The sequence below is a fragment of the Gastrolobium bilobum genome, unplaced genomic scaffold (genome assembly GCF_033153095.1).
Source record: "Gastrolobium bilobum isolate Gb01-03AN ecotype WA unplaced genomic scaffold, APGP_CSIRO_Gbil_v1 utg1570, whole genome shotgun sequence".
Taxonomy (NCBI): Eukaryota; Viridiplantae; Streptophyta; class Magnoliopsida; order Fabales; family Fabaceae; genus Gastrolobium; species Gastrolobium bilobum.
In genome coordinates this window covers 282,273-354,361 of record NW_026897563.1, presented here as the reverse complement: position 1 = coordinate 354,361, position 72,089 = coordinate 282,273, and the positions used below count along the sequence as shown (strand labels likewise).

The window sequence follows — 72,089 nt, the reverse complement described above, 5'->3', positions numbered from 1 at the left end:
AGGTCAGATTTGAGAGAACAAATTTGAGAGAATTATTTGATTGTTTGAGCAAAAGCTTTATGCTTTGCATTTGAGAGATCTCTAGAGAGAGTTTGAGTGAAACATCTCTAGGGTAGTTTGATTATCACCATTGTTGGAGAGGTTGAGTTAACCACCACATTGGTGTATTTGATTCGTTGTAACCATTATTTTCATAGTGGATTTCTGATCTGAACTAGGTTCCGTGGATTTTTTACTTCTTCATAGGAGAAGGTTTTCCCACGTTAAATCTGGTTGTGTTCTTCTTCTCTCTCTCCTGTTTTCGTTTTGATTTTCCGCTGCACTACCCGACCTGGTGAAGTTCAGGCCGAGGTATTGCCGAGATCCGAGATCAGGATCTTGTTGATTGACTTCCGCACTAAAACTGCCTAGTCGAGCTTGAGGGAACCGAATTTTCCCAACACAGATGGATGGCTTTTGTTAATTAGTGGCAATAACATAAAGGTCGGAGACATATCTGCATTTAATTTCTTCGTTCATCGTGGGACCCGCGGGGGAGTTTGATTGTAGCTTTGCTTTGTCAAATTTGTGTAACTCTAACCATGAGTTCTTATGTGTAACTCTAATTAGATTAGTTGGATTTCTGGTAGACAAGTTAAAAAAAGAAAGAAAGAAACAAAGAATAGAAAGATTTTTTGTAGGTCTAATTAATTATATTTATTTCTAAACTACTTTAAAATAAACATTAAAATTAACAAACTGCGTTGTCCTGATCCATCTTATACGCAGCGTTCACACATTAAGAGAAAATTAAAAAACTAAAATCTCATCATTGCATGGAGATATTGGAGAACTTTAGTTACTTTAGTTACTTTTCTAGCTTTTCTTTTCTTTTGTTCCCATCTCCCCTACAGAAGTTAGAAAAATATATACAAGCTACCATATTCAAAATAAATACGATAATACAATAATATACTATATATAGACGACGTTGCTTGACAATTAAGAATGTATCTTAGAACACAGATAATGGTATTGTGGAAAATATGAATCAACTTGTCCCTGAGAGGCACTGAATATATGTTTAAATTAAGACAAAAAAGATGTTTTCAAAAAAAAAAAAAAAAAGACAAATTAAAGAAGATCACCATTACTACTTTATCATCATCATATAGGTTTGAAGTCCAAGATGGGAAATTGCTTATTCGGGGACATGGCAGATTCTGATGCATGTGAATGGCGTCTAATGTATCCCTAAGCTGACAGTGGCAGGCTGATGAATAAGCCATGAAATTTCCATGACCGTTCCCAAAAGTGAGTCATGTTGCCAGAAGTTATCTTTTACTTGGTCATGTAGTTTGGAAAAAGAGATCTTCTTTCTCCCCTGCCATCTTTTTGTGCATGGTCTGTTGTTCTATATTGCTTTTCTCTCGGCTACCAAATACATATATATATATATATTTATAAATAGGCAGTACTGGAAGCGGAGATCAATATTATATAGCTCCTCCTCAGGCTCAGCCCGCCAAGAAGCTCCTCCTCATCAAGCTCCACAAAGGTACCCCATTCATTGCATGGTCTCTTAATCTCTTCATAGCTTCTGCGGATTTGAACTTTGTTAACGGTCTTTATATGTTTGGAATAGAATCAAACTTGGAAACTTTATTTGTACTGATGGTTGCTTATCCTGTTTACTCCATTCTTCCTCTGCTTTTCCTTTTCCTGTTTACTAATTCATGTTAGTACTAAGTAAGACCGGGAATTCAAATTAGTACATCGTCGTCATCGAGACGAGAACGCTTAATTAGCCTTGGGAGAAAAGCGACAAGTACCACCTTCTAATTTTCATCTCCTAGATACTGACAGCTTTCTCTTGGAAAAGTACTGGGGCTTGGCCAGACTATCAGAAGGGAAATTTTCATCTCCTGATCTAAGGCACTCTCGCAGGTACGTAGAAGTCTTTCGGAAGCAGGATATATAAAGTCAGTCTTTGGGTACTTTTTGGTTATTTTGGCTGTAGCTCAGAGACATCTTGGCAGCACATCTATCGGCAGAGACATTTCTTCAGACATATATGTTTGAAACATGAAGGGCTTATAATAATTTCTTTTTAAAACACGAAGGTCATTGCATTATAATTCTTATTTTAGCATTCATAGTAAAGAGATTTTTTACTTGGTCGTGAAGTTTGGAAAAAGAGATCTTCTTTCTCCCCTCCAAATATGGAATGTATAATTATAGAAAACTAAGAGGATTTGAATATGTTGTTATATTTAATGAAATGGCTGATAGCTAATATATACACAAGTCTATACACAAGTCGGTTATACAGAATCAAGGAGGATCAACTAGAATAAAGTATACTGTTCAACAAACTATACATAGAATAATAACAAACTATTCTTGCTAAAAACTAGGACTTAGTTGCTAAAGGATAAGATCAAAGGTGATCTTCTCCTAACACGCCCCTCAAGTTGGAGCATGAAGTGACGAAATGCCCAACTTGCTGCGAAGAAAACTGAATTGCTTCATGCCAAGCGGTTTGGTAAATATGTCTGCGAGTTGCTGATCTGTACGAACGTAGGTAGTAGTGATTGTATTGCTGAGAACATGATCGCGTACAAAATGACAATCAATCTCTATATGTTTGGTACGTTCGTGGAAAACTGGATTAGCAGCTATTTGCATGGCAGATTGGTTATCACAGTGCAACTGCATAGGGTGTGAATGTGGAACATCAAGCGAGTCCAGAAACGATTTGATCCATAACAACTCAGCTGTAGCTGCTGCCATTGAACGATACTCAGCTTCAGCGGAGGAGCGAGACACTGTGGGTTGCTTCTTTGTTTTCCAAGAGATAGGAGAAGTACCCAACATGATAAAATAACCAGTAACTGATCGACGGGTGAGTGACAGTTAGCCCAATCCGAATCAGAATATCCACGAAGAAGGAGATCATTGTCGGATCGAAGGAGTAAACCTTGGCCAGGATCAGTTTTGATGTACCTTAAAACGCGGATGACAGCATCATATTGAGCAATAGTAGGATTTTGCATGAACTGGGAAAGAACATGGACGGAGTAACTTAACTCAGGTCTAGTAATTGTCAAGTAAACCAAACGTCCTATGAGTCTTCTGTAACGTGCGGGATCCGAGAATGGAGGACTTTCTGTAACTGCAAGCTTATGATTTGTTTCGAGAGGGAAGGCACATGGTTTGCACGCAAGGAGACCAGCGTCTTCCAATATGTCGAGAGCGTACTTTCGTTGGCTCAGAAAAAGACCTGATGGACCGTGAGCTATTTCGATGCCAAGAAAATATTTAAGAATCCCCAAATCCTTGATGTGAAAGCATGACTGGAGAAAGACCTTGACATCGGTGCATAAGGCATCATTGTCGCCCGTTAGAATAATGTCATCAACGTAGATGAGAAGAGCAACAAAGTGGCCATCTTTGTGTAAGGTGAATAGGGTGTAATCTGCCTTGGATTGGATGAAGCCATATGATTCAATGGAAGACCGCAACTTAGCAAACCAATTGCGAGGGGACTGCCGCAAACCGTAGAGAGATTTACGTAAGCGACATACTTGATGTGGTTTGTGATGATTGAAACCTTGTGGAACGCACATGTAAACTTCTTCGGTAAGGTCTCCGTGTAGAAAGGCATTCGTAACATCCAACTGGTATAGGTGCCATGATTTGGCAGTAGCTACCGCAAGAAGTGTTCGGACACTCACCATTTTGGCTACAGGAGCATATGTATCGAAGTATTCTTCTCCAGCTATTTGATTGTTACCGGCAATGACCAACCGTGCTTTGAATCTCTCCACTGTACCATTTGAGTTGTACTTAATGCGGTATACCCACTTGCATGGAATGGCACGTTTTCCTGGTGGCAAAGAAGTGAGTTCCCACGTGTGATTTTGTTCAAGGGCATCTATTTCTTTTCGCATTGCTACACGCCACCTTTCATCAGTTACAGCATCCTTGAATGTTTTTGGTTCAACACCAGAAGAAATGGCAGCAAGGAATTGTTGATGTTTGGGAGAGAATCTAGAACAAGAAACAAAGTTAGCAATAGGATAAGCCATACCTGAGGAAGGACTGGAAGAAGTAGAAGAAGCTAGTGGATTATGTGCGATGACTTTGGAGCATTCGAAATCTTGGAGATATGATGGAGGACGGCGAGAACGGTGACCACGTCCCAAAGGTGCAGATGGATGTGTGACTTCTGGGGGCTGTTCTTGTCGGATAGAAAGCTCATTGGAGACAGTAGGGGAAGATTCGGGCTGAGCCTGTTCAGCAGGGAGAGTGTCTTCAATTAAAGGGACAAGGTTGGTAACAACTTGGGAATCAAAGGATGGGCTTTGTGGAGCAAGGGTTGGTTCGGGTGATATGGGGTTATGGGGGTTTGGGTCGTGAGGAATATCAGTGGTAGGAATGACTGTGGTTGGTGCAAAAGGAAAGGTGTTCTCTTCAAATACCACGTCTTTGGATACAAAAACAGTATGTGTTTCAAGGTTATAAAGCCTCCAACCCTTTTTGCCAAAAGGATATCCCGGGAACAGACACCGAGTTGATCGAGCTGCAAACTTGTCCAACGGTTTGGGACGTGGATGAGCATGGCAAAGACATCCGAATATGCGAATATGATCATAGCTGGGTGTGCGGTTGAAAAGACATTCATATGGTGTTTTTCCTTGGAGAAGAGGAGTGGGGGTTCTATTGATTAAATGTACCGCAGTTAGAACACATTCACCCCAAAACTCGATAGGAAGACTAGCTTGAAAGCGTAATGCTCTTGCAACATTCAAAATATGTCTATGTTTCCGTTCAACACGACCATTCTGCTGTGGTGTGTCTACACATGATGTTTGATGTATAATTCCCATATCGGAATAAACCTTGCGGAGATTATGAGCACAAAATTCTGATCCATTTTCGGAGCGTATTATTTTGACCATGGTATTAAACTGATTACGTACCATGAGAAGAAATCGAGTTAAGTATTGGAACGTTTCAGACTTGGTGGTCATTAAATAAACCCAGACGTTTCTGCTATAATCATCCACAATTGTTAAAAAATATCTTGCACCGGTTAGAGAGGTAGTTTGATATGGACCCCAGATATCGCAGTGAATAAGATCAAAGCATGCAGTAGTTTTATTAATGCTAATAGGGAATACAGTACGAGTTTGTTGTGCGCGTAGGCAAATGTCACAAACTGAAGGAGAATGACCCCTATTTTTATTCACTGTAACAAAAGGAAGAAGGCTTAAAAACTGAAATGAAGGGTGACCCAATCGACGGTGCCAAACATCTGCATTCTGTTGAGTGTGAGCCGTACATGCAGTAGAGATGGATTTTTTGTTGGATGAGTCATGCACATAAACACCAGCTTGCAATCTACCCAGTCCAGTCTTGATCCTCGTTATGGGGTCCTGCAATTCACAGCCATTGTGAGTAAAAGAAATGATGCAATTTGTATCAGCAAGTAATTGAGCAACTGATATGAGGTTGCATTGTAATTTGGGAACATATAACACATTCTGAAGAGAAATATGAGATGTCAACTTGAGACTGCCACTGTGATTGGAAACAAGTTGATTACCATCAGGTAAACCTATTGTAGTGGGTGGAATAGATGTAACATTGGAGATTAAATGGAGGTTCCCTGTCATGTGTTGAGAAGCGCCACTATCCACCAACCAGGTAGAAGGCAGAGTGTGATTACCAGAAAGGGATGTAGTGTTAGCAGACGGTGTAGTGGAGGAAACAACCATGTTGGCAATTTGCTGTAGAAGCTCAGGACTCAGGTTGGGAATCGAGTTTTGGTTTGACACTATAGGTGTTGCAGCTGCTGTTTGTGATGCAGAAAAATTGAATGGGTTGGGACGCTTGTCATTAGCATTGATATTGACAGCGGAAGAATCTGAATCAGAATCAGCCATTGGGAAAGTGGATCGATACCTTCAAACTGATACCATATAGAAAACTAAGAGGATTTGAATATGTTGTTATATTTAATGAAATGGCTGATAGCCAATATATACACAAGTCTATACACAAGTCGGTTATACAGAATCAAGGAGGATCAACTAGAATAAAGTATACTGTTCAACAAACTATACATGGAATAATAACAAACTATTCTTGCTAAAAACTAGGACTTAGTTGCTAAAGGATAAGATCAAAGGTGATCTTCTCCTAACAATAAGTGCAAGTTATGATCATTACAGCTTTAATTCCTTTAACCAAAGAACATTCTCCATGGAAGAATGTGTCCAGCTTTATATAGGGTACAACTGAGCTATATATATAGGGAGTGGATTCTCTCACGTGAAAAAGTAGTTATGTGATAATGTTATTTGATCACAATCACTCATTGATGATGAGATAAAAAAATAAAAATGTATAATTTTTAAATGAATGATTGTGATCAAATAACATGACCATCACTTTTTTTCACGTTAGAGGATCCGCTCTCTATATTATGCTTAAGAGAGAGAAGCAAACAGGACTTACAGATTTGAGAGAGTGCGTGTTCCTTTCTCTTTGCCATCAGTTAAGCGTGGTAGCATTGTTGAGCTTCTGCAACTTCGAGGAACCGTGCTTCTGGGTGAGTAGGGTGGGCCTCCGCCCCCCCTAAAATTTGAAGATTTTTTTTTTGTTCCTGATGATGATGCTTCTGTGCTTGTTTAGTTGATTTGTTCGTGTTTTTGCATCTGTGGTCATCTTTTTGTGTATTCTATTGAATTTGCTTTCTGGGTACCTGGAAACTGTTTTGAAACTTAGTTTCTTTTATGTTTAGTTTGTAATTTTTAGTCTATTCTCAACCAAACTATGTCAAATGTATTTATTGCTGATGTCATCTAGTTAGTTAGTTTTCTTTATATTACATTTTACTTTTTTATTTTGTTTAGTCTTCTGTAACTAAAACAGAACCTTTTTCTTTCAATAATACAAGTTTCTGGAGTTTTCTCTCTAGCTTTCCCTCACTGTTCCCTCTTGCATGTTCGGTTGTAATATGGTATGTTTGTAATTAACTGAGGCATTGAGCTGAAAAGTTCTGCACATTGTTACCTCAAATTTGATCATTCCTTCAAATTGCCAGCTTTCAACGTTGCAGAGCCTTCCACTGCCATTCCTTAAAAAAAATATATATTCTTTTCTTTTTCATCGGAATAAAATTGAACCTTTTAGGCATTTTTTGAGATAGATGGCTTCCCAACGGCATCCATCACAAGCTTTAATTTTTCATTTAATCCAGCTTCTTATAGTCAACAAGATATTTATATGGTTTTCTAATTTCTAAAAAGGGCTTAAGTTGAATCTCAACTGGGTAACTCTTTTTTTGATTGTTTGTAGAGGGTGATGATTACCCTGTTCCCCGCAAACTTCAGTTTCAATTTGCATCAAGAAATGTTCTATTTCCAGACAAAGTTTGCTATTCTCTTCACAATCTGCATGTTCTACTAGTGCTTGTTCCGTGTCGCAATGCTTCTTATCCACTCATGCATGTAGATTTTATGCTTCATTTTTGGTTCCAGAATTTGGGGATTCCCCCTCTCTTTGAAGTGCTTTGCTCAACTAGTATGTGTGTGTTCTGTCATGCTCTTTCTTTCTTTTTCTTTTTCTTTTTCTTTTTCTCGTAAAAAAGAAAAAATTAAATTAAATTTAGGTGTCTTACACAAATGTTCCTAAATGTTTTGCTTTTGAAGTTTCAAGGCAACTTTTAGTTTCCCAAATCGTTGTATTTTGAATGTGTTGTAAATAGTAATTATGTAGTCATTTATTAGTAATTATGTAGTCATTTATTTGTATTAAATAGTAATTATGTAGTCATTTATTAGTAATTATGTAGTCATTTATTTGTATTTATTTAGTCCGTTACTTGTATATTGGGCCAAGCCCATTAGGTCAAAATTAGGTCAAGAAGTCTCTATAAATAGAGACCCTTACGTACAGATTCAAATACGATTCAATAATATTTCAAATACCTTTTTATTTCAAGTTGATATCAAAGCTCTCGATCCTGAGGGCTCTGCTTCCGCGCCTATTGTCTTTAGAACAAGAACCTTTTATTCTTTTTGTCTCTCGCTGCCATCAGCCGCCACCAGATTTTTTTTTTCCGGGGACCTCTTGGACTGAGAAGATCTCTGTTATACTGGATCTCTGTTACTGTTCATCGTCTCCATTATTCTTCATCACAAGACAGCATCTGTTCATCACAATTGGACCCTTTCCCAGTGGTTTTTCAACTCCGAACAGACCCAGAAAGAACCGCGCTCACCGGACGACGTTGCTCCAGAAATTTCAGACCGGACGTCCACCGCACGCGCCCACACGCGCTGCCCCTTCAACCGCGAGTGAAGCCCACGCGCAGCCAACCTCACCGGCGCGTGGAGGCGCGTGAGATCATTTTTCCGGATCGGACCACCGCGATCTTGATCGTCCCTTCATCCTCTTTCTGGATCTGTGCTCCTCTCTTTGATCGGACATCGTTTGGTATTTATTTGTGATTTTTTGGCTTCTTGGAGCTTTTCTTTCACCATTTTCTGTGCAGTATGGCCTCTTCTCAAAGGAGTTCTTTTTCAAAATTTTATGATGGTACCTCTTCTAGACCTAAGAGAGATGATCGATGGTGTTCTTATTGTAAAAGAACAGGTCATATCAAGGATTTATGCTTTCGCCTTTATGGAAAGCAATCTGTCTTAGAAAAGATGGCAAAGTTGCGTGGTCAAGCGCATTTTACTTCCTCTGAAATAACTCCTACACCTAATAAGACCCAACCTGCATTTCGTCCAGATGAGTTGGAACGGCTCCGAACCATTCTTGATTCTATGAGTAAGCCATCTGATACTAGTGCTTTGACTATGACTGGTATGAGCTCCAAAACTTACTCTTTCCTTTCTTCATGTAATGATTTTAAACATTCTTGGGTTGTTGATTCTGGTGCTACTGATCATATGGCTTGTTGTGCTGACTCATTTACCTCTTATCATCCTACCATTGGAACTCATACAATAGCCGTAGCTGATGGCTCTCATACATCAGTTGCGGGATCTGGTGACATAAACTTACAGCAGTCCTTACATCTTAAGGATGTTCTTCATGTTCCTAAACTCTCCACGAATCTTCTTTCTATTCATAAAATTACAAAAGATTTGAATTGTACTGTAACCTTCTATCCTACCCATTGTGTTTTTCAGGATCTCGTCACGGGGAAGACGATTGGTAGTGCTAAAGAGCAAGGTGGGCTGTACTATCTGGTGTCACAATCTCCTGCAAATAAAGTAACAAATCACATCTTGATGTCTCATGGTCAATCAACTGCTGATTCTTTGATTTGGCTTCATCATAAGCGCTTAGGTCATCCTCCATTTAGTTTACTCAAATCTTTATTTCCATCATTGTTTTTGTCTAAATCTGTTGAGTCTTTTCATTGTGATGTTTGTGAATTTGCTAAGCATCATCGTGTGTCTTTTCCTTCTAGTATTACTAAGAGTGTTGAACCTTTTGATCTTATTCACTCTGATGTTTGGGGTCCCTCTAAAGTCCCTCATGGTTCTGGAAATAGATGGTTTGTTTCTTTTATTGATGATTGCACTCGTGTAACTTGGGTGTACTTAATGCGTGAAAAGTCTGAGGTACCACAACTGTTCTTTCAATTTTATAAAATGATTGAGACCCAGTTTGGTAAAAAACTCAAGAGACTAAGAACATATAATGGTACTGAATATGTTAATCATAGCTTTTCCCAATTTATAAGAAATAACGGTATGATTCATGAACTTACTTGTGTTGACACCCCCCAACAGAATGGGGTTGCTGAAAGAAAAAATCGTCACCTTCTTGAAGTGGCTCGTGCATTAATGTTTCAGACACATGTACCCAAATACTATTGGGGAGATGCTATTCTTACTGCAGCATTCTTGATTAACCGTTTACCCACTCGGGTACTTGACCATGTAAGTCTTATTCACTCTATGACTTCTTTTTTCCCTTCTATTCCAACTATGATGAGTCTTCCTCCACGAGTGTTTGAGTGTGTTGCTTTTGTTCATGTTCATAAACATCATCGCAGTAAGTTGGACCCTAAGGCTATTAAATGTGTTTTTCTTGGTTATGTTCCTGATAAGAAGGGCTACAAGTGCTATCACCCTAGTAGTAGGAAATTTTTTGTTTCTATGGATGTTACATTTCAGGAATCTGAGTCCTTTTTCCAAGATCCTCACCTTCAGGGGAAGAATCCTTCACCAGAAATCTCATCACCTCCCTTCTTTGAGTTTGAATCATCAGTGTCTACTCCTTTACCTATGTCAGTGTATCCTCCACCTGGTCCTGGTCCTCCTGTGTCTGTTTCTCCTTTGTCTGTTCCTCCTGTGTCTGATCCTCTTGTGAGTAATCCTCCTGTGACTGATTCTCCTATGATTGATACATCAAGTACACCAGAGATACGAAAGATTATGACACCTGAAAGAAGGAAACAGCCCACATTGTCTCAGCAGCAACCTCAATCGTCTGAACCACTGGTAAGTCCTGAATCTCATATTTCTGATCATGATGTTAATACTTCTGATGACTTACCCATTACTACTGATTCTGATGATTTACCCATTGCTCTTAGAAAAGGAAAAAGAGCTTGTCCCAAGAAATCTTGTCCCTCTTGTACTCAATACCCTATCTCCCAGTTTGTTTCCTCTGCTAATCTTTCTGTGCAGCACAAAAGCTTTGTTTTAGCATTAGACTCTATTGCAATCCCAAAATCAGTACATGAAGTCTTGAAAGATAGAAATTGGGCTCAAGCCATGCAAGAGGAGATGAATGCATTGGAGAAAAATAAAACATGGGAGGTTATTGATAGACCTACTGGAAAGAAAGCAGTAGGGTGCAGATGGGTTTATGCCCTGAAATATAATTCTGATGGAACTCTTGAGAGATACAAAGCTCGATTAGTTGCCAAAGGTTACTCTCAAACCTATGGCATTGATTATGAAGAAACATTTGCTCCAGTTGCAAAGATGAATACAGTGAGAGTTTTGTTATCCCTTGCTGCCCATTACAATTGGGATATAAACCAATTTGATGTGAAGAATGCTTTCCTCAATGGTGAGTTAGAAGAAGAAGTCTACATGGAAATTCCGCCTGGTTTTGATTCTGTGAAGGGAGAAAATAAAGTTTGTAAATTAAAAAAGGCCTTGTATGGATTGAAGCAGTCACCTCGTGCCTGGTTTGGAAAGTTTACTAAGGTTGTGATGACCTTAGGATATAAACAAAGTCAAGGAGATCACACTCTTTTTTACAAGCACTCCCAAAATGGGAAGCTTACTGTGCTCCTTGTATATGTTGATAATATTATTATCACAGGTGATGATTTTGTGGAGAGACAGATTCTGCAAACACGGCTTGCCTCTGAGTTTGAAGTCAAAGACCTTGGGAAACTGAGATATTTCCTAGGGATAGAAGTAGCTCATTCGAGCAAAGGAATCTTTATCAGCCAGAGGAAATATGTTCTTGATCTTCTCAAAGAAGCAGGAAAGCTCGGGTGTAAACCCTCTAATACTCCTATTGAGCAGAATCACAAGATGGGTTATGAAGAGGAGAGTCCTCCAGTTGATAAAGGACAATATCAACGGCTAGTTGGGAAATTGATATATTTGGCTCATACTTGACCAGACTTAGCTTATGCTGTTAGTGTTGTCAGTCAGTTTATGCACGATCCAAAGGAGAAACATATGCAGGCAGTAGAGAGAATTCTTCAGTATCTGAAAGGTACTCCTGGTAAAGGGTTGTTATTCCGACGTGATGGCAATCTATCTTTAGAAGTCTACACAGATGCTGATTATGCTGGATCCGTGACTGACCGTCGTTCTACCACTGGTTATTGCATGTTTCTTTGTGGTAACTTGGTGACATGGAGAAGTAAGAAACAAGATGTGGTCGCCAGATCAAGTGCAGAAGCTGAATTTCGAGCTATGGCCCAAGGCATTTGTGAGTTAATGTGGCTGAAAATTGTACTTGATGATCTAAAAATAAAATGTGAGGGACCTATGAAGCTGTTATGTGATAATAAGTCCGCTATTTGTATAGCTCATAATCCAGTTCAACATGATCGGACTAAACATATTGAGGTCGACCGCCATTTCATCAAAGAGAAACTTGATAGCGGGTTGATTACCACTCCATACATTCCCACTTGGCGTCAATTAGCTGATCTATTGACAAAGGGGCTTCCTTCAGATAGATTTCAAGAACTTGCTAGCAAGCTGGAAATGATAAATATCTATTCCTCAGCTTGAGGGGGAGTGTTGTAAATAGTAATTATGTAGTCATTTATTAGTAATTATGTAGTCATGTATTTGTATTAAATAGTAATTATGTAGTCATTTATTTGTATTTATTTAGTCTGTTACTTGTATATTGGGCCAAGCCCATTAGGTCAAAATTAGGTCAAAATTAGGTCAAGAAGTCTCTATAAATAGAGACCCCTATGTACAGATTCAAATACGATTCAATAATATTTCAAATACCCTTTTATTTCAAGTGAATGTGTTCGTTCAAACAATAAAAAACTTTCTAGTATTTTGAATCTGCATTTTGGTTCAAGTCAGCTTTTGCATCGGCAGTAACATTTCTTCAGATAGCAGCAACATTTCTTCAGATTGTCGTTTGAAGAGAAAAATTGTCTAGGTTAATGAGGTGTCGTTTTTACTTTGTTAAATAAAAGAGAGTACTATAGATAGTAGCCAGGTGGCTTTCCTTGATTGGTGAGTGGCAATGATCATTGCTATGACATTGCATTATAAATCTTATTTTAGCATTCATAGTTTGTCTTTTAGAAACTCCATGAATTTTTCCTTCTAATTAAATGTAGAGCCTTAATTAATAAAAAGTATTCAGATTTTGTGACTGCAATTTTTAGGGACTGCATTACATTTCAGACGGGCAGAAGTTGAGAGATTGTGCATTTGTATGTCCATTTGGTATCCTTAAGGAATGATTCATTTATAAAAAAATTTTACAAATTTTTATAAATTATACTATATACTTCCGGAAGTACATAGTGTTACTTAGTATATTTCCGGAAGTACATGATGTAATTTGTAAGAGTTTATAAACAAAAAATTTATAAATATAACCCTCCATATTTATATTATATTAAATATAAAACACCTGAACAAGCAGTACCAAGAAGAACTATAATTTTATTAAATATTTTTTTTTATATAAGTGGAAATTGAACTCATAACCTAATACAACTTACCCAAATCTCTTACAAAAAATATTTTAAGCTTTAGATAGGGTCAAAATACAAATTGTAGCTCGGGCCAAATTATAATTTTAATCCGGAACAAATTATAATTAATTATATAATTACATATAATAATTATAATTTATTAAAATTTAGCTCGGGCCGAGATCACATCTAGGATATACCTTGCTCCGCCACTGGTTATTTGTAATACTTCTTATAGTGATTATCATTTGGTCAGATAGGACTAACATGACAATGGCTTCAATCTTTATTAATACTGAAATTGATTTTATTTAATACTTCAAAAAAGAACTAACAGTGAAATGCCGTGAAATTTTTTTAGGCAGTGTTTGGTAAGTGTTTTTTTTTTTTGAAGAAACCCATGTATCAGATATTAGTATTCTATGTTGTCCACGTTTGATTCAAGATATTAAAATTTTTTGACAAGAAACTTATTTACTCAAACTTTGATAATTGTTTGTAAAAAAGGACGATAATCACTGTGCAACAATACCACTTCGAATATGATATTGTAAAATAACCGGCTGAATGAATAAAAGATCATGAAAAATTTGACCAAAATACCCCCTTACATACTCAGGAATGTACCCCATGAAAAAGGAAAGGGGAACATAAAAAAATTTAAATAAAAAGATAGAGGGTTTAAAAAGGTGGGTTTTTAAGCTACAAAAGATTGAGTTTCATACCTGAGGTTCATTTGTCTGAGATTCTTGATTACAAGCGGAAACGAGTTTCTGATACTTCTTCTTCTTTTTCATAGGATGTAATAAAAAATAATCAAACAATTATTCTGCTCGAAACCTTCCTTAAAATGTGCAGAAAGACGCTAAGTCATCATGAATGATGAAACTGCAACTTTATTGAATTTATGGAATTTTATACACAATGTTAAATCCACGTGTATTGTGCAACATGGCTTGCACTGTACAGCGCCCTGATGTGGAGATTCACATTTGTGTTGATGATCGCTTTGCAAAATCATGCATGTAAGCAATTATGCAATTGAAAAATAAAAAGCAGAATGGGCATATATTTTTTTTTGGTAAATTGAATGGCATATTAAAATATATTTAATGTTCATTAATTCGCTTTTATGTGTAAGAATGCATTGGGATTAATTGTATTTATCAAAGGTATTTATTGAAATTTGAATGGGAAAATTGACAGCGCGTTGCATCTATTAAGGATATATTTATTTTTTAGTAAATTTATTAAGGATATTTACTGGGATCTAATGTGAAAATTAAGTATATATTGCATTGAATACGTGATAGGTTTTATTTGCTGGTTGATTAACCAAAATAATCCAATTTTATTTTATTTTTTAAAAATTATTAGTCTAACATATATAACTTTTAAGCTATTTATCAATTTAGTATAATTGGATCAAAGTTGATTGTGTGGGCTCCACGAGCTTTACATATGAAGTAATCTCCTATTTGTTCAAGCCAACATTTGAGTAAAAGAAAAAGTGTTTATCTTTTTAAATGACATAATTTGTGTAATTTTGAAATCATAAAGAAGTGGGATCACACCTTTATATTTTTTTGTCCACTCTCTCCTCTTTTATGAACAGTGACAATTTTGCCACTATTTACCAAATTATTTACCAGACTGCCACGCCAACAATAACAATTTTGGGAATGCCACGTGGCATAATTCGCTACACTGTGTAACAAATTATGTGTGCTGATGTGGTACGTCTCAATTGGCCACATAATTCGCTACACAGTGTAGCGAATTACGTGGACAAGATGCCAGCTCTGCACAGTCAGTCCTATGACACGCGTCAAGCCAGCAATAATTCGCTACACTGAGTAGCGAATTATGCATGTTGATGTGGCACAGTTCTGTTGGACACATAATTCGCTGCACAGTGCAGCGAATTACGTGTCAAATGGGTCAGTCCCTGTCCAGTCAATGTCAGGACACGTGTCAAAATCCCACATAATTCGTTGTACCAGGTAGCGAATTATGTAACTATATTTGTTGTGACTCATAGTGAATTAGGTGCATATCTGACAAACCAGAGACAAGTGTCATCTCCCCTGTAATTCGCTAAGGGGCATAGCGAAATATGTGCAGTAATTTAATATTTTGTATAGCGAATTAAGTACTATAAATTAAAAAACTTCCATTTCAGGTGCCTCACCACCAAGTGCGAACATGCATTTTATATACAACTTTACTACTTTTTGTGTTATCTTTGAATGTTAGTTTTTTTTCTACTTTTGTACAACGAGTGAAGGTAGGAATGATTTAATCGCCGCTGTTTGTTATAATGGGAGAAAATATTTTGGACCGAACGGGAAAGTTTTTGAAGGTGATGCAAAAATGTTTCGCATGAGCCCAACATGCAATCTTCATGAGCTGAAGAAGATAATATATAAGAAGTTGAGATTACAACGTGATCAAGCTCTAGCTCGATTGACTGCTAGATGTGTCTCAGGTAACCCCATGCAGTGGTTCGTGTGGAAATTATCGAAGATGAAGATGTAGTGTTAGTAGTAGATGCAAGCACTTCCGAACATGGGGAGTCAAGGTTTATTGAATTGTATGCAGAAGTCAACTACGGTGGACAATCAAGCAGTCAACTTTCTGCACCATCCACTGACTTCATCGAAATAAACATTGAGCCAGTGCTCAATCCGGAAAATGAGGACGCGTCACCCGCGCTTGCACCTCCAATTCAACAAATTTGTGATGAAATCTTGCTGACCCACGACATGTACAATCCATCTTGGCAAACGGATAGTTCCGAGGAAGAGCTTGATGAAGGTCTTGTTCCGGACAACGAGTCATCGAATACGGATGCCGATGGTGATTTTGATTGTTGTCCATCTACTGCAGTTGGTCAACCAATTCCATCTCAGGGCATTGTCGGAATGCAAGACCCGCCAGTTGCAGGTACATAACCATTAATGCTTTATAGTGCTTATCTAATATCATATTAAACTACACAATGCGAGTTTTCGATATGTTATTATGCAGGAAATGATAATGTACCATTTTGGTCTGGAATAAGCCATTACACGAATATTAATTGGGAATACCCAGATCAAGAGTTGGATGATATGCATGGAGCACAAATACCTAACTGGCAGATGGGCCATGAGCTATATAAGGACCAAGTGTTTGACACCAAGCAAGATGTACAGATGGCAATCAAACAATACTGTATGGCAAATCCTCGCACAACAGTCATAGACAAAAGTGATACGAAAAGGTTGATAATGGTTTGTCAAAATCATAACGTCGGTTGTCCATGGAGGATGAGGGCATACCAAAAAAAGGGTGGCAGTGAATGGGTTATAGGCATATGGAACAACGAACACACATGTGTTAGTCAGAGTCTTACCAAAGATAATAAGCAGTTGGACTCAAATCTTATATGTTCATTGACCTTAGGTGCGTACAATTGTATTTATTAAATTTATAAAATTTTGTTATCTTTACTAATACATTCTTGTTTGACCACATACAGAAATGATAAGAGAGGAGCCCAGTGTCAAAATTGGGCTAATCCAAGAAAGGATAACAACCAACCTTGGATTTCATATATCTTATAGGAAGGCATGGAAGGCAAAGTAAAAGGCTATTGTAAAAGTCTTCGGTGACTGGGATGAGTCTTATGCGTTCCTACCTAGATGGTTGGATTACATGTTGCGTTTTTCTCCAGGATCCTCCTATAAGCTGGATTTGCGTGACCATTTCATTGATGGATGCCTAGACCAAGTTCACAAGGTGTTCAAAAGGGTGTTTTGGACATTTAAACAGTGTTGTGAAGCTTTCGATTATTGCAAACCGATTATCCTGATTGATGGCACCCACCTATATGGCAAATATCGGGGAACCCTCATGATTGCTACAACAGTTGATGGCAACAATTACATTCTTCCAATTGCATTCGCTATCGTTTCTAGGGAGAATACTGACAACTGGTCGTGGTTCTTAGCACTTATTCGAATACATGTCACTCAAAAACCCAAAATCTGTCTCATTTTTTATCAGCATCTGGGCATCTTGTCTGCAGTCAACAATGTTGATCTAGGATGGGCTCCACCACAGGAATACCACGTGTATTGCCTTCGCCACGTAGGTAGTAATTTCAATCAAAAGTTCAAGAATGTTATGTTGAAGAAGCAGTTGAAGAAGTTAGGTATGTATTCGATATGTGTGTCTCGTATAACATACAGTCTATAATTACAATGTGTGCTATGTGTAGGATATACAACATCGTGCTAGGACTTTGATGCTAGTTTAGAGAAATTTCAAGAAACAAGCTTGCAAATAGCTGCTTGGATTGATCGCATTCCGAAAGAGAAGTGGAGTATCGCTTACGATGAACAAGGAAGAAGGTTTGGCCACATGACAACAAATCTGTCAGAGTGTGTTAATAAAGTTCTAAAAGGGGCGTGAAACCTTCCTATTACCTCACTTGTGCGTATCACTAACAATAGACTAGTGGCATAATTTTTGGAGCATGGACAGGAAGCCCGTGAGGATATTGGGAGAGGTAATCGCTTCGTTAAAGTCATGTGGCGAGCATATGTGGAAAATCAACGAAAATTCACGACACATTATGTAACTTCTTACGACGCGCAAATGACCATATTTGAATTGCAAGAGTCGTATAATGTACGGACTCATTGCGGCGATAAGAAATGGTCGGTTTTGTTATCTGATCGTACATGTCAATGTGGTGAGTTAACAACTTTCAGGTTCCCGTGTAGCCATGTCATAGCAGCATGCACATCCACGCATCACGATCCGACGCAGTATATAGACCCTGCATACAATTCCCAATCAATGTGAAATTTATTCTCCTCAATGGTATCCAATTGGAAACAAGGATTTCATACCACCATTTGGATAGGCAACAATTATATCAGATGTGTCTATGAGATGTCAAAGGGGAAGGCCGAGAACTATTCACAATGAAATGGATTTGGGGGAGGGCGCCATTACTCGAACAAGATGTGGTTATTGTAGGGAGGTTGGTCATAATAAACGACATTGTCCTTCGCGACAACAACCACAACAGTGACTAGTGAACTGTCTTAATGGCTAACATATGTGATGTATTTCAATCTTCCACGTAGTGCTATATTTACAAAATGTGTGCTATATTTTCGTATTTAGTATTATAATTTCCATCATGATGTAAAGGCATATTACGAATCATCACTGCGTTGAGAAAAAGAACACATGCATAAACATACAGTCGCATTCACAAACAGACATAATTATAATCTAAATATCAAATCTGCCCACAATATAAGCAAAGTAAACAATCGTGCAATAACAAAAATAAAGTCATAAGTCGCGTAATACATATACTCATGGTTGTTAAAACGTCGTTTCAACACGTAAAAACGTCTGGTTTTATGTTTTCTTGTCTAAAAACGAGTCAAAATGATGATTGAAACAGAATTTGGACTGAAATGGTTGAAACGTCGAGTTAACTCAGTAAACTCGGTTGACTCAGCGAGTTTACCGAGTTAACTCAGTATTGAAAAAAAAAACTCTGTCGTTGATGCATTGTGTAGGCAATTATTCGCGTGCAAGCATCTGTTAGTTGTTCGTCCCTCTTATCTTGATCTCTCATTTGAAGCCCATCATCCATGAAAGCAGCAAAGAGAGTTATAGAGACGAGCAGTGATGAAATCGCACCTGAAGGGAATGATGAAGGATCTCTTTCCCTTCTGAAACTCAAGTATACATCATAGATCATTGGGATCAATGGCTCTGCGGTGGATGATGTGGAGGAAGACATGAATGAGATTAAAGGAAACAGTTGACTAAGAAAACTGCAGTGGAGGTGCACAAAATTCTTTTTTGGATAAGAAGCTTAAAGGATGAAGACGACAACACCTTTTATATAAAATGGCACGGCTAAATGTCCAGCCACCTGGCACGCACTATCTATCCATAAAGTCATCGTATAAGCTCAAATAGATTGCCATTATCTTATGCACTGCTTCTTGTGGAAAAATTATAATACACCGGAGGATATATTTAAAATTTAGATGAAACTTATTATATATAAAATAAAAACTGTTTCAAAAACAAAAATTTAATCGACTTATATATAAAGTCAAGGTGTACTGAACAACCTACAAGTTAATATGATGATGTAAAAAATATTAAATATATAAAGGGACTAATCAACGCAAAAAAATAAATAATCTATATCCTAAAAATAAAAATAAAAATAGTTATAAAAAATTAAATGTTGGATATAAATTTATTATGACTTATGTATTTGTGTGTTTTGGTTTTATATATGTTGGATATATTTTTTGGTACATAGTAAACTCTTACGTTTCGTTTACGTTTTCTGATTTTACGTTTCTGTTCACCCCTACCGTTTCTACGTAGACTACGTTTTAACAACACTGCATATACTATCATATGCAGGCGTGAATAAACATAAATAAAGTCCACAATCCTTTACAATACATTAAATCTAAATACGCCCTACACTACAAAAAAAAAAAAATTAGTGCGGTCGACCATGATAACCCGCGCATTTAGACTGATCATGCTCAAATGGTGACAGCACGCATGTAAACCTGGCCTGTCAATGGGGGTTTCTCCTAATCCCCTCAGCATCAGCAGCATTAGCAACAGGAACAACATCAGCAACAGCAACAACATGATCGTCATCAGTCGCCTCCCCCATAGCCTCGGCTAAATTCTGAGCTGAAAACTCCCCGAATGGATGAGAATGTGGTGACTGCAAGAAGCTCGTCGAGTATGCTATCAGAGTGGCCATAACCGGGCCCGAATCCTCCGCCTCAGTCTGCGCATGAACCTGAGCCTGTGGCTGAGCATGTGCATGAGATGGATCCTGGGATGGAGCCATAGGCCTGTAATACTCTATGAAAGAGTCTAAGCCCTGAGTAGGCTGTGAACTACTACCCGATGGATACATGGGATACGGCTGAGGGGGAAACCCATACTGACCCATAGGAGGACATATCGACCAGAGTGGATACTGTGCAGGATGAAACCCAGGTTGTGCACCAGTATACTGTGGGAGCCACCAATACTGCTGAGATGGACCTGATGGGAACCCAGGAGAATAATACATGCTGGCAGGCCAGGGGGAATGGGAGGGACTACAACAGGCGTATCAGCCACAAGAGGAGTGGAGTGGTGAAGCGACAATCCCTCGATGCACGCACGTCGACTACGACGCTAAATAAGCGAAGGGTCCTGCGCAGTATGCACAACCGGCGGGAGTGCGAGCTCTCCAGGATCCGTCAATCTGGTAATATCATCACACGCAGCGAGGCACTCTGGTGCCTCGTGATAGACCTGATCCATAGTGAACGAAACTCGTCCCTCTGGCGAAGACATATAGACAACCGTCTCCACGCGATCAGCCTGCACATCACACATTACAGAACTTGTTAGTAACCGTAATATAAGATGTAAACAACAGAACATTATCTAATCAAACATACCACGTTTGCCGCAACCGCAGTCCTGCGGGTCATCCATCGACGGGTAACTCTATGATACCACCTAATATACTTACTGTTACCAGATAGGTGGCCCTCATCTCCTTCCGCCAGCGGCAAAAGGTCCTGCAATACCAGAGAATACCTGTCCTCCCATTGTGCAATGTAAAATCCATGTCGATCCCTCCAATCAACGTCTGTCTTACCCGTAAGACTAATAGACAACAACTCAAGACAACTAATCGGAGCTTATGGAATAGGCTGCTGATAACCAAACTGCCGAAGAACTTTATCGGGCTGCTGGTAAACAATGATCTGATAACAAATCAGTGGATAGACAGAAAGCCATCCGCGGGCGGTGTCAGCAGTAGGTGCATTAAGAGCGAAGCCGTGGTACGGTCTCCAACAAATTTGCTGTCTACGCATAACGTCCATATGATGGCAGTACCTGCGAATGTGTGTAAACACAGTCTGGCGCACATCATAAATGTTAAACCTGCAACAATAACATTGGAGTATTAGCAAACTATAACCTAATTCAATGACGAAAAGTGCAATAAGTAACATATTATATGTATGTATACCTAGCTTCATAAATGGCATGTGTTGGGATCGAATGTTGTTGGTTGAAAAGTGTATTATGATTAAGACGTTCCTCAGTCACTAAGAAAGAACACAGTTGTTCTCTTAGTTCAACCCAAGTGCGCAAGTGCACGCATCAAGTAATAAATGAGAGTATTATGCCCAGATTATCGTTCCCACGAAGATAGAACTCTAATTAATGTCTTATTCTGTTTTATAAAGAATGAAAACGAAAAGAAAAGTTAGTAATTGACCTGTTTGGTCAAACGTTCCCTACTGTCTTGACAACGTTCCTCAAGGACAGTAGGTTCAATCAGATAGCAAACAGTTCATCGCTTCGTTATGTATGTTATCCTTCTTGTTTAGGGAAGGAACAACAATATTCATGAGAGATTTATAGATACAAGATTAAACAAAGAAGAAAAAATACAAAAATGTAATAACAATAGTCAAGAGACAACAGGGTGGATGGTTTAAAAACAATAATAACAGAAGGAACGGATCCATTGCTCCATTCATAAATAATTATTTTCTCTACTCAAGACTCAACACTTTTGTTTTTGTTCCAGTCTCTTCTTTGCCAACTCTGATTCCTCAGCTCATGGACTAGATGGCTCACAAGTTTCCATATTCTTATGGCTCCCTCAAGTCCAACAGGTACTGGGTACAGGACCTTTGAGTGAACGAGGTGGTCCCTTATTCCTAAGGCAACCAGCAGTATTGTTTCCACAAGACTGTCTTCCCCCTCTGGTTAAGCTGTCTGAAATCCCTTCCTTATGGAAGATCCTTTCTCAGTATGTGTTCGATTTCCAAAGATACACAATGAATATAGCACACTTAACCAGAGAAACACAAAAGCTGTAATACAAAAGTTTCGAAAATAACTCTTTAAGAACTTTGCAGTTTTCCATTCCACAAATAGTTTAGCCCATGGCTACTAATTTAAACATAATTATTCTAAACTGAAGTCTCATAGACTCGAGATTTAGTTCAGAAATAACGAGTGGAAAGGAGAGAAATAACACTTGTATTTAATTGAAAACAAATTGACTACAATGAAATGAAAAGTGGAGAAGATGGTTGATGCTCGTGCGGAGTCTCAAGTGGGTGATACAGAAAGAAGAAGAAGTGTTGTCACTTAACTAAGTTAAAACTATACAAATAAAAACTACACAAATAAACTAAGTGATCTCTTCTTAAGGAATTCGATGGTGGTCTTCGTGCTGGGACGTCATATTTATATGTAGAAGAGTGAATGGCAAACTTGTAAATCTTTTGGAGTTGATTTCTTGACTGCATGAAAGGGGCAGTGTGAGTGCTTTAAGGGGCGCACGTGACTAGATGGGACATTTTTTGTTGAGATTTGTCTTTCCTTCTGACCTCCCCATGCCTTGCTTTCCTTTTCGGCCAATAGGAACTGTTCATTCCCTGCTGCGCACATTTCTCCTTGGTTGAGTGCTACCCACTTGTGTTAAGTCAGAAACTTCTTTTCATTTTTTCCTGAAAAGTGGTCAGAGAGACTGAGTGAGTGAAGCAGGTGTATTTAATGTTCCAAATCCGTTCCCCTTTTTATATATTTTCCCAAAAGATTACGTCACATTCTGTTCTCCACTGTGTTTTTGTAGTAAAGATATAAAATGTGTGTTTTTAATGCTAAAGTTGCTCATCAGGTGAGGGAACGGATGATATTTTGCCATCAAAATGAGCTTAGATGGGAACGAATTTTCGTCCCATCAGTATGCTCATCAGACATGTCGGGGAGTGGAGGAGAGATAGACGGGAATATGGTCCACGTCTATAATTGCAATAACAGTGCACAACCGCCCATCTCAGAACATCATCTGTCAGTCACCTTGCATAACTCCTTATACAAGAAAGCAAGAACTGCACAGCCCCAACTAAAGGTTCCTGTGCGCTGGAAATCGTCCAGATATAATAAATATCTCGCGGGAACGAAGCTGGAGGCAGTGCCCACAAAAAGGGTCCCGCCTAGTATGCGAAATATCAATGCGCAAGTATATCTTATACGGTCAATCTCAGTGGCAGCCTGGCCACCGTAATGCTGAAACATCTCCCGTAGAAAGTGCAGACCCAACAAACCTCCAGATAAATCCCCACCATCCACTACATCAAATCCAAAGAAGTCATTTTTTTTTTGAAATATTCCAATCGGTTCATTGCTTCGCAACTAATCCGATTCGGGGCGGGTCCAGGATTAAGGCTTTAAACCCTCTAAAGGTGGTACTGGGGAGATTCTAACACATGCTCTCACCTCCACCTGCTTAGCTCCCATGCGCCAACTGAGCTACCACCATTTGGTAAACTCCCAAGAAGTCATTGACTGTCTGTCTAAATGGATACCGTCCGTGGTGCCCGGACACAACCTAACCCTCCGTGGGCAAACCTAATATATGATGTACATCCTCTAAGGTGATGGTGACCTCACCTATAGTCATAAGAAATGTCTGTGTCTCCAGGCGCCATCGCACCACAAGCGCTGACACAAGCGAATGGTCTATCTGAAATCATAAAAATAATATTCATGTCAGCAATGAAAATATTATTATCACAATACCATATTACAAGGTGATACAATAAAAATATATTAACCTCATGGTTGCGCAATATGGTAGAACCCAGCCTGCACCAGCCATGGCCGAATCTCCTCGGGAATATCATCGTGATTATCTTTCGCAGCATGTCGCACATTAATCACACGATCCTGCACCTGCGAATCCTCACATGTATTCCACACATGTGTGCATATATGTTTCTCCTGTAAAGTCAGGAGAGTACGGTCTTCGAGCCCAGGCTCAATCACGCTACGCGGATACCCAGGACGAGGTGCATTATCATGCTCCATAGATCTATTTAAAAGAAGAATTAAATCATATTAGCGATAATTTGAAATAATGACATATACTAACAATAATAATAGTATTAAAATAAAAACTAAATTACATAACTGCCATTTTAAATTGAAATATATTACATAGTAACATTTGTTTCCTTATACAAAAACTAAGAATGCATAAATAATATATTAAAAAAAATTACATAACAATTAACAAATTACAAATTTTCTACCCTAAATAATAATAAAAAACTAATAAAGCATAAATAATTAATTAAAAAATTATAATACATAACAATTAAAAGATTACAACTCATTATTTACACCTTAAATAAATTAACTAATTTTCTAGCCTAATATTTCAATTCTTAACCCTAAATAATATTCATAATCTAAGAATGCATAAATAATTAACTAAAAAAATTAATACAAAACAATTAAATAGTTTAGACCTAACCATTTATGCGTTAAAAATTTAACAAATTTGCTAACCTAACGTTTCAAAAATCAAAACTAAATAATATTAAAAAATTATTACATCAAAAATAAAACAATTAAATAAATTAGACCTAACCATTTATGCGTTACATAAATTAACACATTTACTAACCTAAATTTTAAAATATCAACACTAAATAATATTAAAAAATTATTAAATCATAAATAATAAATTAAATAAATTAGAGCTAACCATTTATGCGTTAAATAAATTAACATATTTACTAACCTAAAGTTTCAAATATCAACACTAAATAATATTTAAAAATTATTAAAGCATAAATAATAAATTAAATAAATTAGACCTAACCATTTTTGTGTGAAATAAATTAACATATTTACTAACCTAAGGTTTCAAATATCAACATTAAATAATATTCAAAAAATATTAAAGCATAAATAATAAATTAAATAAATTAGACCTAACCATTTATGCGTTAAATAAATTTATATATTTACTAACCTAAAGTTTCAAATATCAACACTAAATAATATTTAAAAAATATTAAAGCATAAATAATAAATTAAATAAATTATACCTAACCATTTATGTTTGAAATAAAATTAACACATTTACTAACCTAAGGTTTCAAATATCAACATTAAATAATATAACACATTTATTAAAGAATAAATAATAAATTAAATAAATTATTAAAGCAGAAAAGTTAAATAAAATATGAACACTAACCTTTTAGAGAGAGAATATCACTTAGAGTGAGTGAGTGAGTGAGGGAGAGAGCGAGAGGAGATGGTGGGGGGAAGGAGGGGTTTAAATAGGCTGAAAATTGCACCAAGTTCGCTACCCTGTGTAGCGAACTTGTGCATGCTTGACACGTGACACACATGCACATTGTTGCAGGTGACCGTTGGGCATAATTCGCTACACAGTGTAGCGAATTATTATTGGCTTGACACGTGTCATAGGGCTGACTGTGCAAGGTTGACATCTTGTCCACGTAATTCGCTACACTGTGTAGCGAATTATATGGCCAATTAAGACATGCCACATTCGCACACATAATTCTCTACACAGTGTAGCAAATTATGTCACGTGGCATTTCGGGAATTTTTACTGTTGGCGTGGCAGTCTGGTAATTAATTTGGTGAACAGTGACAAAATGGGATTTGGATACCGGATATGTCTCCGAAGAATATCCGGATATGTGATATCTGGATATGTCCCCGAGGAATATCCGGATATTCTGGGATTTCGAAGAACAGTAGCTGCACTGTTCATACAGTAGGCTATTGGGGGTTTGTGGACCCTAGATTGATGAAGTCGGACTTCTGTAATAACTTAACTAAGTCAGAATCAAATTATTAAGGGCTTATGGCTTTGTGTGGAGCCTTAAGACGTAAATCGTAAAAGGAAAACGTAGTCTTTATGTTTATGCTTATGAGCTATGAATGTTGATATGTTTGCTGGTCCTAAATCGGATTGTGATCTGCTGTGTGTTGGACTTGAGCTGTGTGGACTCTTGGCTTGGATTGTTAGCTTGCAAGGTAAGCTTTCGTGTCCTCGGTTTAGCCATGTTGTTGTTCCTCCATGTCCCATGGGGGTATGGTTATATGCATGCTATGTTACATGCTTTGGATATTTTGAAATGCTATTGAGCTGTTATATGCTAGTGCCTTTATGATATGCATGTGGTGTACATCTATACGGTAAGCCTGAGTATGTGGTACATACAAGATGGTGAGGCTGTGGGTGAGGTGCAAGCGGTGTTCCTTGTACTACGTGTGGGTAATAGACGTATTCCTGCATTTCTCTGGCCAATTGAATAGTATTGACACGCATGGCATGAATATATGTTGCACTATATAGTTTTGGAACTGATATTGATATTACTGCTTTTAGAACTTATATCGCACATGTAAGTGAGCTTGGGGTGGAAGATCCTTGAGGACCCCTTGTCTTACTAAGATTTCTGGTTTAGAGATCTCACCCCACGTTTGGGGAATACTTATTTCAGGTTCAGGTAATGCGGGGGTTGAGACCTCTAGTGGCAGGAGGCCAGAGCTTAGCTGATAGATGTTGCATGTTTATGCTGCTATGTTTGATGCTGGATCCTGTTTAATGTCCTATGCTTTTAGCTTCAATTTATGGATTAATATGTTGAGACTTGGTTGATTATGGCGTTGATTTGACGAGCATGAGGATTGTCCATGCCACATAGACTCGTTTATGTCTTGTTTTAGTTGGAGATGTAATAATGTATCAGGATTGTTGTCCGGACTACGGGTAGTAGATCTGTGACTTAGATACCCACTTTATTATATTATGAGGTATTCAGTTAGCAGTCTTTTACAATTTACATACAAACATGATTTTATGAAATTGATTAAGTAATCAACTTGGCTAAGTATAATGATGTCATAATTGAAAAGAAAAAGATATTTCGCATTTTTAATTAAGCGCAGCTTAATACAATAGCATGATAACATTACCAGGTATACACGGGGTGTTACATTATCAAACACAGTTCTCATTCTCGGAATAAAAATAAAACATGTTATCAAACACATTTTTTTTCTCAGAAACTGTTCCAAAGCACAGAAATAGAAAAGAATTGTTTCTTTTCAGAAACAGTGCCAGGGAATAGAATGATTGTCATGTACACCCTTAAACTAGAAGGTGGTTGTATATAGTTTACCATTTTTTCATTAATTATTGGAGAATCTTCTCCACCTATTTATATCTCTCTTTAACAATTTCTACACACAAAATTTATAAATGTTACTTCGTGAAAATAATGCCTTAGAACTTAGACATCACTATTATATTTAGAGACTTCACCATTGTGAAAATCAAATCTCATCTCACCATCTAAATAGATCAGGTACCTCCATGGTGAGCATGGACAAGTATAGAATTTTTATTTTTTTAGTGCATACTTTTAAAACATTGGGATCAATATTTTTTTATAAGAAATAAAATTATCTTCTACACACAAATAAAAATATGTGGAGTCTAAGTGGAGCCATGTGAATATAAGAGAGAGAAAAAAAGAAAATATGGACACTATATACTTTTTTGTATACTTAGAAAATGGGAAAAATATATATCATTTTAAAGGATGTAAAGTTGTATCATTTTAAGTGAGAGAAATAGATAGATAAAGGAGGAGAGAGAGTGAACAAAAAAATATAAAAGTGTGAGTCCCACCTCTTTGTGAGAGTGAAATGACACAAGTTATGTCATTTAAAAGGACAAACACTTTTCCCTTAGAAAATATAAGAAATATTAATCCTTAAAACATTTGCCAATTAATAGAGGTGGCAAAATGGGTCAACCCGCCCCGACCCGCCTTCAACCCGTCAAAAGCAGGGCAGGGCGGGTTGACCCGCCGTTTGATGGTGGGTTGGAAACATTAACCCACCCCATTTTGAGGTGGATTGGCGGGTTAACCCGTCTAAAAAATAAAAAATAATAAAAAATTATATTTTATTAATTTTATTATATTACTTATTTTTATTTCACACTCCCCTTAATTTTTTTTCAATCTCAAGCCTAAATATAAGCTAATATTCAGTTAGATACTTTTTAGGAACTTATTTTTGCCTCTATATATGGATAATCTTTGTCATAAATAAAGTTTTTTTTCTTTATTTTTTTAAGGGAGTTTAAAAAAAAATGTATATCACAAAAGCTTAGTGACAAATAAAATACTACCTAATAGTAAAAAAAAAAAACTGACCTGCGGGCCTACCCGCCCCGACCCGCCACCAACTCATTTTGACCCACTACTAAATGGGGCGGGTTGGTGGGTGAAAAGGTGTAACCCAACCCGCCTCGTTTTGACGGGCTGACGGGTTGACCTGTCGGGTTCAACCCATATTGTCACCTCTACCAATTAACTATTGGATAAGATATTGTTATTACCAAATAATGTTACTACCAATTTTACTACCATATCTTAACCGTTGATTTACGCCAATCAACGGTTATTATTTCCACAAATCAAACTCATTAATTAATTATTAATTCACAATAAATAATAACCATTGATTGACGGAACTCAACAGTTAAGATATGATAATAATAATATTATTTGGTTGTAATAATATTATATAATTTTTAGAGTAAATACTAATTCGGGTCCCTAACAAAAACACATCCCCACATTAGTTCCTTACAAAAAAAATTAGTCGGCTGATTTCTATGAGATTAAAAGTGAATTCATTTTAGTCCTTTTGAGAGACTAATATGAGTTTTTTTTGAATTTGTGAGAGACCACGATTTTAACTAAATGGGTCCACTTTGAATTTCTTAGCGACCTCAAGACTAATTTTTTTGTAAAGAACGAAAGTGAGGACCGTATTTTTTATTAGGAACAAAATTAATATTTACTCTAATTTTTAATAAATTTTTTTCGTATATTCCATTCTCTGTTTAAAAGCGGGGACTCACTCTCATTTCACTCTCTCACTTTATTCCCGTCTCTCCCAAACGTGCGCGCTCAAGGTAATATTAATTAGAACAGTGGCATTGTGAATCGGGCAATGTGAACAAATGCTTGGTACTTTTTATTCTCGCTTGGGTTCTACTATGTATTGAAATTCTAGGGTTTAAAATCGGTTATGGTTCTACCATCTCATCACTGCGAACGCTCGCTGAACTTGGTTTCATTTTAAGCTCTCATACACAGCTCCCCATTCCTCTATTGGTTAAGCTGTGTCCTTTTTCTTCTTCTTTATTTTATTGAATTTAATCATTACTCGGTTCTTCACATATCATTTTTTTTTTTAAAATTTAATTTTGCAGTTTTTGAAGTTGAGATTCGTGTATGATCTTTGAAGGTTTTTGATTAGAAGATTTGTTTATATGGCAACGGCAACATACCCACCACCTCCACCTTATTATAGACTTTACAAAGATTACTTGCAAGATCCTAAGTCTGCTCCTGAGCCTCCACCACCGATAGAAGGGACTTACGTTTGTTTCGGAGGCAGTTACACCGTAAGAATTTTTGCCCCTTGTGATTTCTTTTTATTATATATTAGTTTTTCCTTAATCTGTTCTTGCTACTTCCGATCCAAACTGATTTGAGATAAATGTGATGATTTTGTTGTTGTTGTTATTGAAAGTTTCATTATGGCCCTAATTCCTGTTTGGATAAAGTAAACAGCTTATGTAAGTACTTATTTGATGAGATATTGATAAAATAAGCTATGCTATCGTAAGTGTAAGGGGATTTGAATAGGCATTTCCGGAGAAGCCTTATGCAGAATGGAATTTTAACTATTCATGAAGGTTAATTTGTTCAGAAATCATTATGTATTGTTACCGCTTTTAGCTTCTTTTGCACAGGCTTTTAGGTTGCGAAAAGAAACCCGAAACAGCTTATATGGGTTTCAAAAGCTGTTTGTTTAAATAAGTGTTCGTCCAAACGCAACCTTTATCTAGTTGGCTGGTATGCTGATTTTTTAGTGACTGGTTGAATTCAGGCTTGTGAAGTAGGGTTTCTTCTTGTAGGTTTGAGATGCAGTTTTCACAAAGTCTTTGTTTATCTATCTATGTGTTCTTATGATTGGATCTCTTTGGCGTGATAACATCTTATTAATGTTTTGTTTCTTTTTTTTATTTTCTATATAGACTAGTGACATTCTACCCAGCTTGGAAGAACAAGGGGTGCGCCAGCTCTATTCTAAGGGGCCTAATCTTGGTAGGCTATTTTTGGCTCTATCTATGCTCAGTTTGATTTGATGATGTTATGAAATGACCCTATAGGTTGTTACAAATATTTTTGGTTTTCTATTTTGTATTTCAATGTTCTCCTTACTTCGTTGATATTTTACTTTTTTTCTCATAAATACTTCTTTAAATTAACCTCGCTGGATTTGTCTTTCACATTTTCATTTGATAGTGATTCATGATATGATGACAAACATTGTAAACTAGGAGGTGATTGTACAGCCTAGAGTTACTGGTGAGCTTGATCTTTTGGGTAATATTAGTCTGATCGCACTGTGTGTGAGGAAGTACTTTATTGGTCATAAAAGTCACTAGTCTACATAATGTCTAGTAGAGAAATTTTTATCTGGATACAAAGTTTCATATCCTCTTGCTTCTCATCACTTGGTGTAGGGGATTTTGGTCTTCACGTGTTAATTTCAGTAATGAACTTTAATAACTCTTGCCACACTTTGAGGAGGTATGTTTATATATATCCCATAAGTGACATATAGAACATTGAATTCGTGATAGTGATTACTCTAGGTGATCAATGGTTGAGTTATTACTAAAGCGGACACTATTAGTTATCTTTTCCAAAATATAGTAATGATATGAATTTTCTTTCTTGCTTCATGAGGGCTGGTATCATTATAAACTCTGCCTTAACCTTTAAATGCTTCTGCTGATTCCCTGCTTAATAATGTACATAACTCACTTTTAGCTTGTATATGAACCTTTTGTTGCAACAAATAGGATACATTATAATATTGTTACTAAATGCTAAATCACATTTACATCAATTATTGGACATTGCACTTTGAGAACGAGGAATCACTAAGTTACTAACTTAGAACAGATACAATATCAATTTTCGCACGCAACAGGTTTTGAACTTGGGTAATGAGTCCCCTACGTCATAGGAAATTATATGACCAGTTGAGCTACTGCTTGTGATCTTATTTATTGCAACTTTAGTAGATTGGTTCTTCTACATAAATGATCACTACCCCAGAATGATATATACTACTTAAATCCATGCCATAAAGTGAGTGATTTTAAAGGGATAAAGGGTTCATAGTGTATTTTTTTCTTTCATTATCAGTTACCCTAGCATAACCAGTTACTTGTTTCTATTAATCTATTATATTTCATGTTATAGTAAAAGATTCTAATCTTCTGTAGATTTCAAGAAGGAGCTGAGGTCACTTAATGGAGACTTGCAACTACACATTTTGGAGCTTGCCGATATTCTTATTGAGAGACCATCACAGTATGCAAGGAGAGTTGAAGAAATGTCAACTGTATTCAAAAACTTACATCACCTTTTAAATTCACTGCGTCCTCATCAGGTATACAATCTTCTATTCAACCATTAGTATATATATATCCTTGTCTTTGACTGGCATGCTACTATTCTTTTCCCTTTTTCTGAATTTTTCATTTTATTATGTATTTACATTGTAGGCAAGAGCAACATTAATTCACATTTTGGAAATTCAGATACAGCGCCGTAAACAGGCAGTGGAGGACATAAAGAGGTATGTGTTACATTTCCTGATGTTTTCCTACATTGCATAGGAACCCTTAGGAGTCTTTTGCTTTGGTACCAGCATAGTGAAATGTCCTGTTCTATCATTTGATAGCCTTTGACAATGTTGTTGGTTTCGCATTTGTATCTTGCTTACTATCGTCAAATTGTATATTGATATAATTGTCTGAACCCTTGATTTAGTTCATTTAATGTAATGCTTGTAATTTTCATAGATGCACTTAATCCTCTAATTAGTTCTTTCCTTCTGGTTGTACCCACCACTCCCACAGTTCACATAAATCTTGTTTTTTTTCCCTTTCTTGCATAGGGCAACTAAGGCTTACATTAGAAGTTACTGAAATAGAATATATTTCTTTATAAATTCAAAATTAGCTGCTTTATTTATTTATTTTTATTTTTTTTGGAAGGCATCCCTTTAAATAGATTGATTTCCTTAGATAACATACGTAACCCCTTACAAATAGCCCATAATCTGTGAAGAGCCCTCCCATCTAGGCGTATCTTATTGTAAGAGTTAACTGACTATATCTCTTTGAAGTTTTATGCTCAAATGAATTTGAATATATCAAGTTTACAACATCTCATTGTTTCCCTTTCAAGTTTCAGCAACATATATGTTACCTTCTTGAACCCTTGGAAGATTAAAAAGTGCTGGAATTGTTAATAATGTAGCTAAAACTGACAATGGAGACGTTATCTGCTATTCCTATGATGATTTCTGTTGTAAATTTTTTCCAACAAAGTACATAATCGTTTTCAGTGTTCCTTGTTCTACTTTGACAACTAGAATTCGTAACATCACAATTTTCTTTTTTATAACTCTTAAATTTTAGAACTTATAAGACAATTCTGAATATATCTTGGTAAATTTTGTGTTCTGTAAAAATGACTCTAATTCTTTCGAAGCTTAATTGGTCTAAATTATAATATTTTACAGTTGGTCCACTTAAATGGGTGAAGCATAATTTCTTAATATATATAAGGTAGGGTTTTCGGCTTTTAGTATTATTTGTGTAGCTAGGGGACAGGTTAGCAGATTTGTCAACCTTTGTCTCCGTTGTTTATCTAGTTTTGCCTTCAGTAAAAATGGGCAGATATTGCATCTTATATAAATACTAGTACATAATTGGCATGAAATTTTGTTATGTTCTTTTCTATTAGAAGAAAAATTTTGTAATGTCCTTGTCATTAGTCTTTTCAATGCAAACTTACCTTTAATTTTCAGGAGGAGAGATGAAGCAAGAAGACTCCTTAACGAGTCCCTGGCGACACTGGATGGCCATTAGGGCATTCTCTATCTTGCAATCACAGTATGAAATCTAATGAGCAAATTAATCTTATAAGAGAAATGAATCTTGATCTTTAGATTTGTACAAAAGGTCAAAAGATTAAAACACGTTTGCAGCTTGTGCAAGATATTAGGACTATTTCTATCAGTGTATGAAATCTGAACTATTACTGTATACCCGTGACTTCCAGGACGAACTTGTCAGAATGTTCTTTAAATTATAACTAATTATGGGACGCTATATTTGTCAATTTCAATGTTAAATTTTTGTTACTAAAAATATTAGTTTCATCGTAAACACCCGGGAGAGGGCCATGGTTTCTTGGTGGGTATGGTACTTTTATGCATTTATTGAATGTTAATTTTATAGTATAATGTTTAAAAATCTATCAAATATACTGTCAATAAAATGCTTAATGGGTAATGGAGTAATGCCCAAAACATCAAGTCTGATAAATGTAAGTATTGGCCATTTAAAACTCCCACCCCCACCATCACCACAATTTCCCTTTGTTTCTATCATTTTGTTCTTTTTATCAGTGTTGAGGAGGTACCCAACCTGAAATTAATCTATGTACCATTTGAGTCTCTAATTCGTGGCCAATAAAGCCAGCCTCCTCCATAAAGATAAGTGCAGAAATCCTCGCTTCTTGAGAGAAGGATCCTGATACAGTTAAGGGAAGCTGCTATTAGTAGGAGCTTGAAGCCTACCCGTTGTTGATGGTCTTGTTGGAATATGCGCTGTTCTCGACTCCGATGCTGTAGAATTAAGAGTGCTCCTTTATGGAGTAAGGACTTTGTAACCATGTAATGGTGTGTCATTAGTTTACCTTACTTGAGTTAGTTTACTGCTTTGAAGGGAGTTAGTTAGCCTTGTAAAGGGAGGTGGCAAGTTAGTTAGAAACATGTGGTTGTATAAAGCTTTGACACATGGCTCATATGTGTCTTCATCTGAATAATAAACAAAAGTGTCTTCTGTTCTTCGTGTCCTGTTCTTAAGAGTATTGCACTCTTAACATTGGTGCTTTCATTCTTGACTCTCCGGTTGCAACATGCGGCTACAAGAGGTGGCAGAGGGACTAGGTTCCTTTCAACAGCGTGTTGATCGAACTTTGGAGGAGATTCAACAAAGGTTCACCGATCATCAATCTCAGTTCTTATCCCTCAACACTTAGTTACAGCAGATACATGCAGTCATCGTGGGTGGAGAAAATCGAACAGAGGAGCAAGTACAATATCGAGTTCAACCAGGTTCTTCGAGTACTGATACTGCTGGTGGATTACATGAACGATATGATCCAAATGATCCAAGGAACATCATGCGGTCTATTAAAATGGAACTTCCCTCATTTGTGGGTACAGACCCAGTTGGATGGATCTTTCGCACAGAGCTGTACTTTGGTCTGCATCAAATTCCTGAATCTTTGAAGGTTCGATTGACAGGGATGAAGATGGATGGCATGGCAGGGCCGTGGTTTCAATGGTTGTTCAATGGTGGTACCATCCATTCATGGGAAGAATTGAAGCTGGCTGTGAAACAACGATTTGGGGGTACAGCCTATACTGATTTGCGTGGAGTTTTGTCCAAACTGTCTTAGGTGGGAGCTCTTAATGAGTATATTAGGGGTTTTGAAGCTTTGATCAATCAAGTAACTGATTTCTCAGATGAAGTCTTGATGAGTTTCTTTGTTTCTGGTTTACAACCAGAATTAAAGAGAGCAATTCAACTTCATAGCCCAACCACTCTACATCAAGCTATGCAATTATCCATCACATATGAGGCTTATTTTGCTGAACTCAGGGGTTCTTTTACTTCTTATACTAACAAGAAGTACTTCCCTAAACCAGTTTCAATTGTGGAACACACCACTTCTGCAACTCCAGTGAAACCAGGATTGCCTGGATTACCTTCCTTATCAGCTCTACCTTCTAATGTTCTTGTCAAGAGAGTATCTCAGGAATACTTGCAAAAATGCAGAGATATGGGTCTTTGCTATACTTGTGATGACAAATGGACTTCCAAACATTGTTGCAAGGCTAAGCTGTTGATGTTGGTAGGGGATTGTGAGGAATTGGATGCTGATGTAGAAGAACAGATAGTGTGACAGCCAGATCAAGCTCAGTCAGAAATTCATGATGCTGCTCTTCATTCCATGGAAGGGGAACTAAATCCTAGAGCCTTGCAATTCCAAGTTTTAGTTGGGAAGAGGTTAGTTTCCATCCTCATAGATTCGGGTAGCACTCATAATTTTGTGCAAAAGAGCATTGCTGAAGATTTGGGATATCTTATGGTTAAAATTCCTAGGATGAGAGTATTCCTTGGTAATGGAGATTTTCTAATTTGTGAAAGGAAATGCCCATCAGTTTTTCTGGAGATACAAGGACACGTGTTTGTAGTGGATTTATGGGTGATTGAACTGTCCAACTTGGGAATTATTTTGGGAATTTTTTGGCTCAGTTCCTTGGGCAGGGTGATACATGACTACAGTGATATGTCCATGGAGTTTATTTGGAATCAGCAAAGGGTTATTTTATCTGGGGCTAGGAAGAAGATTGAGCCCAACAAGTCAGATGGTGCTTGTTCTTATTTAGCAACTTCACCAACTGTAAATTCTACTGATGCATTCTACTGGTGACATACCAATCTGTTTTCCAGTTGCCACAAGGTCTTCCTCCTTCAAGGGATTGTGACCATGCTATTCACCTGGTGGAAAGAGCTAGACCAGTAAGTGTGAAACCTTATAGGTATGCTCACATCAGAAAACTGAAATTGAGAAACAGGTGGCTGACCTCCTAGCTTCGTGTTTCATTAAGGCAAGTCATAGCCCCTTCTCTTCTCCTGTATTATTGGTAAGGAAGCAAGATAATTCTTGGAGGTTGTGTATTGATTACAGGGCTTTAAACAATATAACTATCAAGGATTGCTTTCACATTCCCACCATTGATGAGCTCTTGGATGAATTGAAGGGTGCTGAATTTTTTTCCAAATTGGATTTAAGGAGTGGTTGTCACCAAATTCGGTTAGTTCCACATGACACTCCTAAAACTGCATTTCGAACCCATGAAGGACATTATGAGTTTTTGGTATTACCATTTGGATTAACCAATGCACCATCAACTTTCCAATCAGCCATGAATCAAATGTTCAAGCCATATTTGAGGAAATTCATCATAGTCTTCTTTGATGACATATTTATCTATAGTTCATCTTTTCTGGATCATTTGGGGCATCTAAGGGTCACATTGGAATGCCTGCAGCAGAATCAATTCATGGTCAAGTTGAGCAAGTGTGGGTTTGCCTTATCTGAGATTGATTACTTGGGTCACGTAGTGTCAAGAGAGGGAGTGAAGGCAGATCCTAAAAAGATTACTGCCATGCTACTATGGCCTCAACCCAAGAATGTTAAACAACTCAGGGGATTCATTGGACTTACTGGCTACTAAAGGAGATTCATTCAACATTATGCATCTTTGGCATATCCTCTTACTGTCCTTCTAAAAGCTGATTCCTTTGCTTGGAATGATAGTGCTCAGGAAGCTTTCTGCTTTTTAAAAAAAGCTATGACTTCCACTCCCATTCTAGCACTACCAGATTTTTCCCTGCCTTTCATCATCGAAACATATGCTTCTGCCACAGGAATTGGAGCTGTGCTGATCCAACAGAACAATCCGATTGCTTATTTTAGCAAGAAGCTGGGAGCCAGGATGAGATTGGCTTCAACTTATGTGAGAGAGCTTTATGCTGTTACTGAAGCTATTAAGAAATGGAGACATTACTTATTAGGCTCCAGGTTTATCATCAAGACTGACCATAGAAGTTTGAAAGAACTTTTATCTCAGACCATTCAAACTTTGGAACAACAGAAATATATGTGTAAGTTGATGGGATATGATTTTACAATAGAGTATAAATCAGGAATCTCTAATATTGTTGCCGATTCATTATCTCGAAGGGATGAGGATGAGAAAACTCCAGGTAATGTTTTGTCCTTAATCACCCAAGTTTCATTTGATGTTGTTAATCAAATTAAGGATGAAAATACTTCAGATCCTGATCTGTTAGCATTACATTTGAAAATTACAAATGGAGAGCACATTGATTCCAATATCACAGAAAGGGGAGGAATTTTGTATCATAAACATCGATTTCTGTTGGGATCAGATTCTCAACTTTGCCAACTGTTGATCCATGAGGCTCATGCTACACCTGTTGGGGGACATGCTGGCATTACTAGGACCTTATTGCGTCTATCTGCCTCTTTTTATTGGGTCAACATGAGGAAGGATGTTACTGCCTTTGTGAAACAATGTTCAGTTTGTCAATTCATCAAAACGGCTACCACACCTCCTTTTGGTTTGCTCCAACCCCTGCCTATACCAGAAGGAGTATTTGAGGATTTGAGCATGGATTCTATTACAGGTTTGCCTCTTTCTAAAGGATTTTCAGTAATTCTAGTGGTTGTGGATCGATTAACCAAATTTGCACACTTTGGAGCTTTAGCTCACCCTTATACAGCAGCCAAGGTTGCTTCTTTATTCTGTGATATAGTTGTAAAACTTCATGGATTTCCAAAGTCTATAGTTTCTGACAGAGATAGCATTTTTCTTAGTCAATTCTGGTCCTTACTCTTCAAACATAGTGGCACCACACTTAGAACCAGCACCTCCTACCATCCACAATCTGATGGACAAACTGAAGTCACCAACCGATATTTGGAGCAGTACATCAGAGCCTTCTGTCATGATGAGAACAATAGATGGTCCTTTTATTTGAGTTGGGCAGAATTACATTACAACACTGCTGTGCATTCTTCTATTGGAATATCTCCTTTCCAAGCTTTGTATGGCAAACTACCTACCACGATTCCTCATTATCCTCAAGGTTCAGTTCGCGTGGAGGCTGTTGATGTCACACTCTCTCACAGAAATGAGTTGCTGCACAATTTGAGGAAGCATTTGCAAGAAGCTCAAAACAGGATGAAGATCCAGGCTGATAGGCACAGGAAGGACATCACCTTGAATGTAGGTGATTTAGTTTTGGTAAAACTTCAACCATATCGACATATTTCTTTGGTTAAGAGGTCTAACCAGAAATTGGCCAAGAGATATTTTGGTCCCTTTCCTATTACTAGAGTCTTGAGCCCAGTTTCGTATCAGCTCCAGTTACCTGATGGATGCAAAATTCATCCTTCCTTCCATGTTTTTGTTCTGAAGCCATTTAGGGGCGATCACAAAGACCTGGTTCCTACCTTTCCCATACTCACTCATGGCAATTCTCCTGTTCAACATCCAATAGCTGTGTTGATGTCTCGAATTGTCAGCAACAAGACAGAACAAAAATGGCAATGGTTGATCCAGTGGTCTGATGCCTTACCCGAAGATGCTACATTGAAAGATGAAGCAGATTTGAAGTTGCATTATCCGGATATGAACCTTGAGGGCAAGGTTCCTTTGCAAGGAGGGACGAATGATACAGTTAAGGGAAGTAGAATCAAGAGTGCTCCTTTATTGAGTAAGGACTTTGTAACCATGTAATGGTGTGTCATTAGTTTACCTTACTTGAGTTAGTTTACTGCTTTGAGTTACTGCTTTGAAGGGAGTTAGTTAGCCTTGTAAAGGAAGATGGCAAGTTAGTTAGCTTAGGTGACAAAGTTTGTTAGAAACATGTGGTTGTATAAAGCTTTGACACATGGCTCATATGTGTCTTCATCTGAATAATAAACAAAAGTGTCTTCTATTCTTCGTGTCCTGTCCTTAAGAGTATTGCACTCTTAAGGGTTAAGATCCCCAACACGATGCGAAAATGTTATAATATAATTTTCATTACACAATAACATCTCCGGATTAGTTACAAATGGTCCCCAACACGATGCGAAAATGTTATAATATAATTTTCATTACACAATAACATCTCCGGATTAGTTACAAATGGTCACGCTGAATCCATAAACAACTAAAAGATATTTACGTTTTTTGGCTTAGATCAAATACGAACTTAGCATCTCTCACAGTAAAGCCAAGATGTTCTAGAAGATTAATGAAAACTATAAGCTTAACTCTTAAATATTGAGTACAATTTTTTTATTTTATATATTCACTAATTCACTGATTATCCAATTAATTCGATTCAAGTATTCTGGAATTTATATCCCAAAATTATTTGTTTTTTTTATTCTTAAACTCGAATAATAAAGTCAAACTACTTATCAATTGAGTTAGATATGTCATTTTGAGCTTAACCTGAGTTGGCGCGTTTTAATGCCTCCGACCTACGTTCCATTTGGTTCGGGATAAATTTTTTTTTACTAAGAAAATGTAATTAATAGGGAAATAGTTAGAAAGTGAGTTTGGTAGGAAAATGTAAAAAAAGTTGTTTGGTCTTATAAAAAAAAAAAAAAAGTTATTTGGTTGACCCAAATATTACTAGGGAAATTTATTTAAATATGCAAAATTTATGTTCGGGAGAAACTTTGCACCTGTTTTTTCACTTCCCCAGTTATCTCAAAATACCACATCTCAAGTGGTATGTGAATTTCATCCAAAAATTAACACAAAAGTCATTTTCCCATCTATCCTATTTGCCTGATATTTTTTGAAAAAACTTAGAACCAAACGTGGTATTTTTTAATATCCAGTTACATTTTCCCATTAATCCCAAAATAAACCTTCAACCAAACACTAACCAAAAAAAAAACATATATCACGTGATGAACCTGTGCGGCACGCAAATCTTGACTTAAAAAAAAAAAAACTGAAGTTGTATAAGCTCTCTGCGCTCGACGACCTTTGCTTGACCTCTATGCCCTATGGCCACCGCCGAGCCAATTCAGAACGGCACCGCCACCGCCTTAGAACCACTCCCTCTCGACATTGCGGCGGCGGAAGCTGACACCGTCACCGCCACCACTCCGGCTGAGAAGAGATGGCCAGGTTGGCCTGGGGACTGCGTGTTTCGGCTCATCGTACCGGTCGGAAAAGTTGGAAGCATCATCGGTCGCAAGGGAGAGCTCATCAAGAAGATGTGCGAAGAGACTCGAGCTCGTATTCGCGTTCTCGACGGTGCTGTTGGCACTCCTGATCGAATTGTATGTGGATCTCATCTAATCTCTTTCTCTCTTAGGGTTTTGCTTCTTTCTTTTAAATTTCCTTTTTAGGTCTTTCTTGCTGGAATAAGCATAAAAAATTGTATACCAAAAACTTTCGTTCTATCTTCACTACTTGCTAGGTTCCCTTTCCTATGATTCACATGTCATTGTGCTTTTGGTTCTCTTGTTTATGAAGTGGAATTTGTTTTGCTTTACTACTTTTAACGTAACTTTAATTTTTGTGTCAGGTTTAATTTTTCTTTTGATTGCGCTTTTCAGTTTCGACTGTGTTTATGCGTTTCTCTCATCAAATGTGTGTGTGTTGTAACTGGTGTTATATTTTGGTTTTACGTTTGTTTTCATTGTGCAACTTCAATTTTATCGTAACTTCGTTACTTCATGTGTCATGTCCTTCATTTGCTGTCATCGTCTTGCTTTCAATTCTAGTTTCATTTGGACTATAAGTGAGGCCTCTACATGGTTACTCATAAATGGTAATGTGTTATATGCCTAGAATGTCATTTAGATTCCTTTGAATCTAAAGTGAATGGAAGTTGACTGTAGTTCAGTTGTTTTGTGTGTTGCTTTACAGTGTTTAACTTAGATGAGGACCTTTATTTACTTGTGTATCTGTTTCTGTTTGATACTGAATGTGGTTAGATTTTTATTTTTTATTTTTTTTGTAGGTACTCATATCTGGGAAGGAAGAGCCAGAGGCAGCTCTTTCCCCTGCAATGGATGCTGTAATAAGGGTATTCAAACGTGTCTCTGGATTATCCGAAACTGATGCTGAGAATAAAGAATCTGCTGGGATTACATTTTGTTCCATCCGTTTATTGGTGGCATCAACACAGGCTATCAATTTGATTGGAAAGCAAGGCTCATCAATCAAATCTATACAGGAGAGTACTGGTGCTTCTGTTAGAGTATTGTCAGGAGGTATGCTTCCTGTCCCACTCCCATTATCCTATTATAAATTTATGATGATCCCTCTGATTCCTTGTAGTAATTACTGATATCTTGTGTATCCTTTCTTATGTTGACTAATTTATGTGAATCATAGTTGTTAATCCTAGATAGTGGTGCGACCACAAAGATGCTATAGCTGTGTAGCTGATCACGTAGTGGCCACTACATCAAAATAAAAAATATAATATAAATAGTTTTTAACACACACAGTAGATGCTCAAAACTTAAAAAAAATAAACACAAAAAAATAGACACATATATCATTAATTGTTTAATACTTAAAAATCATAAAAGACGCGATCATCAATAATCTAAGCATAACTATTAACAATAATCATCAATAATCTAAGTCTGCAAGACAACAAAGGTGGAAAAACTGCAAAAACAGAAAGAGAAGTTGTGAACCAGAGGAAAAGTTGTGGACTGCCAGAACTCTGCCGGTAAGGCAGCAGGCTTAGGTCGAACACAACTGGGCTGTCATGATTTGGCCAAAAAAATGGAAACAGAGACATGCGAACGGAGGCGTGAACTATATAAACTTGGACAAAAAATGGACTTGTTTGGCTGGAAAACACTAACCCCTGCCGGGAGGGAGAATTGGAAATAACATTGGAGAGCAAGACTGTGACACCCCAAATTTATAACAATTTATAAAACAATCTTATAATAAATAAATTGTCAAAATTCATTTTTTTTTTTACAATTATAATAATAGAAATATTGCGGAAGCTAATCTAAATCCAATTTGAGGAATGTTACCGCCGCACCTGTACAATGGATAGGTGCAAGGCTAAATTTATTACATTAAAATAAAACCAAAGACTAAAGTTTAAATAAAGAAAATATGTCTTATGCATTTATTTAAATCTCATAAATTTCTAAACTTAGAAACTAGCTAGAAATATCCGAGTCGTGATCCTCACTGTCCACAGCTAGCCCCATCCTTTGCAACACCCAATAAAATTTCATACACAACAAATCTACAACCACCTAGAGATTAGGATTACACCAAATAAAATTTCATACACAACAAATCTACAACCACCTAGAGATTAGGATTACACCCAATAAAATTTCATACACAACAAATCTACAACCACCTAGAGATTAGGATTACCTGGTCTCCTTGTTTGGTGACTTCTACAATTTGGGGAAGAGAAGCGGTTGGTAACCAAAGAAAAATAATAATAAAAATAAAAATTTGAAGTGAGGAGAGAGAGAGTGTAAAGGAGAAAAAGAGTAGTGGAGAATTATTGAGGATTCAGAGTGAATTGGTTTGGTCAGAGTAAGCCTCTATTTATAGTTGAAGTTTTGGATTCAGATATGGGTTTCGTGCATTTATTTCTTTATTCCTCATTGATGTATCTGGATCAAATTTTGGCTTTATACATTATTTTCTTATTAATTTCTTATGGCTCAGATTACAACTAACTTATTTGCTAACTCAAGGCTGACTCATGATTGACTCATCATATCTAATCAAATTACCAATCAACATTACCAATCAATCATTATCAATCAAATATTACCAATCAATCATTACCAATGAATCATTAATGCTTAAATCATCAATCAATTAATAATCCAATTAATTACAATTTATCATCTAATATATATATATATATGTGTGTACATATTAATATTATTTTATTATATATAATCTAGAGTATTACAAAGTATCAAAATCATTTTCCAATAGCACTCATATCGCACAAAATAATTTTATCAAAAATAAAAATTAATATTATATTTTGTTATCTATCACCATATATATATATATCATTATTACTAATTTATAGTTTATTATTATTATTATTATTATTATTATTATATTAATAAAAATATGGGGTATTACATTCTACCCTCCTTATAAGAAGTTTCGTCCTCGAAACTTAAAAGTTTGAGCTCCTCAAATTAACTAAAAGACATAAGGTTAAAGTTAATAAAAATATGGGGTATTACATTCTACCCCTTTAAAAGAAGTTTCGTCCTCGAAGCTTAATTTTTTTTTTTTGAAACCCCCTAAAAAAAAGTAAGCAAACAATAAAGAGTCATGCATAACCAAACAAACAAGACAACATAGAATACAATAAATTTAAAACACTACAAATTAATAAATCGTTAACTTTAACTAAGCTAGAAAAAAAAAGTTTCGAAAATGAATATTTTCTTTAAACAAATAGAAATTTTTATTGCATATATTATCTTTCATTTGCTAGAAAATTTTTAATCAATTCCAGAACAACTCTAAAAGAAAGCTAATTACTTTTAATAAAATAAGAACGAGTTACTAAAGATAACATATAAAAATTTTAAAAAATAATATCAATAATAATTTTAAATCACAAAATAATTCCAAACATATAATCATCAAAAGTTCAAAGAAATAAAACATATTTAAAGGACAAGAAAAATAACCCTTCACTACCCATCTCTCTCGATTTATTTATTTATCTTATGTCCTATTATTTTATTTCCTAATTTTTTTTTATTTAACTCAGGGATCTTTGATCCCTCGAGTCAATATCAAAAGCAAACCCCAGCCGCAACCAGGGGCTCTGATACCATTTTGGAACACCCCAAATTTATAACAATTTATAAAACAATCTTATAATAAATAAATTGTCAAAATTCATTTTTTTTTACAATTATAATAATAGAAATATTGCGGAAGCTAATCTAAATCTAATTTGGGGAATGTTACCGCCGCACCTGTTCAATGGACAGGTGCAAGGCTAAATTTATTACATTAAAATAAAACCAAAGACTAAAGTTTAAATAAAGGAAATATGTCTTATGCATTTATTTAAATCTCATAAATTTCTAAACTTAGAAACTAGCTAGAAATATCCGAGTCGTGATCCTCACTGTCCACAGCTAGCCCCATCCTTTGCAAGACCCAATAAAATTTCATACACAACAGATCTACAACCACCTAGAGATTATGATTACACCCAATAAAATTTCATACACAACAAATCTACAACCACCTAGAGATTAGGATTACACCCAATAAAATTTCATACACAACAAATCTACAACCACCTAAAGATTAGGATTACACCCAATAAAATTTCATACATAACAAATCTACAACCACCTAGAGATTAGGATTACCTGGTCTCCTTGTTTGGTGACTTCTACAATTTGGGGAAGAGAAGCGGTTGGTAACCAAAGAAAGATAATAATAAAAATAAAAATTTGAAGTGAGGAGAGAGAGAGTGTAAAGGAGAAAAAGAGTAGTGGAGAATTATTGAGGATTCAGAGTGAATTGGTTTGGTCAGGTTAAGCCTCTATTTATAGTTGAAGTTTTGGATTCAGATATGGGTTTCGTGCATTTATTTCTTTATTCCTCATTGATGTATCTGGATCAGATTTTGGCTTTATACATTATTTTCTTATTAATTTCTTATGGCTCAGATTACAACTAACTTATTTGCTAACTCAAGGCTGACTCATGATTGACTCATCATATCTAATCAAATTACCAATCAACATTACCAATCAATCATTATCAATCAAATATTACCAATCAATCATCACCAATCAATCATTAATGCTTAAATCATCAATCAATTAATAATCCAATTAATTACAATTTATCATCTAATATATATATATATATATGCGTGTGTACATATTAATATTATTTTATTATAAATAATCTAGAGTATTACAAAATATCAAAATCATTTTCCAATAGCATTCATATCGCACAAAATAATTTTATCAAAAATAAAAATTAATATTATACTTTGTTATCTATCACCATATATATATCATTACTACTAATTTATAGTTTATTATTATTATTATTATATTATTATTATTATTATTTTATTAATAAAAATATGGGGTATTAGAAAGACTCTGGGCAGCTGCTGGTTTTTTGGGGTTGCTAGGTTTTATTGATGAATGAAGGGTTTTTCATCGTAAAATGTGTCGGGCTAAAATTTGGTTATGAAATCTCGATTTTATCCCTCAAAATTGAAAAAGAAAAAAACTAGGGATTAAGTTTGGGCAAAATAGGAACTATGGCCCTCAAGAAGAATAGCAGATAATATAGTTGTGATTTTGCCTGTGAGCAGCTGCGTTTGCAGCCACTGTCTGGGCAACTAAAAACGCAATACAAATATCTTCCAAGAGCTATTGTTGTCCGCTATGCCGTACGCTGCCACAATTGCAGTGCAATTTGCGGCTATCGAGTATTGACTACTCTGATGTGAAGCATGCTGAATTGTATCTTTTGACACTGGTATTTGAGCTGGTTTTGTATGGAAGGTCATTGAAATGAGATTTGTCTTCTCAATTATTTACTTTTTAGATGTTGGGGTGGCATAGTTATTAAACGCGGGTAGCAGCCGACTCCAAAAACTGCTATGGTGCTATATGTTGGGGTGGGCATAGTTATCAAACACGGGTAGCGGCCGACCCTAAAAAATGCTATAGCGCTATAGCATAACAACAAAGTTTAAACCTGTTATATACTTATATGGATATACTACACATATAAATGCTAAAAAATAAAGACATTCATTCGTAATTAAATATATTATCACTATCATTCCAAACAAGAATTCAAGGAACATAAAAGGAAGCAACAAAACTGCATTGAAGTCTTCTGGTCATTGGCTGCCAGCATCAATTTGGTGCTGACTAGCTGTAACAGAGTTGGCTGGGTAAATTGCAGGAAAAACACAAGAGAGAAAAAAAAAGATTCTAGGCAATGTGGCTTCAAGGGTTGGCTGCAAAAATTTGGAATCCAGCCAACGCAGAAGAGATAAGCCACCGGAAGTTGATGGGTCTGCCATTATAAGGGTGAAGGGTAGAGAAAACAGAGTCAATTCAAGAGAGGAGTGAGTTGCCGGGTGGGTGCTTGTGTTTCGACATTTCACATCCGCACATTCAGCCTAACATTTGTAGATTAAGGGCTTTTTATTTAATGATAAGTGAGTTCCTTGAACTAAAAGGGGAGGGAAGAACAACAGATAAAAATAAAGAGAATATACAAGTGAGTTCCATGAAATTAAGACAGCGGAAAGGAGAAACTCTACTCTAGTTGGGTAGTACTAGTTTGTTACAATTTTAAGAACTATCGGATTTTGGTTAGGAAAGAAGTAAAGAGAGAAAGATCGCTCAAGGTAAAGTATAATTGAATAGATGTAATGTGTTCCAATACCATAACCTAACACTCTGGTTTATACTAATAATTAGATGAAGTATTCTTACTACTAGTACAATCCCAAGCCCATGGACCATAAGTTTAATAACCTAATTGAATAAGGAAACAAATCAAGAAAGATATCCCCAATATATTCTCACAGTGTAATTTTGTGGCCAAGAAAGAAATGTCCAGTAACTATTAGAGTTATGTTATTTGTATCAATCATGTAAAAGCAAATGCTTTAGTTTTATATGAGAATATGATTATTCCACTTTCCAGTAAAATTTGTTTTTAATGCTTTTGTCTTATTGGATCTGTAATCCCTATCCTATGGTTAGCATCAACTTAATATATTAATTTCTTTGTATCCATCAACATACGTGTATTATGAAGAGACATTGTTGATAGGTAAATTTAATTATGCCCACAACTTATGTATTTTTCGTTGTAATCTGCATACAAGTAAGCTTCACCTTGTTGCTAGAAATTTTCTTGTGGCTCTATCCTATACTTTTGAATAATAATTACAGTTTCCGGATTAAAATAAGACCTCTTCCAGAATATTTCATGCAGATGCCTGGTAGGACCCCTTAGTCTAACTAGACATTTCTTTAATTTCATTCTCCTTGTTAAAGTTGGATGCAACGGTACTAATGTTTATGAATGTATCTTTTCCCTTCTTCCATCAAAGCATGGCACTCCAATTAGCATGCTGTCATTTAATCTATAATATATTATTTTAATGCAAATCATTTTCATGAAGACGAGGTGCAACTTTATGCTTCCACGGATGAGAGGATTGTGGAACTGCAGGGAGAAGCCTTGAAGGTCCTTAAAGCTCTGGAAGCAGTAGTTGGCCATCTGAGGAAGTTTTTGGTTGATCATAGTGTTCTTCCCCTATTTGAGAAAACTGTAAGCTTGTTATTTGCCAAATTTCTAATTAGCAAAAAATATATATTTTAGGGTTTCTATCTGCCCTTCAACTTTCTATGGGATAGGATTGTGCATGGCCTCTCTGATTTTCTGCTGATGGCTGTTTCAAGGGAGTTTCCATTTCAGATATGCATTGAGATTGGAAAGCTTTACTGCATCTTTAATTTTTATACTTCTCAGATGTGTTTTGCTTTTTATGTTTTGGAGGATTTCTTATCCTTCTCATATATGTACTTTCCGCGCTCTTTTTTGTTTTTCTGGTAAATTTTCTTTTACATATAAAATAGTTTGGTTTTAAAGTTCATACCAACATATATTCTGTGTTGGACTGCTATTTTATTTTATTGATTAGATGAATATCATCTAAGAAAATGAGAAATATATTATTTTCTGGTTTTTATTGTATATTTACACCATTATATGTGAATTCTCTGTGTTGTTGTAGTACAATGCGCCAATCTCACAAGACCGACAAGCAGAGGCTTGGTCTGACAAATCATCGCTGCATACTACTTCACAAACTAGCATTTTTTCTGATATTCCTCTTTCAACGAAAAGGGATACTGGCTTTGCTGATCGCGAAAGTGAGTTGGACTCATTAATTCCTTCCTCCACTTTGTCTCACTATGGGCAAGATTCTTCGCTTTCTGGTGTTCGCTCTTCTGTTCTGAGTCGTGTTCATGCTCCTATTGTTACTACGGTTAGTTATTTTTACCACTCCCATATTTTCCATGTATTGGTTCACATGAAATTTCCTTGAGAATTAGACTGATGTCATTGTTTGCCTCTATTTTGTCAAATTTTACCAGTAGTATCAAAAGAATGTATATTTCATTGTTAGATATGAAACCATTTATGAGTTTTCACCCTTAAGCTTTTGAGATAATTAGTTTTGGATATGGTAATAAAGTCTTTTTTATCAAGTGGTCGAGAGTTCAGTTCTTGTTGCTCCTTTTTTCAAAATAAAAGTTGAATTTAAGTACGTGGTAGGTGAGTAGGGTTTTTGCGTGAAAGGTGGTGTTAGATACAAAATTATCCATCACCATTCACCCAACAACTGACAATTATAATTACCTAATAGGTTTTTATGTAGGCTTTTTTCTTAAAAAAATTATCCATCACCATTCACCCAACAACTGACAATTATAATTACCTAATAGGTTTTTATGTAGGCTTTTTTCTTAAAAACATTTTACCGGTCTATATTTTGGATTCCAAATGACATTAATTTGTGGCTTATTTTACCTATACTCCTTCACCTCTTAATCACATGATCATCTGGCTCTAGGCCAATTTATTATCTGTGTATTTAAAGTTTGTCACAGCCTATAATGTATGTCAACTTCTTGTGCTGTGAGCTGAAAGTATTTAAATGTTTTCTCGTACTTCACTCTTCTTTATGTTTTGTTTATTTATCTCTTCTGTTGATAGTCATGGTACCCCTCCCTCTAATCGTTTCCACTATCAGGTAATACAAACGATGCAAATACCGCTATCCTATGCTGAGGATATTATTGGTATTCAAGGGAGTAATATTGATTACATTCGACGCGCTAGTGGAGCCATTTTGACTGTGCAGGAGAGCAGGGTGCCTGATGAAATCATTGTGGAAATAAAAGGCACCTCATCTCAGGTTCAAATGGCACAACAATTGATTCAGGTAGGAGACTTCAGAGGGCCTTTTCTTCTAGGAAAAAGAAGCAATTGTTTTCTGCTTCTGTTCCTCCTGTATGATTGTCAGATATGCATAAGCATTTGTGCATCCTTGGATAGGGTGGTAGTTAGTATCAATACATGAGAGGTTTTTTCTTTACATATTTCTTTTCTAGTTGCTCATTTTGTAGCTATTAGCGCTTCACTTGCTATAATGTTTTAGGAACACTCACTATTACTTGATTTCCTCACCCTAATGTTCTGGCTAAAAACTTTTATCACTTAAATTTTTACTTGATAGTGCAATATGAGGGTTGAAGGAAAGGTAGAAAGGAGAATGAAAAGCAAGACAAAATAAATTCAATCCTGTTTATAGGGAAGTAGGAAATGCAAGATGATTTCAAGTGTCCTTTTAGTTCTTTATATATGTAAGAGTAGAAGCCAGATGAAAGAATGGTAATTTGATTCATAAATATCTCTATAAACTTATGTGGAACATTTTTAGTGGACATCTTATTATATGACTATTTTGTTTGGAAGTTAGTAGTTGGGTTTTCCTTTAATTGGACCTGAATAGGCTATCCATTGGAACTTATTTTTGGCTGTGGCGGATGGGATAGGACTAACTTATCAAAGATAGTATCCATTCATGAAGGGAATATATTCATGCACTTGACAAAATTGAGCATAAGATGTGAATTTTTCACCTTGTTTTTTGTTGACAGACATGAGTAGGGTACTTACCACCAGGGGTATAATTCGTAGTGGAACAATTGATTAATTTTGCTTTTCCTGACAGAAATTCCTTCCTGTGTTGCAGGAAGTCATAAGCAATCACAAAGAACCTGTCATTAGCAGTTACGGCAGGTTAGATGCAGGTCTGAGGTCTTCATACCCTCAGTTGGGCAGTACATCACGCTTCTCATCTTCATTGTCCTCACAGCCGCACACAGGTTATGGAGCTTCTGGGTTAGGAGACTACAGTACTTTCAGACTTTAAATTGGTCGCCCTATATTCAAGGGTACTCCATTTGAACTAGTTTCTTCCTAATTGGGTCTGATTGGAGAGGATTAACGCTTGAATGTATTATGAAGCCTCAGAAAAGCACTTTTTATGTCATCTGATATCTCCTTGTGTCGTGAGTAATTCTCGAGGTGGCCAATAGTCCAGAATTGCCATAGAAAATGTAATGAAATATTAGCGATTTTAATTATGTTTGTTTTGTTGTGTAAATGCTCATGTGAAGCTTGAGTATTCTGTTATTTTAGGTTTGCAGTGCCAAATACTGATACTTTTTTGGCACTAACTTTTTTTTTTTTTACTTAATATTCTGTTATTTTAGGTTTGCTTTACCAAATACAGATACTGTTTTTTGGCACTATCATTGTTTATATTTGGGTCCCTTCATTGTTATAGAACTAGCTGTGTAGTAGATGCACTCGGGTGTAAATATATCTTCTCAAAACTCCTTGGAGGACTAGCGTTATTCCTGTATTCCATAAACACAATTGGCCATTGGTTTCCTCACGAGAACAAAACTTTTACTTCATCTCATGTATGTTAATAAGCATTGGGAAATGGGATGATATGTTAAACTGTGTTCCGCGGTTCGCTCAGTTAACTTGATGTATTCGATGCAGAATTGCGTCAGAATTATTGGCATCATATCATACCTTTTCTTTAGGTGGCGTTTGGTTCGTGAGTTGTGTAAAAATTTTCAGCTAAGTGCATATGGCATTGTCAATTCTCTCAGTTTGGTAGAAGGAAAGAACAATTTTACCCATCAAACACAGTTTGCCTAGCTATTAACAAATGCATGTAAAAAAGCTACAAATACACTGTTAGGATGTGTTTGGTATAGGTTTTATTTTGAGTTTGATGGGAAAGTGAGAGTGAGTATTGAGAAATGCCATGTTTGGTACAAGTTTGTAAAAAAAATACTAGGAGATTAGGAAGCATAGGAAACTCTTTTTGTGTTATTTTTGGGTGATTATTACCGTTCCAAAAACCCATTTGAGATAATAAAAATTTTAACAGAATCAATGGGCTTTGCTAGGGCTTCGGGGGGAACTGGTATCTCCGAGGAGAACACTGGTGACATGCAATCGATTGAAGATGATGACTTGCTGAAAAGAAGCGTCGAGAAATCGAAGGTGGATGGAACAAGTGAGGAAACAATGGTGGATGGAACAAGTGAGGAAACAATGGTGGATGCTGGAAAAGCTGATGCAGCAGTAGTAGAAGAAACGGTGAATACAGACAATTATGAGAAATGCAACTCCAAAGAAACCTCTCTGATAAGGAAAATGGTGACGTATAAAGACACCCTTATCCAGTTTAATGGAGCTAGAGGGGAAGAAGAGGAAGAAAAGCACTGGATGGCTCAACAGATGAGAGAAGAAGAGGAAGAGGAGGAATTAGATGAAGAGGCGGCGAATGCTGAAGATGACCCCTTTTGTCCTTCTTTCAGAGTACCAAAGGAGGTCCACAAAGAAGCTTGCAAAAATGGAGAAATGCTTTGATAGTGAAGCTTCTAGGTAAGAGGTTGAACGTCAAATTCCTCCTGGGTAGGCTGCTGAAAATGTGGAGCATATCAGGGGCTTATGAGTTCATAGACTTGGAGAATGATTACTTCCTTTTCAGGTTTATGGATGAAAATGATTATATTCATGTTCTTCAAGATAGTCCTTGGATTATTGCGGATCACTATGTAACTATTCAAAAGTGGAGATCTATGTTCGACCCATATGACGAAGCCCTTAAAAACTCGCTATCTAGATCAGGATACCAGGCTTGCCAATTGAATTGTACACATCCCATATTTTGTGGAGCATAGGAAATATGTTTGGAAGATCCTTGGAGATAGATAAAAATTCTATTAGCAAGACTGAATCCAATGTGGAAGAGGTTACAGAACGCGTAAAATTTGCACGTATATGTGTGGAAGTTGATCTCACCTAGAAGTTCCTGTCGAAATTTAAGATAGGAAATAGAACTTTTCATGTCGCTTACGAAGGCTTGCATCTCATATGCTTTGGGTGTGGTAGATACAAGCATAGGAAGGATCTCTATCCGGAAGTGCAGGATAAAGGATCAATGGAGGGAAACAAAGGAATCAATACTAAGGCTCCAGGAGTAAACATAACGAAAGAATGCGAAACTCCAGCAAAGGAACCTTTTGGGGAATGGATGATTGTCCAGCAGCCAGCAAGAGGAAGAAAAACCAAAGAGGTTCAGCAAGTTCGCGAAGAAACAAGAGGTAAACATAAGATGAACAGTGTAAGAGGTGACAAGACAAAGCAGAGGGGTAGCAGCGATTTTCCCAAGGATCATGCAGCCAAAGCCACTGGCTCACGATTCGATAGTATCAGAGAGACAAATGAGGTACTTTCACCGAATGATAAAAGGCTAGTGTCAGAGACGGCGGTGGCAGAAAGTCAAATAGATATCACTCAAAGTGTGGCCCCACAGCCTGAGGTCAGTGCTTTTGTGAAAGTCCAAAGGCTTGAAAAAGAAGGAACCCAGAAAACCAAAAGCCTAAAACTCAACAAAAATAGGCCTATCAAACTTAGGCCTGAACGAACAATCAGCAAACCAACCCAAAAGTCTAACATGGCCACCAAAAAATCCCTTTCAGTATCCAAAAGTTTGAAACAGATTGCCTCAATGGGTAACGTCAAAGAAATCCCATTAGTCTCAAAAGGGGTGAAGCAGTGTGAAGTTCCAATCAAGGAAGCAAAGCAGAATGTCAACCCGGATGGTAAGTCTCTGGATGCTCTGGAATTGATGAGAAGATTCTCTCAGACAGCAGAAGGGAAAGAAGTTGATGAAAACTTGTTTACCCTGGGTGGTATAAAGGTCTTCTCAGAGATCAAAAAGTAACTTGTCCTCGGATGGGTTCGCTGAGTTACATTTTTAATATGTTTTTTATGTTAGTGTGCACTTGGAACGTGAGGGGAGCAAGCAAGAAAGGTTTGACCCCCCTTATTCAAGATATGACAAAAAAGTTTAGAATTAAGGTTCTGTGCCTTATGGAAACTCGAATTAGCGGAGAAAAAGCTAAAAGGTGTATTTCCAAGTTGGGTTTCAACAATCATCATATCCAAGAAGCGGTTGGATTCTCATGAGGCTTGTGGCTCTTATGGAACAATGAGGAGGTGAAAATTAGTATTCTCTCCTCTCATCATCAATTTATCCATACTTCTTTGGTTTGGAAAGAGTCTAGAAAAGAAGAGATGATAAATTTCATCTATGCTAGTCCGAGGTGCATAGAGAGAAGAACTCTCTGGGAAGGCCTTCAGGATCTGAGTATTAGCAATCATGATGCCTGGCTAACAATGGGAGATTTGAACTCTTATCTTAACATAGAGGAAAAGACTGGAGGCCCTGAACCTAATTGGGCTTCGATGAAAGATTTTCAGAACTGTTTGGATGAGTGTAACCTTTCTAACATTGGGTTCAAAGGACCTAAATATACTTGGAAGAGGGGAAAACTATTTGAGAGATTAGACAGAGCTTGTAGCAATGAAAATTGGAACCTGAGCTTTCCCAACAGGTTTCTGTCTCACCTCCCCTTTTATAGCTTTGATCATCGTCCGATTATTCTCTTAAATGGTATTCCCCCTCGAGATCCAAACAATACTAGACCGTTCCGGTTCATGGCATCTTGGTTGACTTGTGAATCCTTTCAAGGCATTATTAACAACTGCTGGGGGGAAGTTGCGGTCTGGAGGGTAGCTTGTGAAAAGTTTAAAAAAGAAGCTTCAAAGTGGCACAATGAGACGTACAAGGAAGCAAATCGTAGGAAGTTTAAGCTGCATGCTAGACTTAAAGGCATTGATGAGAGGCTTAGCAGGTATCATGACTCATACTTAGAAGATATTCAGAGCAACCTTTGGAAGGAGTTAAATGAAATTTACTTACGTGAGGAAATCCTTTGGTTCCAAAGATCGAGATGTAAATGGCACAAATTTGGGGATAGAAATTCGAAATTCTTCCACTCCACAACAGTAGCAAGACGAAGAGCAAATAGAATTGATTCCTTGAAGGATAGCAATGGTAACTGGATGGGTGAACTGAAACTTCTGGAAAATATGATTTCTAGCTACTTTGAAAACCTGTATTCTGAGGAGGTTACTTGCAAACCTGCTTTTCCTGTGAAAGGGTCCTTCTCCAAGCTTAGAAACCAAAGCCTCAAGAGGCTTATGGCCATGCCTACGGTTGAGGAAATTAAAAAAGTGGTGTTTCCATTTGGTAGCTATAAATCTCCAGGAGCTGATGGTCTTAATGCACTCTTTTTCCAAACTCAGTGGGACAAGGTGGGCAAGACTGTCTGCGAGGTGGTGAAAGAAGCCTTTATTAATCATGGCAGTGTTAGTACTATCAACCAGACCCTCCTATGTCTGATACCAAAGGTTGATTGCTCTGAATCTGTGAGACAACTCCGGCCTATCAGTCTTTGTAATGTAATCTACAAAATCATTACAAAGCTGATATCAAATAGGCTAAGGAACCACATGAACATGCCGAACCAATGCAGCTTTGTGAAAGGGAGGCATAGCTCTGATAATATAATAATTTCCCAAGAAATCATCAAATCTATAAGATCCAAGAAAGGAAAAAAGGGTTGGATGGCCATTAAAGTTGATTTGGAAAAAGCTTAGGACAAACTTGGATGGATTTCATTCTTGATACCCTCCAGGAAATCGAGCTTCTGGTGCCTCTAATAAGCATTATTATGAGCTGTGTGTCAACCTGTACAATGAATGTGTTGTGGAATTGAGCAACTACAAGAGAATTCAAACCGACTAGAGGAGTAAGACAAGGTGATCCTCTATCACCTTATCTTTTTGTCCTCTGTATAGAGCGGCTTGCCCACCTAATCAGCATGGCGAAGGAACAAAAAGAGTGGAAACCAGTGGTCTTAAGGAAGAATGTTCCTCCGATCTCCCACCTATTTTTTGCTGATGACCTTCTGTTGTTTGGGGAGGCGTCTTTGAAGCAAGCTAGGATCATGAAGAAAATTCTCAACTGTTTCTGTGACTGCTCTGGTCAAAGCATTAGTGCTGCGAAGACTAGAGTTTTCATGTCAAAAAATGTAAACCACAACCATGCTACTGAACTGAGTAATGAGTTGGGGTTTGGCCTAACTAGTGAACTGGGTAAATATCTAGGTATTAACCTTCATCATAAGAGAGCTACAAAAGGTAGCTTCAGTCACATCATGGAGAGAGTGAACCGGAAGTTAGAGTCTTGGAAGAAAAGAACTTTATCTCTGGCTGGCAGGATTGTGCTTGCTCAATCAGTGCTCTCTACTCTTCCAATGTATGCCATGCAAACAAACCTCCTACCCCTTGGAACTTGTGATGAGATTGAAAAGACCACTCGAAGTTTCTTGTGGAATTCAGGGAACAAGGAGAATAGTCCCCATCATGTGGCTTGGAAAAGAGTCTGCAATCCGAAAGAAGATGGTGGTTTGGGTCTTAAATCAATAAGAGAAGTTAATAAAGCTTTCCTCATGAAGATTGGTTTCGGAATCCTCACAAAGCATGATGCTTTTTGGGTACAAGTTCTAAAAAACAAGTACAAAATGGGAGATGGTTTAATTCCAGAAATCAAAGCCTCCTACAACAGCTCCATTCTTTGGAAATGAGTTGTAAAAATCTGGCCTGAGGTTAAAGGCTCAATCAAAAATCAATGTGGGAAATAAGGAAAAACCTGTTTTTGGTTAGATCCTTGGATTCCGAATGTTGATAGTCTCCAAGGGCAATTATCTGAGGATATTCCTGAGATCCTTCTCCAAGAAAAAGTGTCAAATTTTGTTTAAAATGATGGTACTTGGGACTGGCCGAAAATGAGGGAGTGGATGAACCCTGAAGTATGTGAGCTGATTGATAGCATTATGCCAGCAAATCAGGAAAATGGGGAGGATCGGGTTTGCTGGGCTGACACAAATGATGGATGTTTCACTGTTAAATTTGCTTACTACAGGTTAAGGAGCCCCCAAATTGCTCAACCGAACTTCAACTGGAAAATAATTTGGAAGTGGGATGGTCCAAGTAGAGCCCAAACTTTCCTTTGCCCTCGATGACAGAGACTGTATCTGGTCCAAAAATATTTGGAAAGCCTTGGTAACTCCCACTAATTGGTTGTCGTTCTGTACTAAGCCTTTAAGGGCTCGGATTGAAGAAAACATAAAGAAGGAAAATACTGGATCAAGAATCAAAAACTGGGATCTCTTTTTTGGTATATGTTGTTGGTTTATTTGGAGAGAAAGGAATGTCTTCAATGGGATCCAACCTAACACCCAAAGAAGCATTCGTAGTATCCTGGGTTATCTTGAAAGCTACGTAACAGCTAAAAATACAATGACAGCAGGAAGGTTAATCCAAAAACCTTGCCAATTGCAAATGATAAAATGGAACCCTCCTCCTCCTGGGTGGCTGAAATTGAATGTAGATGGAGCAAGTTCCTTGGGAGGGCAAAATTCTAGTTGTGGTGGGGTGATTAGAGACTACAAAGGAGATTGGGTCTTGGGTTTTTCAAAGAACCTCTGACAGGGCCACTCCTTTAGAGCTGAATTATGGAGCATGTTTACAAGTTTGAAATTAGCTTAGGAGGCTGCTTTAGAAGCGTCATTTTGGAAGGAGAGTCCTCTCAAGTGATGGAATTCATAGAGCAAGATAGCAGAAATGACCACCCGATGGCTCCTATTGGTAATAAAGTAAGAGAGCTTATGGAGCGAAATTTGAACCTTCATCTGAATCACACCCTCAGGGAGGGCAATATGGTGGCCGATTGGATGGCTCACCAAGCTCTAACTATTAAGAGTGATATCCTTGTTAGTCAACTGCCTCCTTATGACTGTTATGATCTATTAGCTAAGGATAGGATGGGTCTTGAGAGACCCAGAGCAGCTAGGTAGTTTTTTCTTCCTTTCTCTTGTATGTTTCCAAAAAAAAAAAAAAAAAACCTATTTGAGATATGGTATTTTGGGATAAATGGGGAAGTGAAAAATGGGGCAAAAGTTATGGACCAATTTGACCCTCATGCGTTTAAAGTGAGATCTCGTCTGCAGCTCTGGGCATTTTGGTCCATTTATATGCAAAGAAGAAAATAAAATAATATCGATATTATCCACTTCTGTGAAAATCTTGAGAGTTGGAAGAGATAAGATGTGGTCAAGGATTCACAATTTTTAAGGAGGGGCACTTTAAGTTCAAACAAAGCAAAATAGCAAAATATGGTTGTTTTAATTTTGTAAGAAGTAATAAAAAAAACTAGCAGAGGGAGAAGAAGGGATAGTAGGCGAAAAATTTGAATTGATTAGTACCGATAAGTAAAAAATTTATAATGGGGGTATTTTCGTCAATTTAACATATTTTCCCATCACTGTTTTTCATTCAACCAAACATAGACTTTGCAAATTTAAATAAATTTCTCCAGTAATATTTCGGTCAACCAAACAACTTTTTTAAAAAATTTCTATCAAACTTACTTTCCTACCATATTCCCATTAATTATGATTCCCCGGTAAAAAAAAATATCTCCTCTACCAAACGCCCCCTTAAGGAATGCAACTTCCAACGTGGTATTTCCTTGAAAATCGGATAAATGCAAAAAGTGGATGAAAAAGGTGACAAGATTACCCCTCTTCAGGATATTTAACTTAATTTTTTCAGTAATATTTTGCGGTATCAAACAATTTTTTTAAACTTTTTTACTAAACTTTTTTCCTTGTAATTACATTTTTCTAGTAAATTTTTTTTTCCTTAACGAGTAAATTGAGGGAGTTAGCAGATGTTTTTGCTAGAAGGAAAGTGAATATTGTTTAACGAGTAAGTGGGCTGGAGAAAAGGCCAAGGAAATGGATGGAACTGGTTTCAAGTTATGGTACATAGGTATTAACAAGAGTCGAAAGGGTGTTGGAATTATGATCGATAAAAGTTTCAGAGATAAAGTTATGGACGTCAAAAGGAAAGGCGACATAATTATTCTGGTTAAGCTTATAGTGGGTGATTTAATCCTGAATATCCTCAGTGTGTATGCACCCCAAGTTGGATTGCAACCAATTGATAAAATCCAATTTTGGGAAGACTTGGAGGAGATGTTGAGGGGAATACCTCGAGAGGAAAAGATTTTCTTATGAGGAGATCTAAATGGTCATGTTGGTAAAAGCAATGGAGGTTTTGATAGAATCCATGGAGGTTTTGGCTATGGGACGAGAAACGAGACTGGAGAAGATATCTTGAATGTTGCACTAGCCTATGATTTGATGCTAGTGAACACCTTTTTTCGAAAAAGGGAGTCACATCTAATCACATATCATAGTGGCCAAAATCGTAGTCAGATTGATTTCTTTCTGGCTAGAAGAGAAGATAGAACTTCTTGTATCGACTGTAAGGTCTACCCTGGAAAGTGTGTCGCTACGCAACATAAGCTGGTAGTCTTGGAGGTTCGGTTCAACAAAGTACTTACAATGAGGAAGAGGGCTCAGAACCCGAGGATAAGGTGGTGAAAGCTTAAGGAGGGAAAAAATAGATAGTTCAATGAAAGAATGTTGCACGAAGGACCTTGGGAGTTTGATGGAGGAGCAAATGCAATATGGAATGAGATGGCTAAGTGTATTCAAAATATGGGAAGGAGGGTGTTGGGAGAAAGCAAAGGAGATGGATTTCATACAAAGAAAACATGGTGGTGGAATGGAGAGGTGCAAGAGGCAATTAAACATAAGAATGAGTGCTTTAGATCTTTGCATAAAATTCCCAGTGAAGAGAACTTACAAAAGTTTAGATTGGCGAGAAAAATGCAAAGAAAGCAGTGCGAGAAGCTAGAGGCAAGGTTTTCGCTGATTTGTATAAAAATCTTGGGAGAAAGGATGGTGAAAAAGGTATATATAAACTTGCAAAAATAAGGGATAAGAAAAGTGAAGACCTCACCCAGGTTAGATGAATCAAGGATGAAAATCAAAAACTTTTGGTGAGAGATGAAGATGTAAATGAAAGATTGATGAACTACTTCAACAAGCTGTTTAATAGGGATGGAGATATAAACGAGGTGAGCTTGGAGGACGCTTATGATGATTTGAATAGAAGATTTGTGCGCAGAATTAATACACATGAAGTTAAGGAGGCTTTAAAGAGGATGAAGACTACTAAAGCCTTGGGACCTGATGGTGTCCCTATTGAAGTTTGAAGAGGCCTGGGGGATGTGGCAATAAAATGGTTGACCAATCTTTTCAATAAGATTCTCCAGACTAATAAGATGCCTGATGCATGGAGGAAAAGTATGATTGTGCCTATCTACAAAAACAAGAGAGATATACAGAATTGTTCAAACTATAGAGACATTAAGCTAATGAGCCATACTATGAAGTTGTGGGAGAAGGTTATTGAGCATCGCTTGAGGAGAGATACCAAGGTTTCTGTAAATCAATTTGGATTTATGCCAGGAAGATGTACCATGGAAGCCATTTTCTTGATGCGACAACTAATGGAAAGATATCGAGAAAAGAAGAAGGACTTACATATGGTGTTCATAGACCTTGAGAAAGCATACGATAGGGTTCCAAGGAAAGTTTTATGGTGGGTTCTGGAGAAGAAAAATGTACCATCAAAGTATCTAAAGGCAATCAAGGATATGTATAATGGGGCTACTACATGTGTAAAAGCTTGTAACGGAACATCAAGTTATTTTCCTATCACGGTAAGTGTACACCAATGGTCGGCTCTAAGTCCTTATCTCTTTGCCTTAGTTATGGATGAACTAACAAAAGATATTCAAGAGGAAGTGCCATGGTGTATGCTTTTTGCAGACGATATTGTGCTTATTGATGAGAGAAAGGATGATGTTAATAGAAAACTTGAATTATGGAGAAGCACATTGGAATCTAAAGGATTCACATTAAGTCGAAGCAAGACTGAGTATCTGAAGTGTGAGTTTTCTCTGGTAAGAGATGTAGACCAAGATCCCATGCATCTAAGTGGTCAAGAGATACCTAAGAAAGACGCTTTTGAATACCTGGGCTCCATTTTGCAAAAAGGTGGAGAGATTGATGAGGATGTACATCATACAATCAGAGCAGGGTGGATGAAATGGCACAGGGCATCTGGGTTTTTGTGTGACCGCAAAATCTCCCTTAAGTTAAAAGGAAAATTCTATAAAACAGCAGTAAGACTTGCAATGCTATATGGAGCTGAATGCTGGCCAGCACATAGGCAACATGAGCATAAAATGGGAGTAACAGAGATGAGGATGTTAAGGTGGATGTGTGGTTATACGAGAATGGATAAGATAAGAAATGAAGATATTCGACGAAAGGTAGGAGTACTACCGGTGGCTGAGAAGATGAGAGAACATAGATTGAGGTGGTTTGGGCACGTAATGAGAAGGCCCCTAGATGCTCCCGTAAGAACAGAAGTTTGTTACCAAGAGCTCAACACAATAAAAGGTAGTGGTAGACCGAAACTTAATTGGGGGAAGGTAGTAAAACAAGATTTAATGGAGTGGGATATAGATTGGCGGACAGTATGCCTTATAACGGAATGGAGAAAAGCTATAAGCATGGTGGAGGGTTAGACCCGTTGTTATTCCTATGTTCCAGATGGTCCCTTTTTAGTCCTTTTCCCCTTCATTTCCCCCTCTTCTTCTTTTCCCTTTCTTTTTTTACTTTTATATATATATATATATATATATATATATATATATATTATTACTATTCTATTTTTTTCAACTTTTTTGTATCTTTCATTTGGGATCATCTACCACCGACCCCAATTAATTTGGGGGAAATGTGTTGTTGATGTTGATGTTGATCAAACACCCTTCAGTCTCGTTAAATGCAATTTATATTGCATTTCTTGTTTTTAATCACGTACATCTGAGCTTATAGAGCTTTATAGAGCTTCAACGTTCAAATTAAATGTGAGCATATGATAAACAATTGTTCACTGTATAATGTGTATGATGTATCCTGGTAATAATTTTTCATTTTCGCCATTCATGAAATGCCTTGGTCATGTTCTTTGTTTTCCTTGTGCAAGATTTTAGTCGCGTGTACTTCTTAAACAATCAATCATCGCTTCACAAAAACAGTTGTATGAGGGAGTTGCTTATGGTTGAGCTATTAAAATGGTGACCATGTGTTTTTTATTTTTTAACCCCTGGCTTTCATTTTTTTTCTTCTTACCGCTTGTAAGTGCGACATTCTTTCTATTTTTTTATTCCCTACTGGTACGGAACAGTGACCATTTTGCCACTGTTCATCATATTATTTACCAGAATGCCACGCGCACAGTAAAAATTCCCAAAATGCCACGCGGGCTAATTCGCTACACAGTGTAGCAAATTATGCCTGATGATGTGCCACTTCCCCAATGGCCATGTAATTCGCTACATAGTGTAGCGAAATACGTGGTCAAATGGTCAGACTCCCCAGTCAACATGATGGACACGTGTCAAGCCACCAATATTTTGCTACACTGTGTAGCGAAATACGTGGCAACGGTCACCTGCTCCACTGCGCATGTCAGACATGTGTCAACCATGCATAAATTCGCTACACAGGGTAGCGAATTATGTGCATCTGTTTTTCTATTTAAACTCCACGGTCCCCACCCCTCCCCCCACCATTTCCTCTCAATCTCTACCTCACTCCCTCTCTCTCTAAGTGCTTTCTCACTCTACAAGGTTATTTTTTTGTTGCTTTTATAATATATTTATTTTATTAATTATGCTTTTATAAATGTGTTATATTATTTTATACTGATACTTGAAACATTAGTTTAGTAAATATGTTATATTATTTAATGTTGATACTTGAAACTTTAGGTTAGTAAATGTGTTATATTATTTAATGTTAATATTTGAAACCTTAGGTTAGTAAATGTGGTCAATGATGAGACATAGTAGGGCTTCTAAGGATATTTTTGATGGGATTGTGGAAAAAGTTAGAGGTAAGCTTAATGGCTGGAATCAGAAAAGCTTGTCTCAAGCTGGCCGAATTACATTGTCAAATTCATTTTTGGCTGCTATCCCTTATTTTCAAATGCAAAGCACCGAAATTCCTTCTTCAATTTGTATGAGGTTAGAACAAATTCAGAGGAATTTTATTTGGGGGGATATGGATAATGTTAGGAAAAACCATTTTATTAGTTGGGATACAATCACATTGTCTAAAAAATTTGGTGGTTTGGGCTTGAAACGAATGGAGTTGATGAATGATGTTTTTCTTGCTAAGAGGGCTTGGCTATTTATGACAGATCCTGACCAGCTGTGGAACCAAGTGTTGCGGGCTAAATATGTAGCTAATTCTAGAAGAATTGGATATTTTAAAGCTTCCAATGGTGATTCAGTTTTCTGGAAGAATATTTGCTGAGTTTGGAAGAGTATGGAAGGTAATTTAGCTTGGGATTTAGGTGATGGTAGAAGTATTAATTTCTGGGAGGAAAAATGGATATTTCCCATTCAATCTTTAATTGATTGTTCTCTCAGGAGAGATTCTATTGTGCGGTCTGATGTTAAAGTTGCAGATATGGTTACAGCAGATGGGGAGTGGGACTGGTTGCGGTTAAATCAATGGTTCTCTAGTAACATTCTCAATGTTTTGCTTGGTACTCTTCCCCCTAGTGATGCAGATGGTCCTGATAGGTGTTTGTGGAGTTTGGATGGTCATGTTGGTGTATCTGTCAAAGTTGTTCATTCTTCTCTTCTGGATCAGGTTAATTCGGTTGGCAATAATAGGCATAATTGGTCATGTCTGTGACCTCGAACTGCTCTTTGGGGTAATGGTGATGATTTGTGTCCGATTTGTGGCTTAGAGAAAGAGACAGTCTTCCATTCCCTAAGGGATTGTCCGCATGTTTATTCAGTTTGGGTGTGCTTGGTGCCATCTGAGCATGGTGATAGTTTTTTCTGGGGGATCTCGACTTTTGGCTTCATTTTAATTATAATCTGCAGTCTGCAGCTAGTTCTTTGTAGAATTGGTTGTCCATTTTTTTGTAGCTTGTTGGAAGTTTTGGGTGTGGAGAAATGAAGTATTTCATGGCTCTCACATGTCTTCGGTTATTGATAGGGTAAAGACTATTAGAAATCTTGTTGAGGATATTCAGCATGCTTGTTATACTCAATCAAACTGATTTGCTAAAAGAAGAACTATGATTTTGAATATTTCATGGTAGTTTCCTAATAATGGTATGATTAAAATCAATTTCGATGGTGCTGCTCGTGGTACTCCTGGTTCTGCTGCTTGTGGTGGTGTGATGAGGGATGCCAATGGGAGATGGTTGGGTGGTTATGCATATAGGTTGGGGATTTGTAATGCTTTCCAAGCGGAATTGTGGGGGGTGCTTAGGGGCTTGGAGATGGCTTGGAGCTCAGGCTATCGCAATGTGATTATTGAAAGTGATTCTTCTAATGTAATCACTCTGCTATCCAAGAATGATATAGCAATTCGTGAGTGTCATCTGATATCTCGTATACGGATTTGGATTTAGAAGGATTGGACAGTCTCATTTCGTCATACATTTAGAGAATGTAATACTGTTGCTGATTGGTTGGCCAATTTTTTACTTGATGATCAAGAGTAGCCTGATAGAAGATTATGGTGGGATCCTCCTCCTGGTGTTTACCTTTTGTTGCTTGTCGATTTGACTTCTGTTAGTAGACCACGTGAGGTGGTTTGTAGTCCTTAGGAGGGCGTTTGGTTGAGGAGAAATTTTATGAATAATAGGAAAATGTTATGCATAGGCAAATGGTTGGAGGATTATGTTTGGTAGGAAAATGTAAAAAAAGTTGTTTCGTTGGAAAAAAATTAGATAAGAAAATTAGGTAACTTTTATAAAGTCTATGTTTGGGTGTAGATAAGATATAAATGGGAAAAAAAGTAACATTTACGAAAATAACCCTATTTCGTACAAATTTATGTAGGAGGCATGGGACCCTTAACCCGTAAACATATTTGTCAATCCCCAATGGCAAAATTTCATCCCTCTACCAGAATGAACCTTGAAGCTGCCAGTCGTGGAAACACAGCTCCAGGCTCTCTTAAATTGAAGCTTCAGTGGTTCTCCAAAGATAACCTTTTGAAGTTCGGGTCATTGTTGAAGGAAATCCATGCAGAAAAAGGGGTATCTCCTTTGGTAGTAAGATGTATATCGTAAATTTTTTTTCTCTCTATTCATATTCATTTCATTCATTTGTTTTTGGTTTTAATTTTTTTTAAAATTAGTTTGCTTGTTTAGCGTGTTGGGTTTATGATAGCTTCCTTCCCTTTTAATTCTTTGATTTATATCCACGCAGTGGTTGTTCATTTTCAATGAATCGAATAGTACAGTTTCACTGCACATTGTACAGTTTCGCGCGCAGTTCAGGGGTACGCTAGTCATATAGTGATTACACTTTTGGCTGATTTAGGTAGCAAATGGAGAATACCATATATCACGTGGGAACTTGTTAGCCAGCTATTAACAAAAATAGACGTCGAAACACAGCTTCTTAGCGATCAGATTTATGTAGCCAAATTCAGAAACCCCCACCTCCCAAACATGGTGATCTTAGAAAGCCACCTCTCATTTGCCTATCAAACTCATCAAAATCCCAAAACCAAACATCCCAAAGCCAAATTCTGTCTGTTTTTTTCTTTTGTTTGTTTGGGCTTAGGCCTTTTATTTATAAAAAAAAAAATGTGGTAATTTTATTTCATACATAAATGGTTACGGATAAATTATTTAATTTATTATTTATGCCTTAATACATTTGTACTGTTATTTAATTGAGGTATTTGAAAACTTAGGCTAGTAAAATATGTTAATTAATTTCACGCTTAAATGCTTAGGTCTAATTTAATTAATTTTTATTTATGCTCGAATATTTTATGAATATTATTTAATGTTGGTATTTGAAACGTTAGGTTAATAAATGTGTTAAATTATTTTACAATTGAATGAATGGTTAGGTCTACATAATTAAATTTTTTAATTAATTTTTAAACGTTAATAATTTATAAATATTTTTTAATTTTGATATTTGAAACCTTAGGTTGGTAATTATATGAATTTATTTTAACGCATAAAAGGTTAGGTCTAATTTATTTAATTTTTTATTTATGCTTTTATATTTTTTGAATATTATTTAATGTTGGTATTTGAAACCATAGGTTAGTAAATGTGTTAATTTATTTTACGCATGAATGGTTAGGTCTAAATAATTTAATTTTTATATCAATAAATTTTACTTTAATAATTTATAAAAAAAAATTAATTTTGATCTTTGAAACCTTAGGACAGTATATGTGTTAATTTTTTTTACGTATAAATGGTTATGTGTAAATAAAATAATTTATTAATTAATTATTTAAACTTTAATAATGTATAAATATTTTTTAAATTCGATATTTGAAACCTTAGGTTGGTAATTATATGAATTTATTAACGCATAAAATCTTAGGTTTAATTTATTATTTATGCTTTAATACATTTTTTATTAATGTGCGTGTTGATTTAGAAACGTTAGGTTAGCAAATTTTTTAATTTATTTCAAGCATAAACTTAAATTGGGTCTTCTATTAATTTATTTAGTTAAATTTTTTTAATTCTTTGTTTATGAATAATATTCGAGTTAATAATTTAATTTATGTAGCTCCATAATTAGTTAATTTATGTAAGTCATAAAAAAATAGTTGTAATCCTTTAATTGTAATGCATTCCATTTACTTAATTAATTTTTTATGCATTTAAAATTTTTAAATTATCGCTATCATGATTTAATTATTCTTTTTAATAGATCTATGGAGCATGATGAGGCACCTCGTCCTGGGTCTCCACGCAACGTGATTGACCTGGGCCGGAAGACCGTACTCTTCTGACTCTTCAGGACAAACATATATCCACACATGCGTGGAACACCTGTGAAGACCCGAATGTCCAGGATCGTGTGATTAATGTGCGACATGTTGCGACGCATAATCACCTTGACATTCCCGAGGAGATTCAGCCATGGCTGATGCAGGCTGGGTTCTACCATATTGCGCGCTTGCACAACCATGAGGTTAGTAAATTTTTTATTGTATCACTATGAAAAAACCTTGGAATATGGCATTGTTCTAATAAAATTTTCATTGCTGATTGACCATATATTTTTATGATTTCAGATAGACCATGCACTTGTGTCTGCGCTAGTCTAGCGATGGTGCCCAGAGACACGGACATTTCATATGACTATGGGCGAGGTCACCATTACCATGGAGGATGCGCATCATCTACTAGGATTTCCCACTGATGGTGAGGTTGTGTCCGGGCGCCACGGACGGCATCCATTTAGGCAGATGGTCAGTGACTTTTTAAGAGTTAATCCACAGGCTGGTAGGGATCTGTCTGGAGGTTTGTTGGGTCTCCACTTCCTACGGGAGAGGTTTCAGCATTATGCAGGCCACGCCGCCACTGAGGTTGATCGTATGAGATATACTCGCGCATTAATTTTACGCATACTAGGCGGGACCCTGTTTGTCGACACTGCCTCCAGCTTCGTTTCTGCCAGATATGTATTATATCTGGACGATTTCCAGCTGTGTGGAACCTTCAGTTGGGGCTCTGCAGTTCTTGCCTTCTTATATAAGGAATTGTGCAAAGTGACTGACATGGGACGTTCAGAAATGGGTGATTTTGCACTCTTATTGCAATTATGGGTGTGGACCAGATTCCCGTCTATCTCTCCTCCACTACCCGAGGTGTCTGATGAGCATGCCATTTATGGAGCCAGGTTATTGCACTGTTGTATATGTTACTTATTCATATTGCAGGCTGTTAATTTTTTAATGTTATAGTATGTTTATACATGTGGCCAAATTGTTGCAGGTTTAACTTTTATGATGTGCGGCAGACTGTTTTTACACACATTCTCAGGTGCCGCCATCGTATGGACGTTATGCATAGACGGGATTTTCGTTGGAGACCGTACCTGAGCTTCGAAGTTAATGCACCTCCTTCTGACACCGCCCGCAGATGGCTTTCTGTGTGTCCACTTATTTGTTACTAGATCGTTGTTTACCAGCAGCTCGATCGAATTCTACGGCAGTTTGGATGTCAGCAGCCTATTCCCCAAGGTCCGATTAGTTGTCTTGACCTGCTGACGATTAGCATTACTGGTAAGATAGACGTAGATTGGAGGGATCGACATGGATTCTACATCGCTCAGTAGGAGGACAAGGATTCTATGGTACTACAGGACCTCTTGCCTCTTGCGCAGGGAGATGAGGGCCACCTATCTGTTAACAATGAGTATATTAGATGGTATCATAGAGTGACTCATAGATGGATGACCTGCAGGACTACGGTTGCGACACATGTGGTATGTTGTAATACTCCATGCATGCTTTTAACAAGTTATTTTACATTTACTAACAAGTTAATTCATGTCTGTCCTACAGGCCGATCGTGCGGAGATGGTGGTCCAAATGGCTTCTCCAGAGGGCCGAGTATCGTTCACTATGGATCAGGTCTATCACGAGGCACTCAGATGCCTCGCAGCGTGAAATGATATTACCAGATTGACAGATCTTGGCCAGCCCGCAGCCCCACCTGTGGTCCGTACTACGCAGGACCCTTCGCCTGTCCAGCGTCGTACTTGACGTGCGCGTATCGAGGGTTTTCCGCTTCACCATTCCACGCCTCTTGTTGCTGATACGCCTGTTGTTGTCCCTCCCATGCCCCCCGTCCCGCCGGGATGTATTATTCTCCTTGTTTTCCAGCAGGTCCATCTCAGCAATATTGGTGGCCCCTGCAGTTTTCCGGTGCACAGCCTGGGTTTCATCCTGAACAGTATCCACCCTGGTCGACAGTTCCACCTATGGGTCAGTATGGGTTTCCATCTCAGTCGTATCCCATGTATGCAGGCGATAGTAGTTCACAGCCTACTCAGGGCTTAGACTCATTCACAGAGTACTACAGGCCAACTGTTCCACCACAGGATCCATCACATTCACATGCTTAGCCACATGCTCATGTTCATGCACAGGCAGAGGCAGAGGATTCTGACTCGGTTATAGCCACTCCGACAGCATACTCCACGAGCTTTTTGCAGTCACCACATTCTCAGCCATTAGGGGAGTTTTCAGCTCAGGATTTGGCCGAGGCTATGGGGGAGGCGAATTATGACCCCCCATGTTGTTGCTGCTGGTGATGGTGTTCCTGGTCCTGATGTTGCCGTACATGTTCCTGGTGCTGATGGTGCTGATGTTCAGGGGATTAGGAGAAACCCCCATAGACAGGCCAAGTTTACTTGCGTGCTGTCACCATTTAACCATGATCAGTCTAAATGTGCGGGGTATCATGCTCGAGAGCACTGATGTGTTATTTTGTTGTGTAAGGCGTATTTACATTTTGTTGGATATTGTAAAAGGACTGTGGACTCTTATTTATGGTTATTTTATGCCTGCGTTGGATTGTATATGATCTGCGCGACTTATGTATTTAGATTTTTGCTATCATTATTGTTGTTTACTTTGCTTATATTATGGGCACATTTGACATTTACTTTTTTTTTTTTTTGAATACATTTGACATTTATAATTATGGGTGTATGCAAATGTCGGCAGACTCTCGTTGATGAGTACTACAGGACTAATTTTGATTGTCGCCGCGAATATGGAACACATTTTGTACAATAAAATGGAAATTATAATAATAAATATGGTACATAGCACACATTTGATACATATATAACTAGTTTTGCGAATATTGAAATACATAACATACGATTGCAATTAATACTAATAATATGTATGGTCACTGTTGTGGTTGCTGTAGCGAAGGACAATGCCGTTTATTATGCCCCACCTCCCTACAATAACTGTACCTTGTTCGAGTAATGGCGCCTTCTCGTGAATCCATTTCATTGTGAATACGTGTACTTCTAGGCCTTCTTCGTTGACGTCTCATAGAGACATGTGGTATAATTGTTGCCTGTGCAAATGGTGGTATGAAATCCTCGTTACCAATTGGATATCATTGAAGAGAATAAATTTCACATTGATTCTTGGAACTGTATGCAGGGTTTATGCACTGTGTGGGATCGTGATGCGTGGATGTACATGCCGCAATGACATGGCTACAAGGGAACCTGAAAGCAGTGAACTCACCACACTGACATGTATGATCAGATAACGAAACCGACCATTTTTTACCGCCGAGATGAGTCCGTACATTATACGACTCTTGCACTTCAAGTCTTGTCCTTTGTGCGTCATAAGAAGTTACATAATGTGTAGCAGCTTTACGTTGATTGTCCACATATGCTCGCCACATGACTTTAGCGAAGCGATTACCTCTCCCAATCTCCTCACGGGCTTCCTGTCCGTGCTCCAAAAAATATGCCACCAGTCTACTGTAAGTTATACGCACAGGTGAGGTAATTGGGAGGTTTCGCGCCCCTTTATAACTTTATTAACACACTCTGACAGATTTGTTGTCATGTGGCCAAACCTTCTTCCTTGTTCATCGTAAGAGATACTCCACTTCTCTTTCGGGATGCGATCAATCCGAGCAGCTATTTGAGGGCTTGTTTCTTTAAACTTCTCTAAACTAGCATCAAAGTCCAAGCGCGATGTTGTATATCCTACACATAGCACACACAAAAATTACAAACGGAGGTGCATTATACGAATCAGACAAATCGAAAACAAACCTAACTTCTTCAACTGCTTCTTCAACATAACATTCTTGAATTTGTGATTGAAATTACTGGCCACGTGGCGAAGGCAATACACATGGTATGCCTGTGGTGGAGACCATCCTAGATCAGCATTGTTGACTGCAGACAAGATTCCCGCATGCCGATCAGAAATTAGACAGATTCCGTGTTTTTGCATAACATGTATTCGAATAAGTGCTAAGAACCACGACCAGTTGTCAGTATTCTCCATAGACACGATAGCGAATGCAATAGGAAGAATGTAATTGTTGCCATCAACAACTGTAGCAATCATGAGGGTTCCACGATATTTGCCATATAGATGGGTACCATCAATCAGGATAATTGTCTTGCAATAATTGAATGCTTCACAACACTGTTTAAATGTTCAAAACACCCTTCTGAACACCTTGTGAGCTTGGTCTAGGCATCCATAAATGAAATGGTCACGCAAATCCAACTTATAGGCAGATCCTGGAGAAAAACGCAACATGTAATCCAACCACCTAGGTAGGAACGCATAGGACTCGTCCCAGTCACCAAATACTTTTACAATAGCCTTTTGCTTTTCCTTTCATGCATTCCTATACGATATATGGAATCCAAGGCTAGTAGCTATCCTTTCTTGGATAAGCCCAATTTTGACACTGGGCTCCTCTCTTATCATTTCTATATGTGGTCAAACAACAATGTATTAGTCAAGCAGGGACATATTATTTATAAATTTAATAGTAATAACTGTATGCACCTAAGATCAATGAACAAATGAGATTTGAGTCCAACTGCTTGTGATCTTGGGTAAGTGTCTGACTAACACATGTGTGTTCGTTGTTCCATACGCCTATAACCCATTCACTATCACCTTTTTTTTTGGTATGCTCTCATCCTCCATAGACAACCGGTGTTAAGATTTTGACAAACCATTACCAACCTTTTCATATCACTTTACTCTACGACTGTAGTGCGATGATTTTCCATACAATATTGTTTAATTTCCATGTGTACATCTTGCTTGGTGTCAAACAGTTGGTCCTTATATAGCTCGTTGCCCATCTGCCAGTTAGGTATTTGTGCTCCATGCATATCATCCAATTCTTGATCTGGATATTCCATATTAACATTCGTGAAATGGCTAATTCCAAACCAAAATGGTACTTTAGCATTTCCTGCATAATAACATATCCAAAACCCCAATATTAGTGTAGTTTAATAATTTATTATACGTCATTAATGGTTGCGTACCTGCAACTGGAGGGTCTTGCATTTCGACAATGCCTGGCGATGGAATTGGTTGACTAACTGCAGTAGACGGACAACAATCAAAATCACCATCGACATCTGTATCCGATGACTCGCTGTCCGGAACAAGACCTTCATCCAGCTCTTCCTCGGAACTATCTGTATGCCAAGATGGATCGTACATGTCGTGGGCCGGCAAGATTTCATCAAAAATTTGTTGAGTTGGTGGTGCAAGCGTGGGGAACGCGTCCTCATCTTCCGGATTAACCACTGGCACCATGTTTATGTCGATGATGTCAGTGGATGGTGGAGAAAGTTGACTGCTTGATTGTCCACCGTAGTTGACTTCTGCATACAATTCAATAAATCTTGAATCGCCGTGTTCAGAAGTGCTTGCATCTAATTCTAACGTTACATCTTCATCTTCGACAATTTCCATGCCAACCCATTGCACGGGGTTACCCGAGTCACATATAGCGGTCAACCGAGCAAGAGTTTGACCACGTTGTAATCTCAACTTCTTGTATATTATCTTCTTCAGCTCGTGAAGATTGCATGTTGGGCTCATGTGAAATATTTTTGCATCACATTCAAAAACTTGCCCGTTTGGACCAAAATATTTTCTCCCATTATAATAAACAGTAGTTATTAAATCATTCCTACCCTCACTGATCCTACAAAAGTGGAAAAAAAACTCAGATTCAACAACAACACAAAAGTAGTAAAGCTCACATAAATGGAAAATTTCCGCACTTGGTGGTTCACACCTAAAATGGAAACATATATAGTACTTAATTCGCTATGTGAGGTAGCAAATTACTGCTCGTAATTCGCTATGCCCCCTAGCGAATTATTGGGGGGATGACACTTGGCTCTGATGTGTCAGATACGTTGCTAATTCGCTATGAGTCACAGCAAAAATTGTCCCATAATTCGCTACATGGTACAACGAATTACGTGGGGTGTTGACACGTGGCCTGACTTTGACTTGACATGAACTGACCCATCTGACACATAATTTGCTACACAGGGTAGCGAATTATGTGTCCAACAGGACTGTGACACGTGTCCATCATGTTGACTGGGGAGTCTGACCATTTGACCACGTATTTCGCTACACTGTGTAGCGAATTACGTGGCCATTGGGGAGGTGACACATCAGCAGGCATAATTCGCTATACT

At 37.2% G+C, this 72,089-nt stretch overlaps 3 protein-coding genes across 6 annotated transcripts; all 3 read left to right on the top strand.

Moving 5' to 3' along the window:
• The first annotated feature begins 29,102 nt into the window (after positions 1 to 29,102).
• Positions 29,103 to 33,445, top strand: LOC133308110 (mediator of RNA polymerase II transcription subunit 7a-like). 4 transcript variants are annotated; one of them, XM_061508705.1, is made up of 6 exons: positions 29,103 to 29,129; positions 29,430 to 29,624; positions 30,261 to 30,330; positions 31,524 to 31,690; positions 31,806 to 31,879; positions 33,119 to 33,445. In XM_061508705.1, exons 2-6 carry the CDS (start codon positions 29,490 to 29,492, stop codon positions 33,177 to 33,179), a joined length of 507 nt encoding a protein of 168 aa, XP_061364689.1. In that variant the 5' UTR covers positions 29,103 to 29,129; positions 29,430 to 29,489; the 3' UTR covers positions 33,180 to 33,445. The 4 variants fall into 4 exon arrangements, with proteins under 4 accessions (XP_061364689.1, XP_061364691.1, XP_061364690.1 ...); XM_061508707.1 differs by having other exon boundaries at positions 29,107 to 29,129; positions 29,465 to 29,624; XM_061508706.1 differs by lacking the exon at positions 29,103 to 29,129 and adding an exon at positions 29,168 to 29,331 and having other exon boundaries at positions 29,465 to 29,624.
• A 6,486-nt stretch (positions 33,446 to 39,931) lies between these two features.
• On the top strand, positions 39,932 to 50,405 carry LOC133308107 (RNA-binding KH domain-containing protein PEPPER-like). The gene is made up of 6 exons (XM_061508700.1): positions 39,932 to 40,266; positions 40,953 to 41,205; positions 47,163 to 47,311; positions 47,778 to 48,032; positions 48,801 to 48,992; positions 49,806 to 50,405. Exons 1-6 carry the CDS (start codon positions 39,988 to 39,990, stop codon positions 49,983 to 49,985), a joined length of 1,308 nt encoding a protein of 435 aa, XP_061364684.1. The 5' UTR covers positions 39,932 to 39,987; the 3' UTR covers positions 49,986 to 50,405.
• Positions 50,406 to 66,201: 15,796 nt separating this feature from the next.
• LOC133308100 (protein MAIN-LIKE 2-like) lies at positions 66,202 to 67,970 on the top strand. The gene is made up of 4 exons (XM_061508691.1): positions 66,202 to 66,740; positions 66,836 to 66,992; positions 67,408 to 67,476; positions 67,764 to 67,970. The coding sequence occupies exons 1-4, from the start codon at positions 66,202 to 66,204 to the stop codon at positions 67,968 to 67,970; spliced, it is 972 nt and encodes a 323-aa protein (XP_061364675.1).
• Positions 67,971 to 72,089: the final 4,119 nt, after the last annotated feature.

What these genes read in the sequence shown, in the direction of transcription:
- LOC133308110 (XM_061508705.1), top strand. Translation starts at nt 29,490, where the DNA reads ATGGCAACGGCAACATACCCACCACCTCCACCTTATTATAGACTTTAC. An exon ending in TTCTAAGGGGCCTAATCTTG is followed by an intron (nt 30,331 to 31,523) that starts GTAGGCTATTTT and finishes AATCTTCTGTAG; the next exon opens with ATTTCAAGAAGGAGCTGAGG. An exon ending in ATTCACTGCGTCCTCATCAG is followed by an intron (nt 31,691 to 31,805) that starts GTATACAATCTT and finishes TTTACATTGTAG; the next exon opens with GCAAGAGCAACATTAATTCA.
- LOC133308100 (XM_061508691.1), top strand. Translation starts at nt 66,202, where the DNA reads ATGGGCGAGGTCACCATTACCATGGAGGATGCGCATCATCTACTAGGA. An exon ending in CCGCCCGCAGATGGCTTTCT is followed by an intron (nt 66,993 to 67,407) that starts GTGTGTCCACTT and finishes TCTGTCCTACAG; the next exon opens with GCCGATCGTGCGGAGATGGT. An exon ending in TATCGTTCACTATGGATCAG is followed by an intron (nt 67,477 to 67,763) that starts GTCTATCACGAG and finishes TGGCCCCTGCAG; the next exon opens with TTTTCCGGTGCACAGCCTGG.
- LOC133308107 (XM_061508700.1), top strand. Translation starts at nt 39,988, where the DNA reads ATGGCCACCGCCGAGCCAATTCAGAACGGCACCGCCACCGCCTTAGAA. An exon ending in TTGGCACTCCTGATCGAATT is followed by an intron (nt 40,267 to 40,952) that starts GTATGTGGATCT and finishes TTTTTTTTGTAG; the next exon opens with GTACTCATATCTGGGAAGGA. An exon ending in TTCCCCTATTTGAGAAAACT is followed by an intron (nt 47,312 to 47,777) that starts GTAAGCTTGTTA and finishes GTGTTGTTGTAG; the next exon opens with TACAATGCGCCAATCTCACA.